This window comes from Rhineura floridana, chromosome 1 (assembly GCF_030035675.1).
Source record: "Rhineura floridana isolate rRhiFlo1 chromosome 1, rRhiFlo1.hap2, whole genome shotgun sequence".
In the NCBI taxonomy this organism is placed as follows: domain Eukaryota; kingdom Metazoa; phylum Chordata; class Lepidosauria; order Squamata; family Rhineuridae; genus Rhineura; species Rhineura floridana.
The window spans coordinates 201,334,169-201,406,257 of record NC_084480.1 but is presented as its reverse complement, the minus strand read 5'-3'; the positions used below and the strand labels follow the sequence as shown (position 1 = coordinate 201,406,257).

General features: G+C 42.7%; 1 protein-coding gene across 1 annotated transcript; it reads right to left on the bottom strand.

Moving 5' to 3' along the window:
* Window positions 1-55,387: 55,387 nt before the first annotated feature.
* Window positions 55,388-64,505, bottom strand: LOC133377174 (uncharacterized). Its single transcript, XM_061610667.1, has 2 exons — window positions 63,927-64,505; window positions 55,388-56,002 (listed from the first exon to the last, which is right to left on the bottom strand). The coding sequence occupies exons 1-2, from the start codon at window positions 64,503-64,505 to the stop codon at window positions 55,388-55,390; spliced, it is 1,194 nt and encodes a 397-aa protein (XP_061466651.1).
* Between the last annotated feature and the right edge of the window lie 7,584 nt (window positions 64,506-72,089).

The following is a 72,089-nucleotide window of genomic DNA, read 5'->3' as shown; positions in this document are numbered from 1 at the left end:
AGCACAAACCAACCGCATATGCCGCGAGGCAAAAAAGGCAAGAGCGGGAAGAAGCAGCAGCCTTTTATATGCTGCTCCAACACCCTTCCTGATTGGGTGAACGATCTCACATGGCTCGAAAATGTTTGTATCGCGAGCATTCACAAGCCTTCCCTTTAATAATGGCGGCGGCAAATCCGTCCCTAAAAGAAACGACATTCTCCCTGGTAAGTGGGGTTAGGATTGCAGCACAGTCTCCAACACTGGGAAAATTAAATATGTTTAGGACAGTAATGAGGACTGACTGGTTTCAATGCTTATGCAGTGGTGGCTGGTACCCAGCAGACTGGATGGTCTGCTAGGAGGCATAGTTACAGGGGCATGACTAATGATTATTTATTATTTACAATATTTAAATTTATTATCTAAAAATTACAATAATTTAAGGCCTCCCATCCAATAAAAACATGAAATAAGTAAAACATTTATTTTACAAACAAGAGACGCACAGTGTGTCCAGTGGAGCGCGCTGATGCAGATAGTGAAAAGAATAAAGAAAGAAAGAAACAGTATGGCTCCTCAGGGAAGCAGGGTGTTGCTACTATGTAGGTGTGGCCTTCAAGGGAACTGCGTTGAGCATGCTTAGAATAGATGTATTGGTTCCTGGATCTAGCATAGCAGCAGACCTACTAATGTTATATACAATGGCTGCATTGCCATCATGGCAACAGGAGGGAGGGGAAACTGCACAACCAGGGCTAAGAGCCAGTAGCTCCATTAAAATACAAATTTACTATTGTATTGATTTTCTGCTTGAATGGGATCTCCTGGCCATAGCAATATTTTTGGATTGAGATTGGCTGAGTGGTGCAAAGAACTGATTGGCCAGAAAATGAGAGATTGACAGAAAAATCTACAGGAGCCTCTCTAAGTTGAAATGAATTATGGAAGGATGTGTGGCATAGGAAAGAGTATGGCTTTGAGATTTTTGGGAAAGCTTTATTTATTTTATTTTATTTATTTATTTTATTTATTTTTATTAAATTTATATACCGCCCGACTAGCGATAGCTCTCTGGGCGGTGAACATAAAATAGTATAAAAATACAATGAATAACAAAATAATATTAAAATACAATCAACAATACAATAAACATTTTTAAAATTAGATCAATGTAACTTAAAATGCTTCAGAGAATAGGAAGGTTTTGACCTGGCGCCGGAAGGAAAGCAGAGTCGGCGCCAGGCGTACTTCCTCAGGGAGACTGTTCCATAGTTCGGGGGCCACCACTGAGAAGGCCCTAGATCTTGTCATCACCCTCCGGGCCTCCCTGTGAGTTGGAACCCGGAGGAGGGCCTTCGTAGCAGAACGTAGTGCACGGGCCGGTTCATATCGGAAGAGGCGTTCCGCAAGGTATCGTGGTCCCGCACCGTATAAGGCTTTATAGGTTAATACCAACACTTTGAATCTAGCCCGGAAACATATTGGCAACCAGTGCAAGCTGGCCAGAACAGGTGTTATATGCTCGGACCGCTTGGTCCTTGTCAGCAATCTGGCCGCCGCATTTTGCACTAGTTGTAGCTTCCGAACTGTCTTCAAAGGTAGCCCTACGTAAAGCGCATTACAGTAATCCAAACGTGAGGTTACCAGAGCATGTACCACTGATGTAAGGTCCTCTTTACTCAAATAGGGACGTAGCTGGGCTACCAACCGAAGTTGGTAAAACGCATTCCTAACCACCGAGGCTACTTGAGCCTCAAGTGAGAGGGAAGAGTCTAAAAAGACTCCCAGACTACGAACCCGGTCCTTTAGGGGGAGTGTAACCCCGTCCAGGACAGGGTATATATCCACCATCCGATCAGAGAACCCGTCCACCAACAGCATCTCAGTCTTGTCTGGATTGAGCTTCAGTTTGTTAACTCTCATCCAGTCCATTGTCAAGGCCAGGCAACGGTTCAGCAAATCGACAGCCTCACCTGAAGAAGATGAAAAGGAGAAGTAGAGCTGCGTGTCATCAGCATACTGATGACAACGCACTCCAAAACTCCTGATGACCTCTCCCAACGGCTTCATGTAGATATTAAAAAGCAGGGGGGACAAAACTGACCCCTGCGGGACCCCATATTGGAGAACCCGCGGTGTCGAGCAATGTTCCCCAAGCACTACCTTCTGGAGACGACCCGCCAAGTAGGAGCGGAACCACTGCCAAGCAGTACCTCCAACTCCCAACTCCGCGAGCCTCTCCAGAAGGATACCATGGTCAATGGTATCAAAAGCCGCTGAGAGATCAAGGAGAATCAACAGAGTTACACTCCCTCTGTCTCTTTCCCGACATAGGTCATCGTACAGGGCGACCAAGGCTGTCTCAGTGCCAAAACCGGGCCTAAAACCCGATTGAAATGGATCTAGATAATCAGTTTCATCCAATAGCGCCTGGAGCTGGCCAGCAACCACCCGTTCCAAGACCTTGCCCAGGAATGGAACATTCGCCACTGGCCTGTAGCTGTTAAAATTGTCTGGGTCCAAGGAAGGCTTTTTCAGGAGTGGTCTCACCACTGCCTCTTTCAGACAGCCCGGGACCACTCCCTCTCGTAAAGAGGCATTTATCACTTCCTTGGCCCAGCTACCTGTTCCATTCCTGCTAGTTTTTATCAGCCAGGAGGGGCAAGGATCCAGTACCGAAGTGGTTGCACGTACCTGTCCAAGCACCTTGTCCACGTCCTCGAGTTGAACCAACTGAAGCTCATCCAACAAAACAGGACAAGACTGTGCTCCGGACACCTCACTAGGATCTACTGCTATAACTTGAGAGTCTAGGTCCCGGCGGATACATGAGATCTTATTCTGGAAGTGATCGGCAAACTGATTACAGCGGGCCTCCGATGATTCCACCGTGTCCGGAGGGTTTGAATGGAGAAGCCCCCGGACAACTCGAAAGAGCTCCGCTGGGCGGCAAAGAGATGATTTAAAAAGATTGGTTGACCTTTCACTTGGGAGGGCTATGCCCTGGTTGTCACAATGTACCAGCCTCCTTAAGATTCATCCTAGCACCGCATACATATATTAATTGTTTTTTTAAATATAATTTTTGGCTTTCCTGCTCTATGCACATCACCTGGCCTCCTCTCTCTCCCCCCCCCTCAGCCTGGGACTTTCTGAATCTGCTCTAATATGAAGCTATGGCTCCTCCCCAGGGGTGTAGTTGTCTGGGGTTTCAGAGGGTCTTACACCCCTTACCTTTTTGGGAGACAGGTTCCAGCAGGGCCCCTATGTCTACAGCAACCTATGAGCCAATCATCATAAGAGCAGAGTGTGTTAGCCACTGAGAAGAGTCTTCTAACTTTCTTCCTTGTCGTTTCCTGTTGATTGGAGCCAAACTGAGTGAAAGGAGATCCTACTAGTTCCTAATTCAAAAAACCAAGTTGTAGGGAGTGAGAATTCTGTAATTGCAGAAGAAACAGCAAATCCTGATGATAGCATCCCAGCTACATCATCAAATAGTTTGGTGGCAGCAGGAGATAAACATGTGGACACTTAATTCAGTAATTCAAGCAATATCTTTGACATTGAGAAAGGACAGTCAAATGCTGACAGTGACAAGAGAAGGAGAAAGATGTATTCAAGCCTATATTCTTAGAAGGCTGTATAATTTTAGAAGGGGGGGCGTCGCTGCGACTATTACGAAGGGACCCTGCACTTCTGAATTTGCCACTACGTTACCCTCCTCCCTTAACTCACTGTACAAAGAAGCATGCTATTGTTCCTAGAATTGCTGCTGTCCATATTGGTGATCAGTTGTTTCACTCATTACATCTGTGAATGTGGGTCTGAGGAAACTTGGAGCTTCTGCTCTGTGCATGAACAGTGTATTGTGTGAGTCAGTTTTTTTTTTTGTGGCATCCGGCACAAATGTCTCTGCCATTCCCCAGCAATGATTATCATAAGCGCATCATGCAGATATCACTCTACATAAGGGGTGGGCAACTTGCAGCTGCTGAGCTGCAGGTTGCCCTTGGCCTAATACCATGTGGATTGAAAGGAGGAGGAGGAAGGGAGTGTCAGAAAGAGTGAAAGAAAAGGGGCAGGCAGAGAGAGGAGAGGAGAAGGGATGCCCCTACCTACTTTGAGCTTTGGCCCGGCCCGCTTTGGCCTCTAGACCCACCTACCACCAAGTGCTTCCTGATAGATTACCCCTGAGGGAATGTGACCGTCGACAGAGGAAAGATGCCCCACCACTGCTCTTTGTCATGAGAATGCTCAATCAGGGATCTGGTTTTAAGTCTGCCATTAAAAAGTGTTCTGATAATCTACTGCCATAGAACATTACAGTAAATTTTCCCTAACTGGAGTGCTCCTGATCAAGGTTCTAGCCAGCCATTCCCTCAAAGCAGGACATCCCTTTCCTCCCTCTCCTCCTCCCATTTTTTCCCATTTTTCCAATCCCCCCCAACATTCTTGCACTACTAGGCATGCTCATTCATGTTTGCACTGTTTTGGAGAAGTTTTTGTCCCCTTAATTTTTTTAAATGATTTTTTGTACATCTGCAAACCTTGGGGTTCCCACAAGCATAATGGCGCTTCTCCCTTGATGATCCCATTTTGGATCCATTTCTGTTGGTACTCACCATTTGAGTTTGCTATTAGAAAGATGGAAATTATCTCTGTGTAATGTGTTGATAGATATTGCACCTATTCGGAAGAATATGTAAAATACTCTGTAAAAGTAAAACAGTTAGCATCAAGTAGAAAGAGAATGCGAGGCACAAACAAGTGCACTGTGGATAAATGTTAGCGAGGCAATTTTCAGCATACAGAGAAATGAGGTGACAGACGACATTGCAAATGTTAATATGCCTTAAAAGAAGCTAGTGAGATTCTGGATGGAGTTGTGAGGTGCAGGGAAGGGGGGGATCTTTTGTATAGATTCAGCAAGAACCCCTATACAATTGGCTATCTTGAATTTGTTCATAGATGATGATTCAGATCTGCAAAATTGGTTACACATTTACTATATGTGGCACATTTTCACACAGGCGCACTTTTGGAAGGACCTCTCTAGAGCTAACATAGAAAATTGGTATAAGCTCGTTAACGCCATATAGTTGCAATGTTTAGCATAGATGTTTGGTTTAAATATTTCCCTTTATGAATGATATTTCTTTAAATAAAATTTCTCTCTGAGGTAAAAGCAGGAACTGGGATTAATAACAGCAGTAGAATGGCTCGTTATATAGTGAGTTTAAGTATAGAACGATAAAAACAAATAAATGATAAAATAATGGAGCGAAGCTCACTACAATACAATCTGAAAAGCGCACAAACTCAGAATGCCAAAAAGCTTCGACCTTGGAAGATAAAAACAGGTGAGTCAACACTTGGGTCGGCTCAACATAAGTCAACATAAGTCAGTGAGCCAAAACTCATTACTTAGTCCAAGATAAATTCAAAATAAGTAGCAGATAAAAAACTAGGTTAGCAAAAGAGCGCTCCAGAAACTCCGGAAAACGCTACGGAGCTTACTTGTCAGGATGCCATGCTGCCATCTTCATCTAGCTTTAGCTAGTCTAGGAATAACCATACTTAGATTTTTTGAAAATAGAGCTGTGGCTGAACCCTTGCTCACTAGACCTGCTCAATCTAGAATTTTATCTGGGCCTCAGGCTAACCCTCTACAATTATACGAACCTCTTATTGACCTCGCTCCTGAATCTCCTGCCCAGGAGCCGAATTCTAAAGTTAATTTGATTCATGAACCAGCTCTGTTGATGCAGGCCGCTAAGAATGCCTTTACCTCTGAAGAGCTACTACTTATTGACACCTTTAGCTCTTTACCTGAGCTGAACTGAAATGAGATACTAGATAGACTGGATCGTCTGAAAGTTCATCTCAGTGCCCTTATGAAACGGTGTTCAGCACAACTATCGGTAGAAAGGGCTAAATCTGTTGCTACTTTAGAGCCAATGATAAAGATCTTAAACACAAGCCAGCTTCCTAAACCTAGTTGATTAGTGGGACTTCAATCCAATCCCGCTACAGGTCCTGTAATTCAAACTATCTCTCACCAGGAGAAAGGCAGGAGGTTTTTGGAGGGAGATTTCTCTTCCCCCTCCCAAGATAGAAATCTTCTGGAAAACTCCCCCTGCTATGAGCTCACTAAACATGCGAAAATTGATCCACCTGGGCTCTGGGATAAAATGCGTTTTCTGGCGGCAGAGGAGAGGGGGACTCCAAAAGATATTTATGAGTCAAGAGTGAATCATTGTTTATTTCTCAAACAGAAAGCTCCTTTGATGCCTACCTCATTAGCAAATTCGGCTGATAAACCTCTACAACCTACATCGGTAACATCAACTTTAAATGGGTGCATTGTTTCTTCATCTTCTCTTAACGAGATTAGCACCATATGACATTTATCTATTTTGTCTTGGAACGTAAACGGATGGGAAAATAAGCGACAAGATGCTGATTTTCTGGACTACTTAAATAACTTTGGGATCATATGCTTACAGGAAACCTGGGCTATCTCCCCAGATAGTCTGACTCTTCCAGGATACCACTCCTTCTCCAGTCCAGCGGTAAAGCATTCTGTGAGGGGACGTCCCAGCGGGGGCCTTGCAATCTTTATTTCGAATACTTGGGCTTTGTCAATTGTCCAGCTCTCCTCATTTCTCTCCAATTTTATTTTGGTACTTAGGATAAAAGGTTTATGGGATGAAGCCTTGATCTGTATTAACGTATATGTTCCTCCTTCCTATGGTACCTCTTTTGGGGCTATCAATATATGGGATAAGTTGGAAGAGGCTCTCTCCCAATATGAGGTGCAATTCCCGAATGACAGAATCCTCCTATGTGGGGATTTTAATGCTAGAATAGGTAACTTCTGGCCTCATAATATCGAATCCTCTAACTGGGATCCCCTATCCCAGAATGTTATTCAGTATATGAGCTTACAGGACCAAAAGACAAATAAACAGGGTCCTTTTTTGGTCAAACTTGCTTTATTACACTCACTTGAAATCCTAAATGGGTCCATAGTGGATGTTTCCAATGGTTCCTATACGTATTGGTCTTCTCATGGTGTTAGCCTAATCAATTACGTGTTAGTGTCCCAATTATTGTTATTGGACACTATTGATTTTAAGGTTGAATACAGGACAGAGAGCGATCATTTCCCACTTTTATTAAAACTTACGCTATCTAAGAGCACATTTTCCCCCACACTCCAACTTGGGCATCCTGGGGCAGAGAGAAGAGTCCACTGGTCAGAGAAGACAAAAGCCTTTTTAGCAACTTTGCTTGGGAGTAACACATTTCAATCAATTCATCAGGGAGTCTTAGATGAGTCCCTGGACCCCTTACAGGCCTTCCAAACTATTCTTACTTTACTTAGACCTTATCTAACACAAAAGAACCACGGCACTTCTAGAAAATATCTCCCATATCCCTGGTTTGACCAAGAATGTAGGGTAGCAAAAAGAAAGCTCAAGGCCCTACTTAGTTTGACACTTAAGACTCCTAGCCGACAGTCTTACACTCTTTTTAAATTAAGGAAGGCCTCTTAGAGAGGCCTTCTAAGACAAAGAAAATCTGATTTTGCAGAATTCCGTTGGCAGCAGCTAACCAAGGCGATTTTTGAAAGATAAGAGCGCCAATTTTGGATCTTAGTAAAGTCTGGGACTGGTTCTATTAATACTCCAAATGCGGAGCGAATTCCGACCTTAGTTTGGTACTCCCATTTTCATGGCCTTTATTCCTCAATTATGGTTCCCCATAATATTTCACCAGTTATTGATATTATGAATACGCCTCTGTGGCCCCCAGTTACAACTGAAGAAATTAAATCTCTTATTGATTCCCTGAAAAATGGTATATCTCCGGGATAAGATTTTCTTCCCCCAGAAATATTCAAGCAATTTTCTGAATGGTGGGCCCCCTTTTTGGCTCATCTATTCTCTAGGATAAATGACTCTGGCATAATGCCAGAAGGGTGGAGGTATAATATTATTGTTCCAATTTATAAAAAAGGCGATCCCTCTGAACCCTCAAATTTCCGACCGATTAGTTTGCTGAATATAGCTTCCAAACTTTACAGCAAATATCTCCTTCAAAAGTTAGAAGATTGGGTGGATATCCATCAGCTTATCCACCCTGAACAAGTCAGTTTTAGAAAAGGTTCATCTTCAATTGACCATTGCCTAACTCTCCATTTCTTGGCAAAACAGAACATCGCTGGCCCCACAAGACATCTGTATGCTGCATTTGTCGACTTGGCCGCAGCTTTCGATTCGGTCGATAGGAACGCCCTCTGGTCTAAATTATATAATCTGAATATTGACCCCCGTTTATTACATCTTATCTGGGCTTTATATACTGACACCAAAGCTCTGGTTAGAGTAAGCCAATCTGGAGTTATGATGAATCCGATAGCAGTAGAGAGAGGCATCAAGCAAGGGTGCCTTTTAGCTCCCTTGCTTTTCAACCTGTTTTTAAATAACATCATTCCTGAGCTATCTGGTTCTCAATATTTTCCGCCTCCATTGGGCAAAGAAAAGTGTCTCTGTTACTTTACGCTGACGACATGGTTCTTCTTTCACTAGTTCCCATCGGTCTAAGAAAGCTGCTGAGAAGTCTACAGGCCTTTTGTATAAAAGAAAGGCTGAAAATAAACCATGAAAAAATGAAAGTTTTGGTTTTTGGAAAGAGATACGCAGGACATCGATGGCTAATGGCAGACCACCAGTTAGCACAATGCCGTGCATATAAATACTTGGGAGTATATTTTTCGGATACTCTCACTTGGAAAAGACACCTGCAATCCATTAAGTTAATAGCGGCAAAAACGGCGGGAGCAATCTTAAAATTTTATCGCTCTGATGGCGGTAATTTGATTCTCCCTGCTTTAAATTTTTTTAAATCTAAAGTGATTCCCCAGCTTTTGTACGGTGTGTCTGTTTGAGGATGGGACAATAATATCATAATGTCCCTTGAGACTATTCAAACCAACTTTCTTAGGCGTTTATTGTCCCTCCCGCCAGGAACTTCTGCAGCTATGTTGCGAGCAGAGACCGGTCTCCCCCCACTGAGTGCGCACATCCATCTTACTCTCATGAAGTTCATGAGATCTCCTAATGCACTTCAGGGTAGGGAAATTCTAAAATCATGTCTTGACCACCCTTTTGCCCGCTATTTATGGGGCTGCAAATTAGATCAACTACTTCATAGATACCATCTATCCCCACAGGAATTTGCTTTAATATCAAATAATAAAAGGCTCCGCGAGGTTGTCTTCCAACATTCTAAGTATCTAGATAGACTTTCCTTAATTAATTCTAAGGTGGCTCCCTGGTATGGGAGGTTTAAACTTGACCATCTATGTTCCACATACCTCTTACAGCCCCTACCTGTCACCCTTAGACAGGCATTTACAGCACTACGTTTTTTTCCCTTGCCTAATGCTGATAGAGAGGGACGGATTTCTGGTATTCCAAAGAATCAAAGGAAATGTATTTGCGGATCCCATACGGAGGAGGATCTCCCACATATTCTGTTTTACAGTCCAATCTATAAGAATCTTAAAATTAAATTCCTTAAGAAATGGTTAGACATTTATACATTGTGCACAGATGATGAAAAAATAATTTTCCTAATGTCTGACTTATACTTGGAGGTGACTCATAAAGTATCTTTGTATGTGTTAGCAGCTCGGAAATTACGAGTCAATTTTGCTACAGAATGTCACACAAAGTAGATGGCTCGTGAATATGTATCAGCTATGGTACTGTTTTAGATTGTGTTGTTTAGAAATTGTTTTAATACTATAGGCAATTTTGTTGTATCTGTTTTATTTTGTGTTGGCCAATGGCCCTGCAAATAAATTTTGATGATGGTATAAGCTGATCTGGAATGAGACATTGTTAGATAAACTAGCACAAAAGCTCAGAGTCTCTAGAGGTCAAAGTAAAAGAGATAATTTTAGGTTGACTTGGTTTCATTTTGTACAATACACGAACCAGGAAGAACATGATCAGGTTCCTTTGCCAGCATATAGATGGATATGGTTTCTTTAAGTGGGTATTTCCCCCTCTCTTTTCTGGTTTATCCCATATCGCCCCCCCCGCCAAAAAGGGGAAAGAGTAAGTATAAGTAAGTTTAGGAGTATACTGAACATTGTAAATGAAAATATCCTGGCTTTAAAAGTTGAATTCCATAAATACATTGTAACACTAAACAATATGAGTTTATTTTAAATTATTTTTGAGTATTTAAGTTTGTTAATGTTGTACGTTGTTTTTATATGATGTTTTGATAATTTTTGTTTATATCTAATAATGGTGTAATATTCATAAAGATTGGTTAGAAAAAGTGGTTCTAGGAGTCTTGGGTTTGTTTATGTGTGTGCACAGAGTGGATCCCTAATATATTGTATTACAGAGGATACTTTTTTTAAAAAATATGTTTTTAACAAAAAGCCTACTAATAAAATGTATGCTTTCCCCCCATTCTGACATAGTGGCTAATGTGGAACTGCAGCCTCTGAGGGCTGAGCGATCATAACCCAACCAGAGCTTGGAAAAGTTACTTTTTTGAACTACAACTCCCATCAGCCCCAGCCAGCACATGCTGGCTGGGGCTGATGGGAGTTGTAGTTCAAAAAAGTAACTTTTCCAAGCTCTGCCCAAAGCTAAAAACCTCTATGAGCACCTGGTTACAAAATCAAAGGATATGTGTGATGACTTTGTAGGAGTCAAAAAGGGCTGCCAGGAAGGAAGGGGGAAAGCAGCCTTTCCTTGCAGCCTTGCTTCATTTTGTTTCACAAAAAGCCCTCTCCTTTCATTCTAAGTAACAGCATTGTTAGCAGCGGCAGTACGAGGAGACGGGAATTGGCGGTAGTAATCCGTCTTCCTGGTAGCACCTCCCTCAGCCTCCTTTGGCATCTGCCATATGTGGTATAGGCAGATGCCTGCCCTCAGCACACCTGAAAGATGCTCTGGTGCTTCAGCAAAGTCCTCCCCTCTGGTTTGGAGCAAGGGGAAGGGGTCAGCTGCAGGGGCAATGGGGAGCAGACAGCATCCAAGGAGTGAAGACTTTTTAAAAATAATAATAAATAATTCATTTCTTTACTGTTCTTGGCCCCTCTGGATTACTTCTCACCCTCCCTGGGGGCCACAGCCTCCAGGTTGGGAACCACTGCTCTAAAGCAACTGTACCCTCCTTGCTACAATGATAATTGGAATAATATTTTATTTATTTATTATTTTATTTATACCCCTTCCTTCCTTCCAGCAGGAGCCCATAAATAATAACAGGAGCATTAAACCTAAACAAAAATTTAATTCTCCTGTTTTTTAGGAACTTTTAAAGCAGGGATGGGGAACCTGTGGCCCTTTATAATTCTTGTTGGTGTTCAACACCTGTCGCCCTCAGCCAGCATGATCAGTGGCCAAGGATCATGGGAGTTTTAGTCCAACAGTATGTGGAGGGCCATGGGTTCCTCACCTCTGGTTTAAAACATTGTTGTTTCCAACCTTGAAATGTCCACCCTGTTAAATATCTACACCAGAAGCCAAATGAAACGAACTTGTTTCCAAAGCAATAAAACAGTATCTGACATTGTGCAGCACACAAATTATCTCTCTCTAATATTAAAGATTAGGCTTTCAGTATTTCAGCATTACATAATTGCTTCATCTAAGCAGTTTTCAGTGAATGAATGCATTTCTCTTAATAAAATTAAACTAGTGACATTTAGGAAAGAAATATTGTCCCAGATGGCATCGTTTCAGACTATGAAGATGGAACAACTACAAAACCTTCATACCTTTTGTAGTTCATTTCCTGGTTGGTAGCCAGCATGTTGCATCAGTTTAAAAATTATACAGCATTCTACCCAAAATGATGTGCAAAAATATTTGTTTAATCAGTTGGGTTGTCCTTAAATAATCCTTCCATTTACTTTAGGATACAATTTGTTTTCACAGTTAAGTATTTAATCAGTGGTAAAGGGAATTGACAGTAAACAACCCCAGCCAGGTGTCTCCAATCTTTTTTAGGCTAGTAGGCACATTTAATTTTGAGAAAGTGCCATGGTACCAGACATAAAATGTCTGCCATGGGGATATGGCATAGCACAAAATGGCTGCTGTGGAGGCATGGCATAACAAAACATAATGTCATGGGATGTGGCATAATGTGAAATGGTTGCCATGAGGACATGGCATAATAGCTGCCACATCAAAAAGAACAGAAAAAGAGACAGGATCACAAAATGGTATGGGCATCAGTTGCTCCATCAATGGGAAAAAAATTACTTGCATCAGCCACCACAGTGCTCATTCACACCTCCCTTTGTTTAGAACAAATGGGAGGGTTGGCATCCAGTTCTGGCATCCAATGAAAGATGGGCATGTTTGTGAGGAGTGTTCATTGAAGGAGAGGCTGAGCCAGTGCAAACAAGAACTGAGGAGGAACAACAAACAGTCCTTCATGCACTGAGGATTTTTGAGGGGATATTTACTGAGACCTTTCACTGGTGTCTCGGGAGGTACTGGGTAGGCACACACTGGTCCCCATGGTCTCCATATTTGCAAGTAATTTCTTGTCATATAATGCATTTTTTCATGTTATTTTCACTCGTATATTCATTTTTATGTATGCTTTCTCCCAAACATATGCATTTTGTAAATATTGTTTCCCAACTGCATTGCAAAATTCAAATAATTTTGATTTTTGCGGGATGGCAGTGTTTTGGTTCTCATATTGTTTTAGAAAGTGCAGATTTGATAGATTCAGCCTGAAATGCAAACTGAACTGAATTTCCTTCCCACCCCTAGTCTACATTCTAAAATTACCTAACTGCACCAAAGGTTGTTCCCCCTGGACAATTCCCCCCTATCTCCCAAGCCTGGCTTTTTTTAGTTGCTGGATTCCAACTGGAGTTAAAAGTGGCCAGGTTAAGGGGTTGTGTGTGTGTAAGCTCCCTTTCATACATAGTTTTTATAAGGCAGGTGTGGGGAACTTATGGCCCTCCAGATGTTGCTGAACTATAGCTCCCATCATCCCTGTCCAATGGCCATGCTTGCTAGGACTGATTGAAGTTGTAGTTCAGCAACATCTGAAGTGGCAAAGGTTCCCTGCTCCAGTTATAAAGGACACTCATGGTTGGCTGAGATTGCTACACTTCCTCTTATCACCATCTCTTCTTAGTCACACAGTGGGGAAAAATGACCTTTCCTATCTGCTCCTACTCCTGTTCATCTTGCCTTCGGTATGAAAGAGAAAGCACTTCACAAAGAAGCTACTCCAGACATTTTGACATTTGGCTGAGTTCATCAAAAGAAGGAGAAAGCCTGGGGTTATTCAAAAATTCTCATCCTGGCCCTCACCCATGCTTCCTCTGAGGAAGTGTTCTTCTTCTGGAGGATTCATAAAATTCTTCCTAATTCTGATGAAATCAGAAACATGTTGTTGCGTGCCACCCCGATCTCCAAGTGTTGCAAGACTTCCAGAGATGCCAGTAATCACCCAGAGTTTGGTTTCCTTGGAAAGAAGGTCAGTGGAGATATGGTCAGTGGAGATATGGCCTCCCCGAAGAAATATGCCTGGCGCCGACGCTTCTATCTTTTCGGCGCCAGGTTAAGACCTGGCTATGCTCCCAGGCATTTTAAAGCATTTAATGTTACAATTTTAAATCTCGTTTCAGTTTATTTATTGTGATATTTTGTATTTCTGTACTTTTAATCTTTTGTACACCGCCCAGAGAGCTATTCGCTATGGGCGGTTTAAAAATGAAATAAAATAAATAAAATAAATAAACCTGAACTTAGGATAGAGGAGTTCTCAGCATTAACAGTCAATCAGATCTTTCTTCCCAAAGCTCATAGCTTTGGGGGTACAGGCACAGAGGATGGGCCTCTTTCTGTGTCTTTCCAGCTTCACCCCAAAGATGAGACTAAAAGACACAAGCCTCTCTCTGGCTCAAGGATGGGCAGGAGAGAGCCTCTCCCCTGAAAAGAATTCCAATAACAACAGAATCTCTCTTGGCCACATCCCTTTTGATATGCAGATTGGCCACTCAAAAATCCCATTATCTCACAGGGTGACTTGGCTAAACTATTAGATTAACAAAGGAAAACCAGACAGACCAACGGAGCAGGTTTCTTCCTTTGCAGATCCCAACTTCCAGATTCAAGATCACAGGCTTGAAGGGTACCCAAAGAAATCATCTATCTTAACCCCCAGTCTCATAACAATATAAATATTTTGAGGGGAGGGGATGTGGAAAGTGATAAAGATATGGATGGTGTTAAGTTTCCATAATAAATCCTCAACACATCTGAGGAATTGATGGGAAAGACAAAGTGGGCTCTGTCAAATCTTCAGTCCAAGTTTTGCCTAAACATTGTAAGTCATCAGAATTAATTTAATTGACAGGAGCAAATCTATATTGTAGCCTATATAGAAATACATTCAGCCTGGGGGACTTCCAGCTACCTCTGTTCTGGTAAGACATGCTTATATGTGTTCTCGGTCTTTTGCTTTTAACGACTTGTAATTAGCCTTCGTTTTTGAAAATGTAACTCCCTTGAGTACTCAACTGCAAGCCGTAAGCCTGTACAGCACTAGAACATTTTATATAGGGGACGCTGCTTATTAAAGACGGCTGCAAACTGAAGGAGTCGAACGCCATTAATCTCCGGCTGTAGACTTAGCCATTAATCACTCCAGTTTATGACTTTAAATGCAAGGCGAAAACGACCCGAGTGCAGAACTTAAATAAATGCACTATATAGTCTGCGTGAAATAAACTTCAAGTGCAAAGCTTCCGAGACACTCCTTGGAATTGAAAACGAAACCTACCTTTTATATTTTTAATTTGTGTATCTAAATGGTTCTAACAAGGAGGCGATATCAGGAGCTGGGAATAGATACTGAGGGTGATTTTTTGACATGTAACCTTCAATCCAAAATCACAAGCTTCTTTCCATACATTCATGACTCATCGCAACCTCCATCACAGCCCCAAAGTGCGCAGGAAGTGAACCCTCTGCCAGAAATGTCACATGAATGGACTTTAGATCAACCCTTCTCAATAAAAGCATATGCTGCTAATACAGCTGCTAAAAGTCTGGCTGAGGAGCTGTTAGATGCTGGCTTCAACTGTACCTTAAATTCAGTGAATGGTGGGCCTCCTTCGGAGGTAATTACTATCGACTCATTATCATGAACCCCAGAGGCAACCAACGTCCCTACCTGAGACGAGACTAGAGGCAAATTACTCAATCTCTCCATCTTCCACCGCTCCTAGCACTCCCGGTCCAGGCTGGCAAGCTCTCTTGTTCGAAGAACTGAGCCTAGTTAAAACGTATATCACAGAAACTAATAACTTACTTACCACGCTGGTGCAGGCACTCGGGCCTCACCTTCTTAAGAGTACTTTTGATCATGGAACCTTGATAACTTCTCCACCTACTTGTGTTCAACAGAAGTTGACCTTAGGAGGAGCTGGCAAGAATAAGAATAAGCCTTCGAAGAAAAACTCCTCAGGCATTGGGAGGCAGAAGTAAACAAAGAAATCAAAGAAATCGAAGAATATTAAGAACTCTAAACCTAGTCCTGATAGGAAAATGAACTTTAAGCCTCTGTTTAAGCTGCTGGATACCCAGACGTCGAGTGACACCCTGAGGGAGCAATGCCCTATAAAACCTAATAACAGTCCCTTACAAAAAAAGGGTATGTCTCTAAATCAAGAGAGCCAAACTTCCAGAAATGACTCTATAAATAGGGCTTTGGAAGAAAGCATTTTATCACTGACGACTCCACCGGATACAAGGCCATCCTTTGCTAAAACTCAATTTCTCCCCTGGAACCCTGTACTACAATCTGAAAAATTGGTAGTTTTATATCATCGGAGGGCCCCTGGACGTCGGCCCTCCTTCCCGAGTATTCCATTTTTGGATAACTGTTTTGGCCAATCTCTCTCTGCACTACATCGCACGAACTATATCAAGTCTACGGCTAACATATCCATCAATCCTGACTACCGGCGTCTGATTGTCACCTTTCACTCTTCATCTATCGCCAGTCAGATCTATCATATAAGGGAGAATCTTAAGAAAAGGGGCTTAGTAATACAGCATTAATACATTAATACTGCCCCTCTTTCACCGTTGGTGTTCTACACTTCACAATCCCCCAGATCGACTACTTCTGAGCTAGGGATGACTCTAACTCATGTCCCCCAACGGAATCCTCTACAGCTCAGTCCTGCAACGTCAACTCGATCCTCTGTTCTCCCTAGTGGGACACAAGCCCTGTCAGCTTTAATGCAGGAATTGGAGCCTGAGGAGCTCCAACTTACGGAACTATATTCCCATTTACCTGATACTGAGCGATCAATGATTATCAATAAGCTATACCAGCTAATACAACGACTAGCTGCTATGAAACCTGATGCGACTCCATCGGAAAAATATTCTTTTACTTCCCCACCTGAATCTGACCTTTCTCCAGTTAAGCCAATACAACCCGTGAATACATATGTAGTTCCCACTAAGATATCTGGTGCAATCTTTGCAGATGTTACAGGCTCCTTAAATCGGATCAGCGAGTTACATTGACATTCTCCTTCTTTAATAAACTCTACACATGGATCTATAACAGCCTCTTCTGCAACATCCTTCTGCATACGTCGGAACGCCTTATTGTCAAAGCCTGCACTACATCTCCTATCGTGGAACATAGCAGGCTGGAATGCCAAGCAAAACAATCTAGAACTGAGCACTTACCTGAATGAACACGATATAATTTTCCTCCAGGAGACCTGGTCTACCCATAACTTATTCCTGGATGGCTTTTCCTCTATTGATTTACCAGCAGTTCCATCTCTGGGTAAATGGAAAGGTAGAGCAAAAGGAGGTATGGCAATACTACTCTCTACTACATTGACTGCTCATTTCAGAAGCCTCCATCCGTGCAATAATGCTGCTATGGCTGTCCTGTTGACATTTCATACATTATCTCTTCTCTTAATTAATGTTTATATGCCTCCATGTTCGTCAAGGGAATACACCGATCAATTATGGGACAATCTAGACAGCTATATAACAGAACTTGAGTCCTGGTTTCCCAAAGCCCTATTAATCATCATGGGAGATTTCAACGCCAGGATTGGACCTAATAATGCTACACTTTTTGCATCGAAACTGTGGGGGGTGAGGATAATGAACACTATATCCCTGCCCATGATAGGGCCTCTAACGACCTTAGGGTTAATTATCCGGGAATCTGTCTAACCCGCCTAGCTGGAAGCTGTAATCTTATTATCCTTAATGGCCTTAATCCACTGGATACCTGCGCCGAATACACTTACATCTCCAGTACAGGAAGTAGTGTAATCGATTATGTGCTAATTTCCCATCAGCTATTAAATTCAACAATTAATTTCCTTGTGGGCAAGAGACAAGATAGTGATCATCTCCCTCTAACCCTTTCAATTCAATTAAAAGAGAAGAGCTGCCTAGATATGGAGTACAATCCGGCAGCCAATTCAGCGTATTTCATATATAAGAGATCCATTTGGTCTCCACGTGTAGCTTCTATGGTTGCAGCCTTTATCTCCTCCCCTTCTGCTTTGGCCATTCAAGAACAATTAGTGAAGGCTTCCAACCTCCAAACGGCCCTAAATGTCTACGATACCCTGACTGTGACTCTAAATTCCTTCTTAGTCCCCAACTCCTCCTCTTCTAGAACAAACTTAAGATTAGGTCCTCCTAGATGGTTTGATAAAGACTGTCTAGCTGTTAAGAGACAATTAAGACAGACCTATCTACAATATCGCCAACAAAATGCTAGTACCCTTCCTTCCGAGTACTTTACCATTAAAAGAAAATATAAGGCATTAATAGCCATTAAAAAGAGGCAAGCAGTACACGATGGCTGGAAGGCCTTAATTTATGCATCCAGGACCAAAAATTCAAAAACATTCTGGTCTCTTGTTTCTGGAACCTTGAGGTCCACTAATCCCGCTCCATGCAATATTCCCTCCCACATATGGGAACAATACTTCACAGATATGTATGAGGATACCTGATATACTCCCTCAAAGCATCCCTTTTCTTTTGATTTTGAAAATCTCCCTGTTTGGCCATCTGTTTCCCAGAGTGAAATAATTGATTTGATTGGTGGCTTAAAATCTGCTAAGGCCCTGGGTTGTGACAATATACCCTCGGAGCTCTTGAAATGTCACCAAGACTGGTGGGCTCCCATACTAGCTAACCTATTCACTCTGATAAATAATACCGGCCATTTCCCTGAGGCGTGGCTCGAAGCCATAGTTATTCCTATATATAAAAAAGGTCCAAGAGATGATCCCACAAATTACAGGCCAATCAGCCTTCTCTTGGTAGTAGGAAAACTTTATGCTAGCTACCTGAAGGGGAAATTGTCCACTTGGTTAGAGGAGGATAACATTCTGGGTTGGGAACAGGCAGGATTTAGGAGGGGTAGATCTGTGCTGGATCATTGTGTACTTTTAAACCATCTGGCAGAAAAATATAGGAACCGAATGGGAAATGGCCTATACATCGCCTTTATTGACTTAAAATCTGCTTTCGATTCTATCCCAAGGGGCAAATTATGGGCTAAGCTTGCAAAAACAGCAATTGATAAAAGGCTTCTTTTCCTAATTTTTAGCCTGCATCTGCATACTTCTCTCCGTGTTCGTTGTGGGCGTGATGGTGCCCTAACAAATTCGATCTCCACAACAAAAGGGGTTAGGCAGGGTTGTATCCTGGCTCCCCTTTTATTTAACCTTTTCCTGAATGATTTGGAAATAAGGTGTCATTCCCCAGACTTCCATCCCCCCAAACTTAGTGAACACAGATGTCCCATTCTGCTATATGCAGATGACGGTGCCCTCCTATCAATCTCCAAAGTTGGCCTTAAACGCCTACTTCGAGTTTTTATGTCCTACTGCTCTGATAATCAGTTAACTATAAATTTTTCTAAAACCAAAATTCTAGTTTTCTCAAAGCGCACCTCTGTTTCTGAGTGGACAATTAATGCCCAACAAATTGCCCAGGTTACGCATTAAAAATACCTTGGCATTACGTTTCATTCTTCTCTCTTCTGGGCTCCCCATATTCGTGCGGCTGTCTTGACTGCCCGGAACACAGCAAAGGGTATTCTTCGATATTTTTACACCAAAGGGGGCAGTATATTCCCGCTGCTATCCAGGTTTTTAGAACCAAGATTATTCCCCAACTTTTATACGGTGCCCCACTGTTGATCCCTGCTTATAACTCCTCTGTAGAATCAGTACTCTCTAATTTTTTATGACAAATTTTTTGTGTCCCAAGGTGCGTCCCAAACGCAGCTCTCAGGTTAGAATCCGGCCTAGCCTCGATTGAATGTCAAGCATGGTCTCTTGCGTTCAATTACTGGATCAAATTATCCTATGAATGCCCTCCTGGCTATCTAGCATCTCTTTGGAAAGATCCTTATCTTTCCACGTGGATGAAAACATTTCATGCTAAACTTCCCAGTTTAGGCTTTTCCATAGAATACTTATAATCCCAAGCTCTAGCAATGGTTAAATCTACCATTCGAGCCCGACTTAGGGATATAGATCTCCAAAGTTCAACTGCTGCAGCATCCAAAGTATGCTCTCCCATTCACTTCAACCTGAGTTTTGACCCTCTGAATTGTGCCTCATACTTGGATTTTCTTATTGTTCCCAAATATCGACTTGCATTCACCAAGGCCAGATTTAATTGCTTAACCTCAGCATTATTGGAAGGGAGATACCAGGGTATAGCTTATGACCAACACCTCTGCCCCTGTAAGGAGGGTGGTACCGAAACGCTCTTACATGTTTTTTTGTCTGCCCATTATATTCCTCTGAACGTTTTAAATATTTATCTCCTATCATAAAAAAGCTTCCTAATGAGTCTTCTGATCGTTTGTTACTCTATCTTTTGACAGGCTCAAACAGGACTTTTACTATGTCTGTTGCTAAATTTGTTCATGCTGCCCAACTTAAACGGTCAAAATCTTTGTCCTGAATGACCTACTACATGACTTTAGCACGTTGATCCTATCTAGATACACAGTATTTGTATTTTATTGTATCCTATTTTATGCTACCCTTGAGACAAATAGTGGTAACGAGAGAGGAAGTTCTAAGCTTAATGGACAATATAAAAACTGACAAATCACCGGGCCCGGATGGCATCCACCCGAGAGTTCTCAAAGAACTCAAAGGTGAAATTGCTGATCTGCTAACTAAAATATGTAACTTGTCCCTTGGGTCCTCCTCCGTGCCTGAGGACTGGAAAGTGGCAAATGTAACGCCAATCTTCAAAAAGGGATCCAGAGGGGATCCCGGAAATTACAGGCCAGTTAGCTTAACTTCTGTCCCTGGAAAACTGGTAGAAAGTATTATTAAAGCTAGATTAACTAAGCACATAGAAGAACAAGCCTTGCTGAAGCAGAGCCAGCATGGCTTCTGCAGTGGAAAGTCCTGTCTCAGTAACCTATTAGAATTCTTTGAGAGTGTCAACAAGCATATAGATAGAGGTGATCCAGTGGACATAGTGTACTTAGACTTTCAAAAAGCGTTTGACAAGGTACCTCACCAAAGGCTTCTGAGGAAGCTTAGCAGTCATGGAATAAGAGGAGAGGTCCTCTTGTGGATAAGGAATTGGTTAAGAAGCAGAAAGCAGAGAGTAGGAATAAATGGACACTTCTCCCAATGGAGGGCTGTAGAAAGTGGAGTCCCTCAAGGATCGGTATTGGGACCTGTACTTTTCAACTTGTTCATTAATGACCTAGAATTAGGAGTGAGCAGTGAAGTGGCCAAGTTTGCTGACGACACTAAATTGTTCAGGGTTGTTAAAACAAAAAGGGATTGCAAAGAGCTCCAAAAAGACCTCTCCAAACTGAGTGAATGGGCGGAAAAATGGCAAATGCAATTCAATATAAACAAGTGTAAAATTATGCATATTGGAGCAAAAAATCTTAATTTCACATATACGCTCATGGGGTCTGAACTGGCGGTGACCGACCAGGAGAGAGACCTCGGGGTTGTAGTGTACAGCACGATGGAAATGTCGACCCAGTGTGTGGCAGCTGTGAAAAAGGCAAATTCCATGCTACCAATAATTAGGAAAGGTATTGAAAATAAAACAGTCAATATCATAATTCCGTTGTATAAATCTATGGTGCGGCCGCATTTGGAATACTGTGTACAGTTCTGGTCGCCTCATCTCAAAAAGGATATTATAGAGTTGGAAAAGGTTCAGAAGAGGGCAACCAGAATGATCAAGGGGATGGAGCGACTCCCTTACGAGGAAAGGTTGCAGCATTTGGGGCTTTTTAGTTTAGAGAAAAGGCAGGTCAGAGGAGACATGATAGAAGTGTATAAAATTATGCATGGCATTGAGAAAGTGGATAGAGAAAAGTTCTTCTCCCTCTCTCATAATACTAGAACTCGTGGACATTCAAAGAAGCTGAATGTTGGAAGATTCAGGACAGACAAAAGGAAGTACTTCTTTACTCAGTGCATAGTTAAACTATGGCATTTGCTCCCACAAGATGCAGTAATGGCCACCAGCTTGGATGGCTTTAAAAGAAGATTAGACAAATTAATGGAGGACAGGGCTATCAATGGCTGCTAGCCGTGATGGCTGTGCTCTGCCACCCTAGTCAGAGGCAGCATGCTTCTGAAAACCAGTTGCTGGAAGCCTCAGGAGGGGAGAGTGTTCTTGCACTCGGGTCCTGCTTGCGGGCTTCCCCCAGGCACCTGGTTGGCCACTGTGAGAAGAGGATGCTGGACTAGATGGGCCACTGGCCTGATCCAGCAGGCTCTTCTTATGTTCTTATGTTCTTATTTTGTATTTTATTCCTTTGTGTGATGGGTCTTTGATCGCAATAAACAAACAAACAAACAAACAAATACATTCAGCCAGAAAATGGCCCTTCTTCCCCAGACTACAATTTTTAATCAACAATGAATCACATATTCCTTTGCTCCTAGGCCCTCTTCACCCTCAACACTTAGATCCGTGCTCCTACTATTGACCTAAAAGTTCTTGACCACAACCCATCCTCTCTCACTGACCAATGCAGACACTAAAGCTGATAAGGGCAACTATTTGCCCCCTTGAAAGCAGAGGTTATAGAGCAGTTCATGTGAGAGAAAATCAGATCAATAATATTTATGTATTTATTTCATTTATGAACCAGTTCCTATGATATATCTCAAAGCGATTTCACAGTACAATAAATACATGTATATAAACCATTCTCTCTCTCTCTCTCTCTCTCTCTCTCTCTCAAGTTAAAACAATTTCATATACAGTATAAAAACAATTAAAAACAGTTACATATATAAAAACAATTTCAAATCCAGTACCAAATGGGATATAAACCTCCATATAGAAGGCTTGTTTAAAAAAGGGGGGAATCTTCAACAAGTACCTAAGACAATAGAGATGGTGCTTGTCTAGCATGTAATGGGAAGGAGTTCCAAAGAGTAAGTGCTGCTGTACAATTCCAACATTATGTGGAACAGACCTCCTTATAAGATGGTATCTACAGGATACCTTCTCGTGCAGACCACAATGATTAGTTGGGTATATAATATTTGTTTTGATTCTGATCATATTTGCAAATGAAAACAAATATCTGCTTGCCAAAATCAGATAAGTGTAAAGTTTTGGGTTTTTTTGGCTCTTTCAGCATTCTGATCTTGAATTAATGTTGAGTCTTACAAAGTTTATCTTAACTTCTGAAGAAAATATTGCAAGAATCTGTCTACTGAGCCACAAATTCAGCTGTAGTAAAATGCCTCTTGCTTGCCAAAGAACGGTTTAAGATGTCTGAAAAATACTAATGACAATCTGGGTCCAGTCTAACATTGAAAGTGTGGAGGTCACTGTTCAAACACAGCACTTCCCCAAAGCAACTGGTGTAAAGTAAGCCAAAACCCCCCAAAATCTGGCCCAGTTCATACAACATGATAGCAGTATACAGTAGGGCCCCGCTTATACGGTGGGTTAGGGACAGGCCCCCACTGTAAAGCGGAAATCGCCGTAAAGTGGAACCCATTGAGAATAATGGGTGCGTCGCGTGAAAATGCCGCGAAAATGCCGCAAAAGTGCAAAAGCGGCTTTAAAAAGGGGAATTTCCCACCGCCGCATTAGCGGAACGCCGGAATGCGAAGTGCCGGTAAGTGGGGCCCTATTGTAATTATAATTTGAAAAAGGCACCATTCTATTTGGGAATCTATTTGCATGAAGTAATTTCTCACATAGTTGCAATTGGGGCCCCATCTGCACTATACATTGAAAGAACTATTATACCACTTTAAACAGCCATGGCTTCCCCTGAAGAATCCTGGAAATAGAAGTTTGTAAAGGGTGCTGAGAGTTGTTAGCTGACCCTTATTCCCCTCACAGAACTACAATTCCCCGAGTGGTTTAAGAATCAATCCCTCTTCCCAGAGAACTCTGAGAATTGTAGATCTATGATAGGAATATGGGTTTCCTAACAAGTCTCAGTACCCTTAACAAACCCCAGAATTCTTTGGGGGAAGCCATTACTGTTTAAGGTGGTATAATATTGTTTCAAAATGTGTAGGACAGATGGGGCCTTTTTCAAGCATATCAATGCAACTTCTCTTGAGAGGGAGGGAGACTGCTGTGATTGACATTGTGGTTAAGCATATAAGACACTGGTTCACATATATAGCTCCCATGCAGAGTCATATATCCATTCAGTTCCCCTTTTGACCTGCTATTACAGGGATGGCCAATGTGGTGCTCTCAGGATGTTGCGCACTACAACTCCCATCTCCCTCAGCCAACATGACCAATTGTCAGGGATTATGAGAATTGTAGTTCACAACATCTGGAGGGCACCATATTGGCTACCCATATGCTATTATAACATATGTATTGAGCCTCATACCACAGAGCAGGGGAGAGAACAGGTCTTTAATTATTCAAAATAGCACAAAAATGGCAGGTAAGCAACAACTGGGGGAGGGAGAGCAGGGGGGATAGCCATGAGAAGCTTCTACGAGGGCTGTTCCTGTCTCTAGGGTGTTATTCTGTGTCTTCTCATGGCAATGGATAAGCTGGGAAGTCATGAACAGTTCCCTTCTAAAATAACAACCTGGTGATTCTAGAATAAACTTGTTTTGCAGAAGCATTACACAGCTTAGATCAGCTTAACCTGACCTAAGTTTCTCAAGACAACATCAGAAAATGTGCTTAGTGTTGCCTTGTTTGTTTTTTTAAAAAACTAAGGATGATAACAGATCACATTTTTACCAGTTGTGTGTGTGAGTGCACATGCGTGCAAGTGTTGAACTTGGACTCCCAGTAGCCAGGCTGTGGTTCCTTACCTCCTGCACTACTGATGCTCTGTTTCCTTTGGAACCCCAGCAGACGAAGATCTAGTCACCAAAAGCACCATCTAAGCTTCAGTACCAACCTGCCTTGAACGTTCCAAGAGCTGAACCTAAGGGTCAGTCCTCACCCTCCCAGACCTATACAACTCTGCCTTTGTTCCTTAGCCTGACCAACTTGTCTCTACTGAAAGGACACAGCCTTAATTCCAGTTTTCTGATAGCTGGATCTTGGCCCCAACTGGTTTTGATAATGCATCTATCAAGGGTTTGGTGGCCACTTACACATCACCCTCCAAGAGGAAATGCATCACGCCCACCCAGAAAAGGACAAAAGACGACACATATTTGCATATGCTAATTGATATGTATAGATGCAAAATTAGACTCATTACTAGAATACAATGCATCTCACCACCATAGTGGGGGTTAAGGCAGTGACCTGTGTGCCTGTTTGCTCAGACCACTGTCCACATACTAACCTTGATTGGCAGTTCCAAGATCCCTTCTTAGAGTTCTTTATCTTTAAATTGGACTTGGACCAGACATCCCTTCAAACAGAGGACCCCTTCAAATAGAGGACGTGTTGGGAGTACAGCACCAACACATTTCCTCTTTAAAAGACTTGTTTTTTTATGCAGGCTTTGCTCCTCCCCTTCCTTCCATCTAGTCAGTCAGAGATAGTGTGTCTGAATGCAGGCCTCAGAGCTCCACAATGGCTGCAACAGCATGTATAATTGTATTTCTTTGTAGTAAAAAACCTCATGTTTCTTTACTCTTTCAACTACCAGTCTTAACAAACTAGTTATTTCTGTAGTACAGTACAGTATGGACTGCCTTCAAGTCGATCCCAACTTATGATGACCCTATGAATAGGGTTTTCATGGTAAGTGGTATTAAGAAGGAGGCTGAGGGGCAGTGACTGGCCCAAGGTCACCCACTGAGCTTCATGGCTGTGTGGGGATTCGAACCCTGGTCTCCCAGATCATAGTCCAGCACCTTAACCACTGCACCACACTGGCTCTTTAGTTATTTCTGTACTCCACTGGAAAATATATATCCAGCAGGATGGTCCTCTGCAAAATAAGACACATGGCACCTACTGTCTGACTCTTCTGCCTCTGTCTTGTGTGGATGCACAGTTAGCCCCCTCCACAGGTCCCAGCCTTCAAGACCTTGGAGCTTGACCCTGCTGAGGCCTGACAATTAATAATTTGCCATTATGGATCTCTCAATTAATTTTTATTCACTAATAGGCAAAACAACAACAACCTTGTGTTTAAGAATGTACCTATAGCCAACAGATATTTCTGTCAAGCTTTAAAAAGCAGGGAAATTGGGCAGCTATAGTGAATGCACCAGGGGAGCAGGAGACCTGACCTCCTATCTGAAATTTTGTACTGCCCTACAAATTTGTAAAAATGCAAGCACAATTTGGGTTGATCTTTCACACTTCAATCGACTTCTTGTGTAGCTTGGAAGAATTTGGTAATATGTGCCTCTGAGCATTTTAACCATATTGCATGCTTATTGAGTTCAATGGGATTTACTCCCATGCAATCATGCTTAGGATAGGTGAATCTGACCACAGAGGAGGAGGAAAAGGAGAGGGGAGAGAGAGCTGCAGAGGGGAGAGGTGGAAAAGGAGGGGAGAGTAGAGGGGGAAGAGGAAATGAGATGAGGTGGGGGAAGAGAGGGGAAGGGGAGAGGTATAGGAGAGGCAAAGGAGGGGAGAGGGGGAGGGAGGGAGGGGGAAAGAGGGAGAGAAGGAGGATTAAGAGTGCAGGTTTGATAGTTTGCATGCTTATTGAGTTCAGTGGAATTTAATCCTGTGCAATCATGCTTAGGATAGGTGAAACTGACCTGGGAGTAAGGCACGGAGGGGGGAGGAGGGGGGAAGGGGAAGGAGGGAAGGTGGAGGGGAGAGGGAGGAGGGGGAGGGAAGGGAGGAGATTGGGTAGGCAGGCATTGGTAGATGGAAAAGCTCTTCTCCTTTCCAAAAGGAAAACATTGTTAACAGTGTCATTAGTTTTGGGGTTTCTCCCCACCTTTTTATTCTACAGCAGACACATGTAGTATCCCATCCAAATTTAAACCAAAGCTGTCCCTGGCCACATCCACAGCAGACTTTTATTCCATTTTAAATAGTCATGGCTTTCCCCAAAGAATCCTGGGAAGTGTAGTTTGTGAAGGGTGCTGAAAGTGGTTAGGAGACACCCTATTCCCCTCACAGACCTACAATCCCTAGAATTCTCTGGGAAGAGGGGCTGACTGTTAAACCACTCTGGCCACTAGAGCTCCGTCAGGGGAATAGGAGACTTCTAACAACTCTCAGCATTGAGAAAAAATGTAGAAAAAAGGTCTGGCATGGATGTGGCCCTCTGATTAGCGATGTCAAACAGCTGTTAGTCTGGCTTTTACAGAGTTCTTGCTGAGTAAGTTGGTTCTTACTGAGCATGTCTGTGCTATCATAGACACCAATATCATTTTTCTTAATTAAAAATCAGCCATGCATTTTTAAACTTTTAAACTGCAGAAGATGAAGGTCAGAGCATGGGGCAAGGTCAGTAATAACATCACACGTACTCTGTGAACATGGCAGAGTTTTAATTAATTCCAACAAATTATGAGACCACTGACAGAAAAAAGACTGACAGGGCTCTGGATTTTTTTACTCATGTTTCAGACTTTAAAGTCTGGATTCTCTCTGAGTGTTGAAAACTTGAAATCACCATGAACACTTAGAGGGTTGTTAAGCAAGCGTTTCTGAGTTCACAACCATATGTTTTGTAAGATTTTGTTTTAAAATGAGTTTATGGGAAGCAGCAGAATGGCATGGGGTGTATTTTCAATTTAACATGGCAGAATGTGAAAAACCCATGCTGACTATAGTATATAGCCACCAAACATGCTAAGCATTGTGTAGTGCTGAAAGAAGTGTTACTTTTTATTCATACTTTGGAAAACAAACCTGTCACTCATTTATAAAGCTATCTTCAATATTTTATTCCCTTTACCATAATACTTCAAACCAAAATAATCTTTAACAAAACTTTAGTGGGCAATTAAATCTCAGTCCCACCAATTTATACTGCCTCTTACTGATTAAAATTGGCCCTGATCAAGTAATCAACTCATGCTTTTGTTGATTAATCTACCAATTGCCATAATCAAAAGCTTGCTTGTAGCCTGAAATGTTTGCCATTCTTCTCATGCCATTCTCTCTTCATGGAGCAGATGAGTGAAGGCCATCTCTTAATGCAGACTTTATAAATGTGGCAATTTATAATAATCTGGGAGATATTGTGTGGGAGAAATGACTCCGTTTAATGAAAACAAACAGGAAACATTACCCCAATTCTAACAGGCAAAATGAGAATCTAATTAAGTTGCAGAAATAACTGGCTCAAGTGTCGCAGTGTTGTGTCTCAGTGGCATTTCCTTGCCGCAGCAATCCTTGCCAAGAACAATGAAGTAATGGTGGCATTTTGCAGGCCTGATGGTTCCCCCACCTCCACTGAACATGGAATAACTTTTATATTACTAAAGAAATGTTTCCTGCTGGCAAATGGGATAAATATACAAAACAAAATCAAGGCAACATTTTTCTCCCCTCCTCTGCTTCTGTCAAACTGTAATATAATTTGGTTATGTCTGATGTCTGTTCATATTATCATGCAGAGATGGTGTTGTCTGAAATGCATAGTCTTTATGTCTGCCTGGCACAAACCACCGAGATAAACCACAAAGGTGCTGTTTAGTGTACGGCAAATGGTTCTGTTGAGAAGCGAATGCAGGCAGGGGAAGAGCTCCATACCAAGAGCGCTGTTGTGTTCTACCTTTGAATAAAAACAACCACTGGAAGCCATGGAAAATGTGTGGCAAGACGATTTTGAATGAGCAAATCCCATCTTTGGAGAGTTCCACCAAAATATTCCTTGCATACGTTAATTCCAGCTAAGTCCAATCTTGAATACTGAAGCAAATCTTCAGGGAAACAGGACCTTGTGAATGCTGTTTAACAGAGGAGGAGAATGCCTTACTTTCCATATTGAAATTCAATATGAGGAAAAAAAAGTTGCATCAGTACTGAAGAGTCTGATCCCATGAGCTGCTGTGCAGAATAGGGATGGCTAACCTGTGACCCTCTGAATTTTGTCAGACTCCAGATCCCATCAGCCTTAGCCAAGATGGTCAATGATCAGGAATGAAGGGAGTTGTCCACCAACACCTGCAAAACCAAAAGGTAGCCACTCTTGGTGTAGAGGTAGCAGCAAAATAGGAGTGCATCTGCAGGTACAACTGGCAACCCTTACCAAAGAAATGGGACTTGTTTACAAATGTGGCACAGCAAGTGCCACTGATAAAAAAAATACAACACTGCACTTATTTTATAGTTATTCCATCTCCTGTATGAGACCCTGGAAATTGTTGTGAGTGGGCCAACATCCCACTCCAAATTGCAATTCCCAGGAGAAAACCATGACCATTTAACCAGTCTAAAAATGGTAACTCTGTAGTGTAGATGTTCCCATTTTTCTCAGCAGTGAAGCAGCAATATTTAGAAGGTGGATGAGGCTATTCTTCCAACTAGTATTCCCATTATGAGTGCTGGGTCGAATACACTTAATAGTCAGAAGCTGTGTGTAGTAACTAGGGATGTGCTAGAATTCTACCCAATTTAGATTTGGTACCAAATTTTCCATTAATTAACTTATTCTCTATTGCTGTGGATCAAATTTTTTAAGTAGCAATTTCCAGAAGCTATTTTTTAAAAAATCTGCTTCTAAAATATCAGTATTAAGAATGATACTTTTATCAGTATTTAATTTCATTATCGATATTTCCTTTCAAAATATAGATATTAATATCAATATTTTTTTGCAAGGGAAAAAATAGATCGGTAAAAGCAGCAGCTAATGGACAAAGAACTCAAATCAATACCAGCCTGTTAGGTCGACTGAGTGCTTTCAAACCAGCACCAGTCAATGGATCCCATCCTCAAGGTAAGCATAGGAAAAAAATGCAGGGGGTGGATAGGATTGCTCCCAATATGGCCCTTTCTTAGCACCGCAAGGTGCTTGGACAGGTTTGTGCAACCACCTCCATGCTGGATCCTTGCCCTTCTTGGCTAATAAAAGCTAGCAGGGATGGAACAGCCGGCTGGGCCAGGGAAGTGATTAATGCCTCTCTGCGAGAGGGGGTGGTCCCTGGCTGCCAGAAAGAGATGGTAGTGAGACTACTCCTGAAGAGACCCTCCTTGGACCCAGAAAATCTTAATAACTATAGGCCGGTAGTAAATGTTCCATTCCTGGGCAAGGTCCTTGAACGAGTGGTGGCAGGCCAGCTCCAGACAGTCTTGGATGAGACCGATTATCTGGATCCATTTCAGTCGGGTTTCAGGCCTGGTTTTGGCACAGAAATAGCCTTGGTTGCCCTGTATGATGACATTTGTTGGGAGAAAAACAGTGGGAGTGTGACTCTGTTGATTCTCCTTGAACTCTCAGTGCCTTTCGATACCATCAACCACGGCATCCCTCTGGGATGACTGGCTGAGTTGGGAGTGGGAGGTACCTCTTGGCAGTGGTTCTGCTCCTACTTGGCAGGTCCACTCCAGAAGGTGGTGCTTGGGGAACACTGTTCAGTTCCATAGATTCTCCAGTATGGGGTTCCACAGGGGTCAGTTCTGTTCCCCATGCAGTTCAACATCTACATGAAACCATTGGGTGTGGTCATCTGGAGTTTTGGAGTGTGTTGCCATCAGTATGCTTCTCCTTTTCATCTTCTTCAGGTGAGGCTATCAATGTGCTGAACCAGTGCCTGGCTGCAACAATGGACTGGATGAGGGCTAATAAACTGAGGCTCAATCCAGACAAGACTGAGATGCTGTTAGTGGGTGGTTCTCCTGACCGGATGGTGGTTGTTCAACCTGTTGTGGATGGGGTTGCACTCCCCCTGATGGGGCAGGTTTGTAGTTTGAGGGTTCTCCCAGAACCATTTCTGTCACTTGAGGCTCAGGTAGCCTTGGTGGCACTGAGTGCCTTCTATCAACTCCGGTTGGTGGCCCAGCTACGTCCCTAACTGGACAGGGATAACCTGGCTTCAGTTGTCCATGCTCTGGTAACCTCCAAATTAGATTACTGCAATGCGCTCTATGTGGGGCTGCCTTGGAAGACGGTTCAGAAACTGCAGCTTGTGCAAAATGCAGTGGCCAGATTGGTAAAAGGACCAGACAGTTTGAACATATAAAACTGATTCTGGCCCGCTTGCATTGGCTGCCTATATGTTTCTGAGCCCAATTCACGGTGCTGGTTTTAACCTATAAAGCCTTACACAGCTTGGGACCACAATATCTGACGAAACGCCTCTCTTGACACAAACCCACCTGTATACCACTCTCAACATCCAAGGCCCTCCTCCAGGTGCCTACTCCGCGGGAAGCTGGGAGTCTGACAACAACGGAGAGGGCCTTCTCAGTGGTGGCCCCCAAATTATGGAATGATCTTCCCGATGAAGTTCACCTGGTGCCAACATTGTTATCTTTTCGGTGCCAGATCAAGACTTTCCTTTTCTCCCAGGCATTCTAATAGGATGTGTTGAACTCTGACCCCAGGTCTTTTTTAACTTGTTTATTCATGCTTCATGGTTTTAAACTTTGTATGGTTTTTAAAATTGTATATTTGTTTTAATGTTCAATGTTTTAATTTTTGTAAACCACCCAGAGAGCTTTGGCTATGGGGCAGTATGTAAATAAATAAATAGATAAATAGATAAATAAATAAATAAGAACTAGAAACTTGATTTTTTGAAAGAAAGAAAGAAAGCTGACATCCTGAAAGTGCTGTTTTGTTCAAGTGCCCTGCAGAACAGCAGAGTACATGGAGCTTGTATCATCAACACGAAGTCAATGTGAGATGTGAGTGTTTTTAAATTAGAGGATCCTAGCAGTGGGACCTGGAAATCTTAAAACAGTTCTAACACCAGATAACATTAAGAGCTCTGTGTTTCTTTGGCAATTACCTGGGGGGACTCCTCCATACATGTTAAGCATGGTAAGAGGCACTCTTTCTGTTGCTGAGAGGTCATGGTGGGTGAATGAAGACAGGAAGAGAGTCAAAGTAAAAGGGAAGAGAACAGTCAGTTATATGTGAAAGACAAGTTAAGCATGATCTGAGCTATATATACACTGCAAGAACCATTGCAGTGAATGTAAAGAAAACAGGTGGGAGGGGAAAATTGCCTTCTTCTTCATGTCACTGTTGAATAATACTTTAGTGTACCTGTGATGTACTGTGCCACTGGGAGCTTGCCTGCTCCTGTTAGGTGTGAACTGCTGGCTTGGAAAGAGGTGCTTCCAGCATAGAGATTATGTGGGCATTGCCTTAATGGCAGCGACAGTAGTCCACACCTCCAATTCCTGGAAGGCTAAGAAGGGACTTATCTGGCTGGTAGTGGCTGTGTCGGTAAAGAACTCCCAGACAGAAGAAATACAATTTTTTTCTCGGAAAGACTCTTGCCTTTGTCCTCCACATGGGACAAAATGATAATTGGCTTTTCCCTCTGGCTTAGTGGGCCTCACTCTCCTAGCTGGCAGGAGATAACTCCACTTCATAAGGTTTCATAGTGGGTGTTCTCAGGTGAGATAGGATGTACAAGCAGGTTATTTTCAGTTTCTCATTTTCCCAGCCTTAAGTTCAGTTCTCCCCATTTATGCTTCAGTTTGTGTGTGTGTTTTAAAGGTCATCTCAACATTTTGTCAGCATGTTAGTGTGCATTTCTACTAATATGCACATTTTTGTATGCAGTTTTGCTTTGGTCCCCTGTACTGTTTCGGGGATTAGGTAGGTTTGCATTAAAATGTGAACCAAACTGAATTTCTCCCCCTGCCTCAGGGTGAAACAATGTATATATTGAAAATTCAACAACAGAAAGACAGTGGTACCTCAACTGCTTCCTCATCTAGCTCCTGGTCATGGAGCAGAAAGCCCAGAATGACCTCTCGATCCTGACTTGGGCTGCTTTCACACACGGGGCTGGTTGCGTTTGTTTAACAGATTAAAAAGGTAGCACTTCTGTCCTGATTTCTAAAATCCCTTTCACACTGCAGTACCTTTTGCGTTAAGGAACAGCAGTTTTTTTCAGCAGATATACCGGCATTTCACTCAAAGATCTTTCACAGGGCTGCAGTGAATGTCTTGTTTTCATCCCTCACCCATTATACACACATGCACACTGTTCCTCACTGTGTAGGAGGTCTAAGATCTCGTCCAGGCACCATGCAAGCCCTCTCCCTTTAGGATCCAACTTTTTAAATTCTTTTAGTTGGGTGTGGGAAATGCTGTTACCATCTGTGCCGATGCCGGAATACTGGTACAACATTCATCAGGCACCCCCCCCTGCGCGCGCAACTAAAGGACAAGAACACTGCACATGCTGGGATGCCTGTCATGTGAACGGGTGCAGCTAGTGAAAAACTCCTGCAATCTTCCAGGTTCCCAGCCTTGCTAACAGATTATTTCTGGTATCATTTATCACAGAAATTTGTGCTAAACTTCCACTACATTCCATTAGAATTCCGGAGCTAGCTTGTGTGTTGTGTGAAAGATCAAACATAATGCGCAAATTACCAGGTAAGAAATTGTCAGAATAATGGAATAAAGTGCAGTGTGAAAGCACCCTTGGATGGACTGGGAGGGCCTTTCCTTCCAGCACTTATAATCTTCAGGATATTGGTGGGCCTGCCACTCCCAGAAATGCAGCCTTGCAGAACAGGCTTCGACCTCCTCTTTCTGATACCAGCCCTAGAACTCCCTGGCTCTTCTTTTCCATCACCCCCTGTCCAGCCAGTCTCCTCCTCCTCCTTGGCGGAAACACTGGGCTTTATTCCTGTGGCTTGACTGCTCCACCCTGTCCATCTGCTGGGTTAACACCTGAGCTCCTGCTTTCCCCTTGTCTTAGCTGTCCTTTCACTTTTGTCTTCTCTTCCTGCTGAGTCATCTACCCTCCAGGCTTATTCTGGCCTCTGCCGAGTCACACTCAGCCACAGCTGACACCAAAAGAAGCTTCCCATGTTCCTTCTATTGACCAGGAGTGGGGACATTTTTTCAGCCCAAGGGCCACACTCCTTTCTGAGCAATATTTTGAGGCCGCATGCTGGTGGTGGCGAGGGCCAGGGGAAAAAAAAGGTGGGGCAATGAATGCAAATTTTACCTTTGTACAGTAAGCTATTTGCTACGCACACTCACCCACCCCTCTCTGTTCTCCACCCAGACAAGCAAGAGGCATAGTCAGAGTTCAAACATACATTCCAGCCATGGAAAACACATGGAGTGTGAAGCAGGAGCATTGAGGGTTGTGGCCTGTGAATTGTTCTGAGGGCCGGCTAGAGAGGCCTGGAGGGACACATTTGGCCCCTGGGCCTGAGATTTCTCACCCCTCAGTGGTGGCCGGTGGCTCCATGTTAGTGGGGCAGTGGAATCTGCTCAGGGTTTTAATCTGAGCATTCAAGGGGCTGTCCAAGGGGCTTCAACCACTGCCACCCCTGCTATAGACTTTTATGCCATTGATGAGGGACCAGTGAGTGGCTAACTGGTAAGGACTGGCTTCTAAGAATTCTTGAGCCAGACCAGAATCATATCCTGTGAGTCACTGACCTTTGCAGTGCTAAGATTTCATGGCAATATCCCCATGGCAAACATGGATTTCAGCAAGAGGAAAAAAAATGAGACTACTTGTCCTCTAGAGGAAGGTGCTGAATATACAACACTGCTGAAGATATTTATGCTACTTGGGGTTGGGATGGGGGGAGGTGAGGAACAGGGAAGAAATTAATTATGAGTAAGATCAAAGGGATTTTGAAAAGTGATCTATAAAAGCTTTCTCTTTTTTCCACATGTGCTTTTCCATCTCCGTTAATGATGTTTGGAGATCTGAGGACCTGGTTGCAAGCATTCATAATAACTAGTGAAATTATTCAGTGACATTCGAGAGGATATTTCAGGCTCCAAAAATGAAACAAACAATACCAAAAAAGGAAGAGTGAAACGAAGGTTTGGAGTGGTATATAATAATGGGCCATGTGGCTGGCTGTAGCTGTATAAGTATGAATGTGTATTCATTTGAATTCAAATAATTGTTGCTGATATCAGTGTCCATATTGGTATGACTGGTTTAATGCAAGCACTTCAGACATGGCGAGTACAACTTGTCCAATTGGGCAGTCACAGCAGTCACTTGTGCGTGGGTCCCCATGACATGCATCTACAGAGGTATGGGAACTGTTTACAGTGCAATCTTTGGTGGCTGCATGCGAGTGATGCCAGCACATAGGCTGGACCATTCATGTAGGTCTTTTCTACCTTGGATACCACTGAAGATGCTCATTGGGTGAGAAATTGGTGCTGGGCATGTGGTATGAAGGCTGTGGCTATGCAGCTTGCACCAGAGCTTGGAAAAGTTACTTTTTTCAACTACAACTCCCATCAGCCCCAGCCAGCATGCCCACTGGATTGGGCTGATGGGAGTTGTAGTTCAAAAAAGTAACTTTTCCAAGCTCTGGCTTGCACTATGGGAAAGAACCACTCACTCCAATACAGCAATGTATAAAGCTGTGTACTCAAATATTACATTTCTTCCTACAATGTGCTGAGATATTTTCATCTTGCTTACAAGACATGTTCCTCCATGAACATTTGGTATAATCCTGTGAGAGAACTGGACCTTGTGCATAGCTGCCCATTAAAATCAAGTCTTGCACATATTCAGACCAAGCAGAACTTCTGACACCTCTCCCTCTAATAGCAAATTCAGCTGGTGAGTGCTGACAGGAGCAAAGCCAAAACAGGGCCACTGAGAAACAAGAGGAGGTGTCAGAATGCTCCAAGGAACCCCAAGGTTTGTAAAAGAACAACTTATCTTTAGAATAAAAAAAAAAAACTAAGGTGGCAACCCCCTCCCCAAGTACAGTGAAGACTGAACATGTTCAGTGGCCACAGAATGCTGAGTATCTGCTAGGGGAGGGGAAAGGAAAACAGCAGAAGGGGGAAGGGGATAGAGAATCCTGGAAGAAGGCATGGCTGACTGGCTGTAACCCTGAACAGAAGTACTCCATACCACAACATTTTGTTGCAGGCTGCACCTTTCGCATAAATCACAGAATGCATATTGTGGGTTAAGTTGCCAGACCCAAGGTTTTAACCCTCAGGTTTGGGTTCCATTCTCAGAACCTCAGTGCAGCAGTTTAAATTTCAGGGCCATTGGCAAGTCTTGAATTATTGTCTTTGGATCATGGGTCCAGGAGTGTTGAAGCACTGAACTTGGCTATACCAATATTTGTTATTTGAAAACATTACGCTGTACAACCCTACCCCTTATTCTGAAATAGAAAATATTGCATAAAAATCTTCCCACCAAAATGAAATCCCCCCCTCAGATCCCTAGCTCTCCCCTTTACATTTTTATTTATATGCATTTATCATTGGGCTTTGTCCCTGTCTTATTGGGCCACATCCTGTCCAGTTACCAAATGTTTGTCTTTCAGCAGATGAAAACCCCCAGGACATGATGAGACCCCTTCCCCCCAAGACATCATACCACCATGCCCCATGGGTCTCAGGCTTGGAAATGACCATGGACATGGACATTTTCTGATGTCCAGCTTTAAAGTGTTTTTTCCTTCTTTGGGACTAGTAATGAGACTGTAAAATGGATGGCATCTGGTTTTTAGTCTGTAAATAAACCAGCAAGGGAGAATTTGCAGTATAATAATTTTAATTTACTTATAATACAAATGTGTTCCTTTAGCAAGCACTAGTGCTAGGATCCATGCATTAGGTTAGTCCTTCAGTAGCAGACGCCTTTTCCCCTTAAAGGTGCTTTCAACAACTAGGGATACTAATGAAGACTGCAACTCGTGATTTATCCCTCTGAAGGTAACCCGGCAATGATGTGTGATTGCCCACTAGGATTTGACAACCATCTTGTTGTTTTTAATCCTAGATAGGTAGAAAAACTGAAGGCTTATGAAGCCCCCGGTGGGTCACCATCCATGGCTCATGGTAGGAACATTGTTAGGTAGTTAATGAACTTGTGTCATGGATCCATGGAATACATGGGGTGTAGTGGTTAGAATGTTGAACTGGGATCTGGGAGATCAGGGTTCAAATCTCTGCTTAGCCATGAAGCTCATGGGATAAACTTGGGCCAGTCACTGTCTTTTTTTGTTGTGAGGATAAAATCAGGAGGGGGAGAAGCATGTTTGCATGCCACCTTGAGCTCCTTGGAGGAAAGGTGGGATATAAATGCAATATTAAAATAAATAAAAATTAATTTGCCTAAATTTGCATATACTAATTAAAGGAGCGATCCTAAGTGCCCCCAGTCAGCAGGCCTTTGTGGAATGGTGGGGCTACTGCCACATCTGCAGATCTGTTGTGTACAGTGACCAGGATAATGGTGGAAGGGAAGGAAGGTGGGGGGAGAAAGACTCTGTGTTTGCCCTCAGGGGATGGCTCTTTCCACCTGCCTGGCCCCACCCTCCAGCCCTAGGAGTCTTCATAAGGGAGCTGCTTCCAAAAGTCTTTCTTGCCTTTTGGGTTCAGGCAGAAGGCTCGAGGGGATAGAAGAGATTGTTATATCAGCTTTGGGGGTTCCTTTTGGATATTTTAGCTTGAGTTTTATTGTTCAGCTTTATGATTGTTTACATTTTGATGTATACTATATGATTTTTTTTAGTGTTGTGGTGATTGTTCTTTTTATTATGTATTATTATGCTGCAGTATTTGGGCAGTTTGTTTATGTAACCTGCTTTGACCACAATTTGTGGAAAATGTGGTGTATAAATAAATAGACTATTGACTAAGGTGGAGCTGGTGCAGCTATTGGGACTGGATTGGACCTGATGCTGTCATGGAATGACAGTGAGGCTGGTTCTGGATCCAATCTATCCTGGGACAGCTTGGCCCCATCCCCTTTCTGCTGGCTCTTTCCAGCAGCAATTCCACCATTGGCATAGTTGGTGGGCAGAAGAGGGATTTCCGTGCCAGTGGAGTGACACTGGTATCATTCCATAGGTGGAAAGCAGCGGGAGACTGGTGGAAGTGATCAGGGTAGGGGGGAAGGACACATCCACCTAATCCACCCCCAGCCCAGTGCAAAGGGGATTTGGATTGCTAAGCCACCATGCGTTTTGGATATTATCTCCCTGACGAGGTGAGCCTGGTGCCAACACTGTTATCTTTTCGGTGCCAGGTCAAGACTCTCCTCTTCTCCCATGCATTTTAGCATGTGTTTTATACTGTTTAAATTTTTAAATTGTGTTTTAAATTGTTTTTATAAGATCTGTTTAAATTGTATTTGTTTTAATGTTTTTAGTTACTGTAAACCGCCCAGAGAGCTTTGGCTATGGGGCGGTATACAAGTATAATAAAATAAATAAATTAAGATTGTGGGTGGCAATGGACCCAGCTGCTCTGTAAGCATGGGTGGACAAACGGTTCCATTCAGTTTGCATTCCAAGCTGAATCTATCAAATTTGCACTTTCCAAAACAATATGAGAACCAAAATACAGCCATTCTTTGGACTTTGGACTTATTCAAATTTTGCAGTACAGTTCGCCAACCAAACATTTACAAAAATGCATATGTTAGAGGAAAATGTGCATGAAAATGAATATATGAATGAAAATAACATACAGATGCATTATATCACAAGAAATTGCTTGCAAAAATGGGTACATTAGTTAAAACTGCCTACAAAAATGTGTTTATTTGGAGAAATTCACACTAAAATGATGGAGAATTTTCATGAGGATTTTTTAAAAACAAAATTGCAGATTGCTGCAGAAACGTGGAAACCTGAATTTAAGATTGGAAAAATGAAAAACTGAGAGAACTGAAACTGATAGATCTTTCCATCCCTACCTATAAACAAAATTTTTGAAGTTTTTTTTTCAATTTAAGATAAAGGAGGGAAAGGGTAGGACATTTGTGGCCTATCAGAAAAACCCCAGGGCTTGTGCACTCTGCCCCCCCCAACCCTGGCTAATGGGCTATGTATAGATTGGTAGGCTCCAAGGTGTGCCAGCAGAGCTGGTTTAGATAAATAGATTCTAGTTTCTGTGTATGAAGTTAAGACTCAAGAAGTAAAAGAGGCATTCATTCCGAGCAATATTAGACAGCACTGATGTTGGAAATCAAATACCTGTCAAAATCTAGTTTTACATTTTTAAGGAAGAAAGCTGCAGCAAAGAGATTGAGGTATTCAACATAATTATCTTTGTAATTCTAACTGATTATCCTTTCAACAAAAGGAAAATGCAGGTTTGTTTGATGAAAATCATGTTGAATGGCATCTAATTATATTTCTAGATCTTAAGATGTCACTGATTGATTATGGTATTAGGGTTCTCCCCTTTTACTAATGTCAGGTTAATCAGCCAATAATTATGTTGTCTCCAACTTTCTGAACTAAAAGATTCATTTTATCCAAGCCTCATCTGCTATTTTCTCCATTATTTTAAAATGTGTTTTTTTAAGAGTGAAAATAAAGTCAAGTTGATTTCCATCAGATCATCAGGAACAGCTGGGGAGCAGCAGCAGTGGAAAGTGGAGGCTTCCTGGAACATCTATGGAACATCACATGCAGATCATCCTATCAAACCAGCATTTGTGTGACTCAATGGCTGTTGCTGGTGCCCATTGGGACAGGTGGGGTGGAAAACAGGGAGGCCAACTATTGGTGGAGCCAGAGCCAAAGACTGGCAGAGTCAGCTAATTTTAGTTTTGTTTCTATCCTCCTCCCTGCAAAGGCAACACTGGGACTAAGAGAAGTGTCACCCTCCGGACAGGATGCAAGTAAGAAGGCAGGGAGGTGGGGGCTGGCTGAGGGCAGACTGAGGTTGGTTGGGCTGCCCCATTTGCCCTCATGGACCAGCCTCCACTGCTCAATGGTCTGACAAGATCTGCTGTGCACTTCATACCACACGTTGCTATGGGGGCTAGCATTATAATGGGACTGTAGGGATTAGCATCATAACGGGCTCGTCTACACAGTGGGTTAGTGTGTGTTTGGTGCTACTCACATCTCTTTTTAATTCACATGGTTCACATGACACTACAGGCAAACAGAAGCTAACACAGTTTCCCCCCTGTAAATCTGTACTAACCCAATCCACTGATAATTAGAACAATACAGCTCCACCCCACCCCACACGTCTTTGCAGATGGTTTGCTTCTATGGTTTTTAATGGGCAGGTGAATTGTCACTTTCAGCTACTCTCCTTTCTCTGCCCACTAACTCTCCCATGAGGTCCATTTTGTGTCCGGTGGTTTATCCAGCAACTTCCAACTGCTCTGTCCTCCCCCCTTCACAGTTTGATGCAGCCCTCCCTTCTTTCCTCCCTTTCTCCCCGAGTAAACTTCCTTCACTCCTTGTAACTAGCGATGGGAATTGCCATTGGATTTTATTATTCTGTCCTTATTCTCTGTCTTTGTGAAGGGAATTTTGTAGTAACATCTCTCCATGCCTGATTTTTTCCCTAAAAAATCTAAAGTGGATTTTTTTTTAAAAAAAAGTTGCCTCAAAAATATTAATATTAATATTGATATTTTGAAAATATCAATATTGATATTTTAAATAAAATATATTGATTTGTTTTTAACTCAGAAAAAACAAGGGACAGCAGAGAAAGGGGGGGCAAATGACCCCATTTCTTTTCAACAGCCAAACTTCAGGAAGCGGTGGGGGCAGGAGGGAGTGGAAATACTGGGCAGGTCAAAATATTTGCGTATGTCCAGTAACTGAGTAACTGGAAGGAGTAAAAATGTAAAATTAGATGGCAAGGCCACAAGGAAACAGCAACATTAATCCTTCCCAGAGGAACACTTACTTGTGTGAATGGAAAACAATAGATTTGAAGCTACCATTGAGTGTAAAGTGTGGACCTTGCAAATCTATTACGATGGTAAGAGCTGTATATTTGCTATGGAGAAATGTTCCCATGTTCCAGTGTTCACACATGATGCTGATGATGCTGATGATGCTGATGATGCTGATGATGCCAGGGTGGCTTCTAGGTGACTTACAACTAGAAAACCAATTACAAAAAAAAATACACACACATAATTAACATACACAATAAAACAATTCTGTCAAAACATTAAAATAATAATCGACAATTAAAATGTGCAATTAAACAAGCCCATTAAAATAGTAGTTAAAACAATTAAAATGAGAGGTTCAGGTCAGGAGATTAGGGGAACACTTGTCTAAGCAGGTGTGTCTTCAAGAGCAATCTCATAGGCAATCTTCTGGGGGCCACTTGCTGGTGGTAGTTGGGGCCAGGGGCAAAAGTGGGCAGCACAATTGATTTGACTCTTATAGTTGCATGGTAGGATACATTCCAGCCTCAAAAAATGCCAGAGGTTTCTCTGTACCCACATGCACCTCTCCATCCAGGCAATCAAGAGGCATTAACACAATTCAAGGACACATTCCATCCAGGCAAAAGCACTTGAGGAGACTGCAGAGCTGAGTGGTGAAGAATGTCACCAGGGCAGGAGCCACTTGAAACAAATTTGTTTCCAAAGCACTATACAAGGACACAGGTCAGCCAGGAGGCAGTGGAGCAAGACTGGTGAGGGGCGTGGCCTAGAGAGAATCCCCATGGCCAGATAGAGAGTTCTAGAAGGCTTCATCCAGGTCCTTGACCTGAGGTTACACATTCTGGCAATAAATGATCAGAAACAGAATTAGGCAGTTCAGGAATGAAAAATATCACCTTTCTGGGTGGTATACATGTACATTAAAAAAAGTACTTTATCATGGAAAAGCACAATATACACTACCTGAGGATGTGTATGTTTGTTGCTGGTGCTTTCACAGTGCTAATCACCAGCTGGAGGACTGGGCCCACTGAACTGACAGGGCCTCTAAAGCTATCGGAAGTGCCCTAACCTTAGTGATGGAGCATATTCTTTGCATGCATAAGGTCTCATGCTGCCAGCTGTAGTAATGAAACTGAGTCAGAATTTCATGAGTTTTGTTTGTTAAAAAAAAGGGTTGAAATGTCTGGATTTACTGAGGGAGACCTTTTCAGAAACAAGTAGCCAAATACAAGAAAATCAGAACAGTTTATCTGCTTTTTGTTCAAACACTAGTTGTAGGCTCAGATGTGTAGAAGACCCCAAAGGCTGTTTTTAATGTTTCAGGGAACTGTGCAGGAAATGGCTACATAATGTCTAGATCATATATCGCCTCTAGAATCAGAGGCACTATGTCTCTGGATACTAGTTACTGGGGAACATGAGCAGAGAGAGTGTTGTGCTCATATCCTACTTGTGGGCCTCTGCTTGACCACTGTGGGAAAAGAATGCTAGATCAGATGGGCCTTTGACCCAGTGACAGCTGTTGGCTCCATGTCAGTGGGGCAATGGAATCCACTCCAGGTTTTAGTATGAACTTTCAAGGAGCTCCTTGAAAGTTTGGACTAAACCCTGGAGCAGATTCCACTGACATGGCGCCACCTGCCGCCACTGCTTTGATCTGATCCAGTGGGGTTCTTCCAATAGTCTTATGACTGAGCTGCAACTCAGGCACAGTCCGTTTTATATTCTCTAAAGGTAATGTTTTGGCTCACCTTGAGTGCTGGGCTAGATGAAACAATGGACATATGGTATAAGGCAGCTTCATATGTAATCCAGACATTCCCTTCTCCCAATACATAACCAAAACATTATCTGTTCATAGGGAGAGATCTTCTTGCCCACTTTTAGATTGAGGAATTTCTGGTCTATGGGTTCTCCCATCATTCATGCAATTTATTCTCGCGCTGACCCAAATCACCCCCTCTTTTGCCACTTCATTGAGCACTTCAGCGATTTTCAGGAAAGTTGTAAAATGAGACAAAAGGGATGAAAATATTGGTGATATGGCAGTGTGCTTCTGGATAATGGGCATCTGCTTTCTTTACTTGCTACAGCTCCCCTGAGAAAGAGGGTGCAATCCAGATGTCCTTTGTGCAGGGCTGGGAAGGGTTGTGGGGAGATCTCTGCCCAACCATGCCAGCATCCGCTGGTTTCTGCTTGTATCACTCCACCCATGTGGAGCTTCGTGTTTCATCCCCCAAACACATTGAGTGGAAGTGCCACTGCTGGTGGCAGTCAATACAGGGTGAAGAGGGGATGCACTGACCTGGGATCTATTGCATGCGGCAGCAGCACCACTGCCATTATGTGATGGCATCATGCCCAATTTACACATTATTTACACAGGAAATGGACTGGATTGTGAAAGACCAACCCAAATTGTGTTTGCATTTTGAGCAGGTCAGGTCTCCTGCTCCCCTGGTGCATTCACTATAGCTGCCCAACTTCCCTGCTTTTTAAAGTTTGATAGAAATATCTGTTGGCTATAGGTATGTTCTTAAACCATACTTTTTTTTTGTTATTAGTGAATTTCTCTGCTTTTTAATCCGAGAGGTAAGAAATGGGATTCTGAGCAAGTTTGCTGAGAATGGATTGATCATTGCCATTCTTATTGAGTTCAGGGGGATACTTAGGATAGGTGACCACAGGGGATAGGGAGGGGAGGGGGAGGAGGGAGGGGAGGGAGAGGGCATATTTGATCATTTGCATGTTTATTAAGTTCAGTGGGATTTACTCCTGTTCAATCAAGCTTAGGATAGGTAAAACTGGCCATGGAAAGGGAGGGAGGGAGGGCTGGTGTGGGCAGGGGAGGAGGAAGAAGGAAGAGGAGAGGGGAGGAAGAAGGGAGGAGGAAGCAGGGCCGGATTAAGCTGAGGAGGGCCCCTAGGCTTATTGGTGTTTGGAGGCCCCTATCCCCACGCTTCACCTACCTTTCTGTTGTTTTTTGCGGTCCGCGCAGGTTTGCCATCAATCAAGATGGCGGCCGAGGTTTCCCTAAGGAGCTGAATCCTCTGCTGCCATCTTTGTTGATGGCAGCAATACGCGTATGTAGCATGCATGCATGCCATCAGCCAAGATGGTGTCAGAGGCTTCAGCCCCTTAAGGAAACCTCGGCCACCATCTTGATTGATGGCAAATCTGTGCACTACAAAAAACAACGGAAAGGTAGGTAAAGCCAGAGGGATGGCAGTCTGCGGATGCTTCCACGGATCGTGGAAGGAGAGCGGAGGGCCCCCTGTAGCTCCAGGGGCCCTTGGGCCAGTGCCCCATGACCCCCAAGAGCTCCGGGCCCCTAGGCTTCAGCCTACTAAGCCCAATGGATAATCTGGCCCTGGGAGGAAGGGAGAGGAGAAGGGAAGGAGGAGAAAGGCAGGTCTTATCATTTGCATGCTTATTGAGTTCAGTGGGATTTACTGCTATGCAATCATTTTATTTATTTATTTATTTATTTATTTATTTATTTATTTATACCCCGCCGTTTCTCCTAGCAGGAGCCCAGGGCGGCATCATGGTTAGAATAGGTAAAACTGACCATGGGGGAGGAGGGGGAAGGGAGAGAGGAGAGGGTAAGAGGAAGGGAGGGGAGAGGGGCGTGGAAGGAGGGGATTGGAAGGGGGTGGGAAGGGGCAAAAGGGAAGGGATGGGAGGCAGGAGGAGGAGAGGGCAGGTTTGATCATTTGCATGTTTACTGAGTTCAATGGGATTTACTCATGTGCAGTCATGCTTAGGATAGGTGAAACTGACCTAGGAGAGGGGCAGAGAGGGGAGGAGGAGGGCAGGGAGGGGAAGAGGAGGGCAGGGAGTGGAGGAGAAGGGCAGGGAGTGGAGGAGGAGGGCAGGGAGTGGAGGAGGAGGGCAGGAGGGCGAGGGAGGAAGGAGAAGGGGAACAGATTGGGTGGGTGGGCACTGGGCAGTGGGGAAGGCCTTTTCCTTTCCAAAAGGAAAACATTGTGAACAGTATCATTTTTCAGCATTTCCCCCACCTTTATATTCTACAGCCTGCAAGTGTAGTCTCCCACCTAAATTTAAACCAAAGCTGTCACTGGCCACATCCACACCAGACCTTTATTTCATTTTAGACAGTCATGACTTCTTCCAAAGGATTCTGGGAAGTGTAATTAGTGAAGGGTGCTAAGAGTTGCTAGGAGATACCCTGTTCCCCTCACAGAGCTTCAATCAGAGCAGCTTACTATTAAACCATTCTGGCCAATGGAGCTCTGTCAGGGGAATAGGAGTCTTCTTTCAGCATCCTTCACAAGCTACACTTCCCAGGATTCTTTGGGGGAAGCCATGACTGTCTCAAGTGAAATAAAGGTCTGATGTGGGTGTGGCCCCCTGATTAGGCAAGCCAAGCAGATGTGAGTCTGGGTTTTAGAACACTGACAGTTGGTTCCTACTGAGCATGCCCCAGCTTATAATTGACTTCAATGCTAATTTTCTAAAATTAATTAAAAATCATCCAGGCATTTTTTTAACTATTAAACTGCAGAAGATGAAGGTCAGAGTATGGGGCAAGGTCAGTAATAGGATTACAGGTGCTCTGTGAACATGGCTGATTTTTAATTAATTTCAATAAATTACGAGAACTCTTGACAGAAAAAAGTCCAAAAGAGGTCTGTTTTTTTCCTCTCTCTCTTTTTACACTTTGCACTCTTGATTCTTTTTGACTGCTTGTGTATCGCCATGAAAACTTAGAAGGTTGTTAAGCAAGAATTTCTGAGTTCAGGACTATAAGTTCCGTAAGGTTTTGTTTTGAAATGAGCTTATGGGAAGCACCAGAATGGCATGGGGGTATTTTCAATGCAAAAAATCCATGCTGGCTATAGTATACAGCCACTTTTGTAGCTTTATAATAAATAGGAAATGTGAGAGGGAGAATCCAGGATGCTAGAAAAACATGTTTTATTCGTAATCCAAACCCGACACGTTTCAGCCTTGTATATTTAGGCTTTCATCAGGGGAGTAAAGCCTAAATATGCAAGGCTGAAACGCGTCGGGTTTGGATTACAAATAAAACATATTTTTCTAGCATCCTGGTTTCTCCCTGTCACATTTCCAGTTTTAGATGCTAGCCACTTTCCTTTGTTGTATAATAAATAGGCAAGGAGACACCTGCTATTTCAATCCCAGCACATTTCTCTGTTTTATATACTGTATTTGCTCTTTTCATTTTCCCTTGAGAAAAAAATACCTTGAGAAAAATGCCTGTGCTCTGTTACAGTTTTGAACCTGAGGCTTTTGAACAAGTGTTTAAAAGCACTTTAAGCCTCTGTTTGTAGTTGCGATGCTCTGAAAGTTTAGCAAACTTGTTCTGACTTTATGTGGTTTCAGGAGAGTCGGTTAATTGATGAGTCCCCATTATTATGTAATGAGTGAAATAACTTCTCTTAAATGGTTCTTTCTTGCCCTTTTGATACTGCTTTTTGTCCTCGCCACTTGGTGGGGCAGCACAGGTAGGATGGCGGTGTTCACTTACCTTCCCAGTGCCAAGCATCAGGGCCAGTTCCTGAGAGGGAGAGTGGGAGGAGTATGAGTGGGGAGCTCAGTTCGGTGCAGGAGTGGTAGCAGAACCAATCTAATGGTCCTGCTTCTCCATCTATAATGCACTGAGCTCCCTGTGCTTTGCCCCCTCTCTCTCAGGAACCGGCAGCAGTGCTTGCTGTTGGGAAGGCAAGTGAGCAACAGCTGAACCCTTACTGCAAAGGGGTCTTATTGTGGGATCAGTATTCCTCATGCATGCAGGTTTTTTGCAACATCCACATGACATTGTCATCAAAATGCCAGTCTGTACTCTCCGCACCCTCCTTCAATCTATCTTTACCCTTTCTGGTGGAAATCTGTTATATCAGATAGGTGCCCTCTCTACTGTCTTTTCGGCGCCTATTGAAGACCCTTCCTTTTTCAACAAGCATTTTAAGTAGAGATTTTGATCCCAGTCTGTATTTTTATTGGATTTGAACTTGTTTTTATAAATGAAACACTTTTCATTATTTTTATATATTGAAATTATTTTAATCATTATACATGAAACTGCTTTATATATGTTTTATTGTTGATTTTTTATTGTTAAGTTGCTTTGAGAAATTTCATGGAAGTCATTCAATATGGAAATAAATAAATATGTAAATAACTGTTTTCAATAGATCAGCACCTCATTTATAGGATTAAGCTTCCATCTGAAAGCACCCCAGGTAAGTTTTGATTGAGATAAGATGTGGGAAACAAACATTTATTCATGAATTAAAGGAATCATACATCAGGAAAGGGCCATAAAGCATCTGCCTTGCATGCAGAAGATCCCAGGTTCAGTCTCCGGCATCACCAAGAAGGACTAGAAGAGAACCTTGCCTGAAATTCTGGAGTGCCACTGCTGGTCAGTGTAGACAATACTGAGCTGGATGGACAAATGGTCTGATTTAGTATAAGGCAGCTTTCTGGGTTCCTATATCTATTTACACACCCCCAGGGACTCTCAAACACACACACACACAGACTCCCAAACAGGACACTCCCCCCCAATGGATCGCCAAGCTTCCTCTTTTCCTCCTCCCCAAAATGGGTCACTAAAGTTCCTTCTCTCCTGCCCTTTAGACCTTCTTCTGCAAGGAACAGGGAGGCGGTCAGCCAAGCCAAACAACAGAGGAACAATGGGGAGTGGCTGGGGCAGCACTTCAAGCCACTGTGTTGCTCTCCTGCCCCTTCCCTCCTCTTTGCCTTCTGCCCTCTTTGCCTTCTGAGGCTGTTGGTGAGGTAGAGGGGGCAGCAACAGCAGAGCAGGATGGTTGATGAGGAGATACCCTGGGCTGTCCCGACTGTTTCTACATGGCTCGCCTGCCCCCCAGTCTCCCACCTTGCTTACTCACTTGCCTCACGCCAGCCGCACTCACCTACCACTTGCTGTCTTTGCTTGCCTCATGCTTTCGCTACACTTGCCTCATGCCTGCTGTGCCTCTCCGCACCCCCATGGAACGCTGCCGTCATACTGCATGACGGCAAGATGGCTTATAAAAATGTGTGTGTGTGTGTGTACAGAGAGAGAGTGTCATGGATGGTTCATACACAATGTTAGCATGCCAAAAATTATGGATGAGGAAGAAAATTATTTGATTCGCATTTTAATGCAAACGTCTTAATTTGTACCTTCTGAACCAAAAAGCAAACTGAAAAGCAGTGATCCTTCAAAATTTGCATCTCTCTGAATTTTGTGTTACAAAACTACATTTGTATGGAAAATTGCAGACAAATTTGCATGTAATGGGAGAAATGTATATGTTTTTCCTGCAGACATTTTTAATAGAAAAAAAAAACAAATCAATGCAAAAATTGGGCAAACTGGAAAAATGGGAAATAGCGAGGACTAGAAATTGACAAATTTGTCCATGCCTACAGTGGAAAGCTGTGCTAAGTTGCAGTGCATGCATAGGAACCAGTGCATAGATTAGAATGGTTTTATAGAGATGCTGGGCTGATTGGGTCCTAAAGGGAACATGATTTGGCCACACCCAATATCTCATATAAATTGGCTCTTGGGCTGATTCTATCTATTGGACATCATGTGGTTGAATTATAGGTTGTACAACTTTGAGTTCCCTCTTTGCTAGGTTTTTGAATGTTCCTCTGCGTTAAAAGTGATGTTAAGCCATTCTCTTTGATGTGCTAGTTTTCTACTTATAGGGATTTTGTTTGTGAGACGATTTAAAAACTCTTTTCCCCCAGTTATGGAACTCCTTTTCCTTAGGAGCATGGATAGCTTTAACACTGTTTCACCCTAAGGTGAAAGGTGTTTTTCTTTTCCCAAGCTTTTAGAAACTAGATTTTGGGTACTTCAGTTCTGGTTGGTATTGCTTTGTTGATTCAGATTGTTTTACTGCTCTGCTTTTAAATTGTATATTTAGGTTTTGCGTTGATATATATATGTCTCCCATGCAGCCCACTGTGCACCCTCAAAATCTTCTGCAGAGGATTGGGGGGAAATCTGGAGCAGATTTTGGAGGCTGTGCGAAGAGAGGAAAGGAGGGGAAAGGCCTGCTGTGTAAGTGGAATACCACTTCTGCAGTGTTTGAAACCACCCATTGCCTTTTCGCACTGACTCTGTCCCATGTGAGGCAAGGTACCAGATTATTCATGCTCTTCTCCCTTCAGCTGCTCACTTCTCTGTGTAAGCCAAATAAAGATCCATGCAACTGGAAACAAGCAGCTTGTGAGAACAGTCTTTATTGACGGGGAGGAGGTTTGTCTCCCAGACTTAATCCTTCCCAGTAAGTGTGTATAGGATTGCAGCTTTACTCATTTCAATTAGCAGATTAATCAACTACAGCTTTGGCTGATTAATGTGGAGGAATTTAAATTGGTGGCTCCATGAGTGAAAAGCATACTTTACTTTGTAAGGCTATTTTGGTTCTGCTGTGGTATAGGGAATGAAACAAAAATTAAAGTGAGGCCTTTTCCCCTTCTAACAATAACTGGTAGCTTTTCGTTATTATATTGTAAACCAAAACACACTTCCTTCAACTCCTATAAACAAGGGTGGGGAACTTGTGGCTCTCCAGATGTTATTGGGCTCTAGTTCTCATCAGTCCTGACTATCGGCCATGCTGTCTGGGGGGGTGGTGGAGTCCAACATCTGCATAGCCACAGTTTCCCCAACCCTGTTCTATAGGTTTTGATAATATACACATGTATTTAAATTTGCTCATTTAATTAACAAATGCATCATTCAAAAGGCAGGTGAATAGTCAGCTGTAATCTTTTGGCAATCCTGGTATAAATTTAATTCTGCCCATTGCTTGAGTTCAGCAGTCTCAGTAGCTAGCCAGGGCTATACTAGGCAAGGTTTGATTTCTTTTTGAAGTCTTCAGAATCTCAAAAGCATGCGCCAGTTCTTCTGAAGTGTGGTATCTCTGGTTAATTTTTCCATACCCCCATCACTGTAAACTGTGAGCTTCTTTTGCTCTTATCTTTCCCCTTTTGCTTTTATGTTTTTAATCACATTTCCCAACTTGCATCGCTCCAGGCAAAATGAGTCATGTTTCGTCAGTGAGGGTTTTTTAAAACAACAACAACAAAATATTTCTTTGCTTCTTGTTATGCACAGCCCTGGTATCATTCTGCTGCATCTCCTCTCAATTTCCCCCCCAAGACATTTGAGGATTAATTGTAAGGATGAGCTAACATTTGCTTTCTTTCCCTATAGAGACAATCAATAAATGTACCAATGCAAAGTTCTTAAGCATGCAGCACTTGACAAATATATGTGCTGACACTTTTAAAATACACATGCCATAAATACCACCTCTTCATTAGCCAAGTGTGGTAGATAATTATCACCTGTGTGGAATAGTAATTTCTTTGCCTGCCAGGAATTTGCACTTGGGGGGTGGCTTTTTTCCCATTGGCCCAGTTGTGCCCATTGTAAAAGGAACGCAGCTACAGTGTACATGTCTCTACACCTTAGAGTGGATGGGGGGGACCTTTTTCAACCGGAGGGCTACATCCTGTTCTGAGCAACCTTCTGGGGGCTACATGGCAGTGGGGGAGTGTGGTCAGAGGCAAAAAATAGGCAGTGCAATGGCTATGAATTTTAATTTTGTACAGTAGGCTAATTTCTACACATACACACAGAGATCTATTCAAGGAAACAAGAGGCATTACCAGAGGTCAAGGTCACATTTCAACCAGGCAAAAACACTTGAGAGGGTGTGAAGCAGGGACAGTAGGGGTGTGTGGCTGGGGAGGGGATGTGGCCTGAAGAGAGTCCAAAAGGCCAGATGGAGAGGTTTGTGTGGCCACTCTCTGCCCTTAGGCCTGAAGTACATGAAAGGTTGTCACACAGAGGAAGGCCAGGATCTCTTCTCAATCATCCCAGAGTGCAGGACAAGGAATAATGTGCTCAAGTTGCAGAAAGCCAGATTTCAACTGGACATCAGGAAAAACTTCCTAACTGTTAGAGCCGTACGACAATGGAACTAATTACCTAGAGAGGTAGTGGGCTCTCTGACACTAGAGGCATTCAAGAGGCAGCTGGACAGCCATCTGTCGGGAATGCTTTGATTTGGATTCCTGCATTGAACAGGGGGTTGGACTTGATGGCCTTATAGGCCCCTTCCAACTCTACGATTCTATGATTCTATAAGTTACTTATCCCTGACTTCAAGTGAATTCACACATACATTGTAGTTACACAGTAGGTGGGTTTAGGGATCCACCTGAACATGTCAACATTCAAAGTGTGGGTGGTTGCAGGGATGCTTATGCAAGACCAACCCTGAATGTCGTCCTGTATGTCACACACCCCTCAGTCATAGGGTTGCCAGGTCTCTGGTTTGTACCCGGAGACTCTGGAATTTTGGGTCCTTTCTGGGTCTCCGGTTGAGTTGCCTCAACCTCTGGTCTCTCAGCTTTCATTTAAAAAAATTAAGTTTCTAGGTGGTCTGGTTCAAGAAATAAACACCAAAACGTCAGCCACTGCCCCTCCAACTTCTGTTAAATGAGCTTGTAGGTGGCTGCTGTAACCCCACCCTTTCAGGTTTGTAGCATAAGTGAAGTCAGGATTGTGATTGACAAGGGATTTGTTGACCTCCAGGCAATAGCTAGAAGCCATTGCAAGTACAGAAAACTGTTGTTTTTTCCTGCTTGTCTGAAAATCTCATAAATGGAGTAAGTTTACAGCTTTTAGCAGTAGGAAAAGTCTCTTTCTCTGTGTGTGCAGGAGCTCTAAATACCATCACAATGTGTCATTCTTTGCAAATTATGAGGAGTCAAACAAGTTTAAATTTTCCTGGGCTGTTGAAGAGGGCAGTGTTTTGAAAACCTTCCCAATATGAAGATTTAATCCTTTACTCGCTTTTCTGGGAGTAAAGCTGCAATGCTAATCCCACAAACAGGGAGTAAGCTCCAATAGGACTTACTTTTGAGTAGACATGGTTAAGATTGTGGTGTAAATTAATGGAAATTTTGAGTGAACATAGCAAAGGATTGTGTTTGTGCTGTAAATCTTTCTTTCCCTCTCCAATGCTATTTTTAAAGTAATTAGGCAGGACTTACTTAGGTGTCACTGCTTTTATTTTGTAGGAAACTAATACTGATTTTATTTAAAAAAATGTTCTGCAATGACCAACTGGTTTTGACAATAAACTATTATATGGGGTGTATGTATTTTACATCTCCAGTGTGTGTATATATAGAGTCTTTCCAACAACCCTGTGAGGTAGGGTTACCAATTGGAAACCAAGGCAGCTCACAAGAAGAAATAAATCACTTTAAAATCCAATAACCATACAAACAACTACAAAACTGTTGCAAACCAGCTTAAAGTGGCATGATTCTGAATTTTGATTTGTGTGAGTGAAGTTCCTTATCACTTGAGGATGCAGTTCCTTGTAGGGTTGCCAGGTTCAGGGCCTGAGACTGATCCTGTAACAATTTGTTACAAGAGCAGAACAAGTACTATGTGGCACCCAGAACAGGGAAAGCACACCTTGAACTTGGCCTGGTTGCATATCAGCAACCAGTGTGGATTTCAGAGCAAATGTATTATGTGCTGATAAGGTCTCATTCATGTTAGCAATCATGCCACAGTATTCTGCACTAACTGCAGCCCCTGAGTCAGGTTGTGCTGCATGGGGATTTCTGTGACCTTGACTAACTGGCTGCCAGGATTTTTTTAGTTTTGGTTTTTGGTTAGAAATTCTGATTGGTTGTGGATTGCTGAGTTTTCTCCCTTACTCATAGGAATCTTGTTGTGTAGATATGGCATTGCATTTAGAAAATCATTGCTATCTTTTCTTTTTCTATTTGCATTTCATTTACTTTTAACCTCACTCCCTTATATCCATAGAAGCAACAACAGTGATTTCATGCACTCAGTTCAACCTCCTTAAACCCACTGATGATGCACCTTGTCATTTGCATGATGGTTTGTTTTTTGCCCAGTAGTGGTAAAAGAGAATTCACAAATTGGGAAGTGTGGCTGCAATTGTTGTTATTCCCAATCTATTGCCTGTGAACATAAACCAAACCATGTGTGTTTTCTCTCTGTCAATTATTACTCACTGGAATTGGGTTGGCTGTCAAAGTGAGTCTATAACAGCCTACATGACAGGCAGAAAAGGGTAGAGAATCTTCTTAACTCTTACTCATTTCTCAAACCTTTTTCTGAAGTGAAGGGTCAAGTCTGTAAAGCGGGTTGGAGCAGCCATGTTAAAAGATAGGGGCAGGGCATTCCAGGCAAGGGGTTGCCAACCTTGCTTGGATATGGATATCTTTGCAGAGGATCCCTAGTCAATCTTTACCAGCAGCACAACCCTAACCATATCAACTCAGAAGTAAGTCTTAGCATGTGTTTAGAATTGCAGGCTTCAGGGGTATACATCTGTACTCCTGAGTGCTCCCATCTAGCATCTCCATAATTCTAGGCTCCTTTCTTTCTACAGTGGCCTTCTGGTGACTGGCCTGGCCTGAGGGCACTTAAACCCTTCTTGCCAGAAGCATGTAGGCTAGATTAAATGTTCCCTACCTAGGAAGATCGGCAAAGAGCTTCTACTTGCATCCACTTGAACATGAGTAGAACTTTGTGTGTATTCAAGGCCTATTTAATTAACTAATGAATCATTCAAAAGGCAGGGGATTAAATCAGCTATATTCGATTTGCAATCATACTGTAGATTCAGCTCAACCCATTGCAAATATCTATTGGTGTTCTAGTAGAAATTCCTGGCAGACCTTCCCTTTGCTATACAAGAAAAGAGGGGGAGTGAGAGGCATGTGTGATGCGCATGAAGATGCTGGTGATGGGATTACATGTGTGGCCCTGCCCCATCCACACTTGGGGCCTTTCTGCACTATATATTTATAGCAGTATTACACCACTTTAAAGAGTTGTGGCTTCCTTCAAAGAATCCTGGGTGGTGAACTGTATTAAGGGGCCTCAAAGTTGTTAGGAAACCCCTCTTCCTCTCGCAGAACTACAATTCTCAGAGTGGTTTAACAGACAATCCCTCTTCCCAGCAAACTAGTGCAGATGGGGCCTTGCAGCATTGAGCATGACGACAAATGCCTGAAAGCACCAACTGATTGCCTTGCATCTGTGAGACAGCCATGACAGACCAAACATAGAACCCCTTCACTCAGGACCCTTTTGGCCCATTAGTCCACTGCATGGGGTCATTTGCCCTCCAGCAGCAGTTTTCCTGGGTGCAACCAGTTTTTCAAAGTCTGTATTTAAACCAATGGACACAGTATTTGAGATATGGATTTGAAAGGCTACATCTGGGCTCCCTGGGCTCCTACTGGGAGGAAGAATGGGATATAAGTCAAATAAATAAATAAAATAATATCTAGAGTGGAGGGCAATTGCCCACAACTCACTCTCAGAAGAGGAGCTTCTGCTGGGATTGGCTTTTGCCCATAGCCTGCAAAAACTAAAGCATTTGCAGGCTGCAAGGGATCCAGGAAGCTTGCAGAGCTTCATGATCCCTGGTTGCTTTTAACAACTTCACATGAGCGGTAGAAGTTCCAGTGAAGATCTGCCTGACCACACAAAGTTGTTATTTGCAACTGAGTATTATGGAGCTTTGAAGGTCTGACAAGCAAATGCTTCCCGTAGCCAGGAGAGGCCATGCTAGGACTTCTTCTGTCTGCACAAAGTTGTCATTTGGGGCTTTGGGGCTTGTGGTCAGGGTTAAAACAAGAATCCTTCTCCAACTCAGATTTTCATTCAAGCCAGAGAAGAATTTAGGGGCTTCATGATGCTCATTTTTTCTCTGTGGTAAGCATTATGAGCCAACAAAGCTTGTATCCATCCCAATGAACTTCCCCAGCATCTTCAGTAATAAGATGATTAGTTGTGTGTGTGGATTAGCTCTCCATTGACAGGCACAACCCTACCCAGAGATCTTGGTAGACTGAGATTCTCTATGTGGTATCAGAAGAGTTAGACCTGAAGCTACTAGAAAACTTTATGAATGTTTCTATAAATATGTGTCCAGTCAAGCCAAATACAGTCCAATAATCATGTACTGTGGCTTGACAATCCACTTGGCGCTTCATTTGCAAAAGGCGGGAAGCAAAAACACTCCTTTAAGGCTGCCACACTTGACTAGGTTTGGCTTTCTGGGTGACAGGTGGCTTTCAAGTGGAGATCCAATGTGGTGTAGTGGTTAGACTGTCAGACTAAGTTTGTGGAGACTTGGGTTGAAATATCCACTCAGTGATATGGAGAAAGAGATCTGCCAGTTTCAGTTCTCTCAGTTTCTCATGTTTCCAATCTTAAATTTAGTTCTCTACATTTCTGCAGCCATTTGCATTTTTTTTCAAAAAAAAAATCCTCCTGAAAATTCTCCACCATTTTAGTGTGACTTTCTCCTAGTAAACACTTTTTTTGTAGGCAATTTTGACTAATGTACACCTTTTTGTAAGCCATTTCTCATCATTTCGTGCATGTTTGCATATTATTTTCACTCATATTTATTTTCGTGCACTCTTTCTGCTAATATATGCATTTTTGTAAACACTGTTGGGTTGGCAACTGCATTGCAAAATTGGAATGAGTGCACATTTCGAAGGATAGCTGTGTTTTGGTTCTCATTGATTAAGAAAGTGGAATTTGGTAGAGTTGGCTTGATATGTGAGCTGAATCACATTTCTTGTGATGAAGTTAACTGGGATGAATTTTGAGGCAGACTTTACCACTCAGCCTAACTTAGCTCACAGGGTTGTTGTGAGGACAAAATGGGGAGAGGTCAGAACCCGATATGCTGCCTTGAGTTCCTTTGAGGGGATATAAATTGAACAATTTTAAAAAGTGCCATAGTGGTTCTTGAGTTAAATCAAGGATAGTCAACCAGGTAGGGATGTTTGAGGAATTTTATCTTAAGAACACAGGAAGTTTCTGTATACCAAATTTATTTATTTATTTTATTTTATTTTATTAGATTTTTAAACCGCCGTATAGCTTTCTAGCTCTCAGGGCGGTGTACAAAAAGGTAAAAACAGATTAAAATACAATAAACATGATAACAATACACTGTAAAATGTAGAAACAAAATCAAGACAAAGACAAATTAAAATAAAATTAAATTAAAATGCCTGGGCAAAGAGGTAGGTCTTTACCTGGCGCCGAAAAGATAATAAAGAAGGCGCCAGGCGTATCTCATCAGGGAGGGCGTTCCATAACTCGGGGGCCACCACTGAGAAGGCCCTAGCTCTGGTTATTACTCTCCGGGCCTCCATATGCATTGGAACCTGGAGAAGGGCCTTCGATGTCAAACGTAGTGAACGGGCAGGTATATAGCGGGAGAGGCGTTCCACCAGGTATTGCGGTCCAATGCCGTTAAGGGCTTTATAGGTAAGAACCAACACTTTGAATCTGGCCCGGAAACATATTGGTAGCCAGTGCAGCTGGGCCAGGACAGGGGTTATATGATCATATTTTTTAATCCCAGTAAGAACTCTGGCCGCAGCATTCTGCACCAGCTGAAGTTTCCGAACCGTCTTCAGAGGTAACCCTACGTAGAGTGCATTACAGTAGTCCAATCTAGAGGTTACCAGAGCATGGATAACTGTGGCAAGGTTCTCCCTGTCCAGATAGGGTCGTAGTTGGGCTACCAGCCGAAGCTGGTAGAACGCATTCCGTGCCACCGAGGCTACCTGAGCCTCCAGAGACAGGAGCGGATCTAATAAGACCCCCAAACTACGGACCTGCTCCTTTAGGGGGAGTGTAACCCCATCTAGGGCAGGTCGGACATCAGCCATCTGGGCAGAGAGCTCCCTCACCAACAGCATCTCAGTCTTGTCAGGATTGAGTCTCAGTTTATTAGCTCTCATCCAGTCCATTATCGTGGCCAGGCAGTGATTTAGTACATCAACAGCCTCACCTGGAGATGGCAGGGATTGGACCTGGGAATGTTTGCATCAGCTGCAGCCCCTCCTCATTTAAATTTCCATGTGAAATGACCTTATCTGCACCTCTCAGACTAATGTATGGATTGCAGCTTAGCTATTTCCTGAATTTTGCACTGAATGTTGCAACACAGTTCTCAACAGTTTAAATGTATCAAAATACACTTTTAATTAGTATTCTGAGAGAAAACATATTTAAATATGGTATTCAAATATGTAGTTTGAGTATTTTTTAAAAATAATTAATCATGCAGTTTAATGTGGAAAAAGCACATGCAAAAGTGATACGGACCAGAAATATTTATTCCAATCATTTGTATCCTACTCCTCAGCCACAAAGGCTCTCAAACCAGTTAGCGCTCAAGGTAAAACAAGTCAGCCTCTGCCTTCAGGCTTACAATCTAAAAGACATGGCAGAAAAGGAAAAAAAGGGGGAGAAGGGAGGTAAAAAAAGCAAACTCAGGTTCTTAACATTCTTGACATGTCAGTTCTTAAAGTTACAGTTCATATAAAGGGATGGGTGGAAAGCACCCATTTGCATGATTTACACTCACAGCATGATTTACATTAATGCCAATATTAATAATGAGTCCTTTGGGTTACTTCATAGACAGAACACACACATGCGCACACACACACATATTGCCATGAGTTGGATAGATGACCACCACTGACTTGCACCCTTTGGTTCCCCAGGCCTGCATTCCATCTTGTGCTCATCTGGCCATTAGTGAGAGACATGTTACACCCATATTGTGAAAGGTCCTTTGAAAAATAACAACAGTGTTGGCAGTGCCCAGTGGGAAATTATGTAACCCTCTCACATATTGTAAGTCCCGCTTGTGTGACAGGCAGAAGCTCAGACCGCTAACACCTGACAGCTGATGCCTCTGCCACACTCCTCATTTTGAGCTGTTACTGCCGCCTGTCAATGAGGTCCCCAAGGCAATTCATCAGAAAGCAACAGCTAGCCTCAGGGGACACCTGCAAACTAGCCTGGGTCCCATTCTGGATCTCACCAAGTGTCACATAACCGAGGTTTGAGTGCCTATATATAGAGAGAAAAAATATTGTTAAGACCTACATGTCACTGCTTTTTATTTTGTTGTTGTTTCTATTGAGGATATGCGAAGCTAGTGAGACATCTGCAAATGAACCCAGGGATCCGAGACAAAGGCGGTGCTATCGCTTTGCACTGTGGTGCCATAAAGTGGCACTTGGAATGCAAACAGGTGAGGAGGGACTCGAGTTTTTCCATATAGGTATTATACACATGGAGAAAAGGCTTGGTTACAATGACACAAAGCTGAGGGAGTGTGCCTTAGGAGAAGAGACTGAATAACTCACTTTTAGGGCTTTTTTTTAAAAAAAATATTTTGCTACTGGAACATCTAAATGCCTGAGAACACAGATTTTTTTTAACCCTTAGGAAGAAGCTTGTTAAGACTGAAAAATCAAATTACAAAATGACAGAATTACATTTGCCAGTGCAGTGCTCCATTCCTCCCAGCCAGTCACTCAAAATAAAAGCAGAATATATTTTAAATTTCCACCACGTCTTCTCCCAGGGGACTCTGGGGAGGAGGAAGAGATAGAGGAGATGACAGCTGTATTTGCCTTTTGCTCTTATATTATTTTTTTATGGGGGGGAAGGTTGATGTGAGAAAGGTCACCTTGGTGCCAAGTGGACATCTTCTCTTTGAAGGTGTGTGTGTAGAAGCAATTCCTTTGCTTGGTGAAATTTCTTGTCTAACGGAAAATGACAAATAATGTTTGTTGTGCCTTCCTATTGTGGGTATTTTCGGTTGGCAGTTTTCCTATAACCTTCCAAGAGGAAATGCAGGAAAAAAAGATCTTAGATCCAAGCTTTGCCAACCTGGCACTCTCTGAGTGTTGTTGGACCCCCCACTCCCACTAGCACTTGCCAATAATCAGGGATAAGGGGAGGTGGAGTCAACAACATCTGAAGGGCACCAGGTTGGCCAAGCCTGCTCTAGCCTATGAGGAAAGCCCATGGCACTGGGCACAGTTGGAGTTGCTATATGTATGGATCTCCTGTAGTTATTTTAACTGGTGTGCCATAGAAATAGAAACCAAGCCTGTACCCACAAATGAAGTCTCGTGCTATTTCCCTGCATTATTTGCTTTCTGGTTTTGCATCACTCCAGTCTCTGTAGCAGATAGCTCATTCTGCAGCATTTCTATATTGGGTCAGATTAGAACTTTTAATCACGGTACACAGATGCAATAAAAAACACCCACCTTCTGGAGAGACTGCTCATTGATCTCTGTATGAGTCACTGTTTTGGTACCGCCTTCTTCCAGTGAAGAGGGGAAGAGGCATTGCTCAGTAGCAGAGTGTAAACTTTGCATGCAAAGGTTCCCAGTCTCCAGGACCTACCCTATCCAAGTAGGGCTGGGGAAAAATCCTGGGTGAAACGTTGAAGAACCACTGCGAGTCATTGTAGACAATGCTGAGGTAGATGGATGAATGGTCTAAGATGGTATAAGGAGACTTTGTATGTTCCTAGGGATGCCCAGCTCAGGTGTCTCTGTGTGCACGCGCGCACGTGCTTTAAAGAGAAACACAGGGAAGTGTACTCCTCTGCAGGTAGGTATATTTTTATTCTTACAAATTCTAAAACCTCTTTCAGGTTTAAGAGTAAATCATGCCTTCAATTTCAGGAAATAAATGAAACTTAGGTATTAAAAAAGTAGGAAGCACTGAGTTATGTTATTGCCATCATTTTTAATTACATAAACTACTTCTCCTCCCCCACCTGAATACACCCACCCCAAGAATCTACTTAATAAAATATAGAGAATGAAAGCATTTCTTTTTTTAGTAGTTGGCTTTCCCGCTCGTAATTCTCAGATCCTTTTGGCTTCATTCAGAGATCATGCCAAAACCACAATTTGTAAAGCCAGATAGTAGTTTTTTAAATATCTGAACCTATGCTATGGTTTGTGAGAGGCTTTGAAACCAGGATATCAAGTCATGGTCTGAAGATGGTTTGCAAACCATGGTTTGCACTAACTGTGGTTTGCAGTTACATCTGAATTCATAAACCATTGGGTTGGATCCAGATGTAGAGTAGACTCATTGAAATCAATAGGACTTAAGTTAGTCATGATGACTAATATGTCCCAATGACTTCAAGTATGACTAAGTACTACTCTAAATATGACAAAATTTGGTCCAACTTACTAACAAACCATAGTGAATGGTGGTTGCTCCATCTCAAGCGATTGCAGCATTATGGAGATGGGAGTAAACCTATGTAGCGAAATGTTAAGCAAGTGGAAAATGAAGACATAAAAGCATCTCCAAGCCATGGTTGCCTCATATGTTTAGAAGCTCAACAATAGTGTGGATTCTTAACTATGATTAGCACAAATCAGTTTGGCATGACTTCTGAACTGAACAATGGTTTTGTGTTCCCTAAGCAATAAGATGTTCTTAAGTAGCCTTTACATGGCCAATTTCCATACAGTTCCAAAGGTGGCATAAGGGAGTTGTAGTCCAAAACATTCAGCAAGCACAGATTGGTTGTGTTTTACACTATAGGGCAATCCAGTTTAGCCCAATTGTAGCTAGACTTAAAAGTATGATATAGCTGTATATGGTTTGTTTAAAACATTGAATTATCTGCTCATGTTTAAGCTCTTCTTTAAAATAAAGTAGTTGGGTGGATTTTTTGGGTTTGTACACCTTTAACTTTGTGTTAGGACTCTTATGCAAATAATTTTATTTGATACTCATGTCTGCTTGGTTTGGAACTACAAAGTTGACTGGTTTAGAGATGGCTGGGAAGTCTGAGGTAGGAAAGGAATAGCGTAGACAGATCTCTTAATTCTGAAATGGGGAACCTGTGGCCTTCCAGATGTTGTTGGATTCCATAAGCCTCCCTCTGCATGGCCAATAATCAGGGATGATGGGAGTGGTAGTCCAGCACCATCTGGTGGGTGACAGGTTCCCCATTCCTAATTTAATCTACTCTGTGCTTTGGCAGAAGAAACTCCACTTTTAAGCACACTGTTTTAGCTCCTTAATCTCAACCAATTAAACCTATCTAAAGAGATTATTTTGGAGCATTTAAAACCAGCTTTTCCTCCCCATCCTTGTGACCCACTTAGTCTCTATCTCAGAAGACAATGAAAGTAAGGCATCAGGAGGAGGCTGAAGGACCACCTATAATGGGATTTTCTAGATGAAAAGCTGTGCTCATTCCCCATTATTCAGTAAACACATTTCCTGCTCTTGAAAGTGTAATGCTAAGAGCAATTAAAAGTGACTGTGTTTGTAACTTCACCTCTACCCTGTTGTAGCCTTTCTCTGCAGATAAACAGATGCCAGTGTCTTCAGCAGTTGGCAATGATGATGAACTGCTAACACAGTGCTGTTAAAAACAACAACAGCTTACCAGACCTTTCAGAAGTGTAACTGAAAAACTCCATACATCACAGCAATGAACATTGTTGCACATATATTTTTTTTAAAAAAATATTTGAACATTTCAGTTTTCCTTCTTCTGCCCCTCTTGTTTTGCCAATTAAATTATCTCCAAAATTAATTCACTGAATTCTTACACTGCCTTGCAGAGAGACACTAGCAATGACATAGGACTCAATTACTCCCTGCACTCGGCAGGTGCATTCTCTATACTGTTTTCGGAGCCTCCTAAAAACATTTTTGTTTAGGCAAGCCTACCCATATATGTAAAGTTTGACATTTATTTATTTATTTATTTATTTATTTATTTATATATATATCCTGCCCTTCCTCCCAGTAGGAGCCCAGGACTCTTACTTTATAAAAAAATATTTTATAATGTATATGTTTATACATAATGTATACGCTGATTTTATTTACATTTTGATTTTTTTAGGCCATCTTGTTTAAACTTCTGACTTTTACTGATAAGTTTAATGTCTTCCTAACTATATAATATTTTTGTAAGCCATCATATTGTTACGCATGGGGGTGGGGGTGGCAACAGGATGGCAGGCAAGTGACACAAGGGAAGGAAGCAAGGATGGTGGGCAATCGGGTGAGCGAGTGAGCATGGGGGTGAGTGGGGTGGGCAGACAAGTGCAGGGGTGGGTGAGCAGGGGGTCAGGGGCAGACAGGTGGCAGTGACAACATGGGAGGCTGGTAAGCAGTTGAGGTGGGATGGCGGCAGCAGCTTGAGCAGGCAGTAGGCCAGTAAGCTGGCTAAATTAAATGGCAGAGAGTGTCTGGGGAGCATTTGGGGAGTTGCTTGAGAGTGGGAGGCACTTTTGGTTCTTGCGTGGGGCCGTAGGTATGTGTTTGGGAGTCCCTATGTATGTTTTTGGGATCTCTCTCTCTCTCTCTCTCTCTTTGTGTGTGTGTGTGTGTGTGTGTGTATGCAGGTGCCTGGGCATCTGTGGGTATGTGTTGGTGTGGGTATATTTGGGAATCCCAGTGGGTTGGAAGTCCCTGTGTGTGTGTGTTTGGAAGTCCCTCTGTCGGGGGGGGGATTGGCGCACAAAGCCCCCCTGCGCTCATGCTGGGAGGAAGGGTAGGATATAAATCAAATAATGAATGAATAAATAAATAAATAAAATGCAGGAGCAAAATACCTAGTATAATTTATATTTTATGAAGTGTTTTGAAGGTCTTTTTGGAGTTTTTTTATATTAAACAGCATACAAATTCTGGCAAATAAAATCAATCAAAATTGCTGCTATGAACCGCCAACAATGCAGTTTTCTAGTAATCCATTATCCCTATTTTGTCTGCCAAAAATGTTAGCTAAACAGCCCTGGGTGAGAGCCAAGGTGGGTGCGTGAAGTCTTCGGTGAGAGCCTGGAGGCTAAGGAGGGGCGGTGTCAGAAGGAGAAGGAACTGATATCTGTTTATATTTATTAGTAATTTTTATTCATGTAGCATTTGTATAAGTAAAACTGTGCATTTTTGTAACATTTGTTGTTTAAGTTGCTTGTTGTTGATGTAGTTTCCTGTGTATAACTTAGAGATATGTTTACATATTAAGCGGCATACAAGTGGTCTTAATAAATGAATCAACAAATAAACATAGGAAATCCACAATTAGAAGGTGAATGCAAGAACACTCTCCTGCTCATGTAACCCAGCAACTGGTGGCATACTGCCTCTCATACAGGAGGCCCGTTACTAGTAGCCATTGACAGGCTGATTCTCCAATTAGGGATGGGGGGGGAGAAATTCAATTCAGTTTGCATTTAAAGGTGAACCTACTTAACTCACACTTTCTGAAACAATATGTGAACCAAAATGCAGCCATCCTTCAAAAACTGCACCGTTCCACACTTTGCAATGCAGTTTTCCAGCTCAGTAATCTGAACAAAAATGTGTATTTATTTGTTTATTAAATGTATATCCAGTCCTTCCTCTCAAAGGAGCTAGGATGGCAAACAACAAGTGATAAAATAATAAAAACATCTGAAAAATAATTCCAGTACAGATGCAGACTATGCATAGACTAGGGTAAATCGTGCATACAAAATGCATTATACTAGGGGAAAATTGCTTTGGAAAAACAGTGCACATTAGGCAACATTGAATGCAAAAAAATGTGCATCTTAGGAGAAGTTTGCACTAAAATGCTGATGCATTTCATGAGCTTTCAACAGTTAGCATCAGAAAAGTCTTGAAAATAACGCACATATTTATTTATTTATTTATTTATTAAATTTCTATACCGCCCCATAGCCGAAGCTCTCTGGGCAGTTCACAACAAGCAAGTCAGCAAAATACAATTAAAACCACTTAGAGAACAGTTTAAACATACTAAAATACAAATATACTAGCATACTAAGATGGTAAAATAAGTTGAGATGTTAAAATGTTAAAATATTAAAATTAAGATTATTAAATTTATTAAATTTATTAAAATGCCTGGGAGAAAAGGAATGTTTTAACCTGGCGTCGAAAAGATAATAATGTTGGCTCCAGGCGTACCTCCACAGGGAGATCGTTCCATAATTCGGGGGCCACCACCGAGAAAGCCCTTTTTCTGGTTACCATCCTCCAGGCTTCCCTCTGAGTAGGCACCCGGAGGAGGGCCTTTGATGTTGAATGAAGTGTACGGGTAGGTTCATATCGGGAGAGATGTTCCATCAGGTATTGTGGTCCCAGGCCGTGTAAGGCTTTATAGGTTAAAACCAGCACCTTGAATCGGGCCCGGAAACATATAGGCAGCCAGTGCAAGCAGGCCAGAATCGGTGTTATATGTTCGGACTGCCTGGCCCCTGTTAACAATCTGGCCACTGCATTTTGCACGAGCTGCAGTTTCCGAACCATCTTCAAAGGCAGTCCCACGTAGAGCGCATTACAGTAATCTAATTTAGAGGTTACCAGAGCATGAACAACTGAAGCGAGATTGTCTCTATCCAGATAGGGACGTAGCTGGGCCACCAACCGAAGTTGGTAGAAAGCGTTCCGTGCCACCGAGGCTACCTGAGCCTCAAGTGACAAGGACGGTTCTGAAAGAACGCCCAAACTACGAACCTGCTCCTTCAGGGGGAGTGCAACCCCATCGAGGACAGGATGAACATCCACCATCTGGTCAGAAGAACTACCCACTAGCAGCATTTCAGTCTTGTCTGGATTAAGCCTCAGTTTGTTAGCTCTCATCCAGTCCATTGTCGCGATCAGGCACCGGTTCAGCACATTGACAGCCTCACCTGAAAAGAACGAAAAGGAGAAGTAGAGCTGCGTGTCATCAGCATACTGATGACAATGCACTCCAAAACTCCTGATGACCGCACCTAGTGGATTCATGTAGATGTTAAAAAGCATGGGGGATAGAACTGACCCCTGCGGAACTCCATACTGGAGAGCCCAGGGTGCCGAGCAATATTCCCCATGCACTACCCTCTGGAGCCGACCCGCCAAGTAGGAGCAGAACCACTGCCAAGCAGTACCTCCAACTCCCAGATCACCGAGTCTCCCCAGAAGGATACCATGGTCGATGGTATTAAAGGCCGCAGATAAATCAAGGAGAATCAACAGAGTTACACTCCCCCTGTCTTTCTCCCAACAAAGGTCATCGTACAGGGCGACCAAGGCTGTCTCTGTGCCGAACCCAGGCCTGAAACCCGATTGAAATGGATCCAGATAATCGGTCTCATCCAAAAGTGTCTGGAGCTGGTCCGCAACCACTCGTTCGAGGACCTTGCCCAAGAATGGAACATTTGCTACCGGCCTATAATTGTTAAAGTTTTCTGGGTCCAGGGAAGATTTCTTCAGAAGCGGTCTTACTACCGCCTCCTTTAGGCAGTCAGGAACCATTCCCTCTCGCAATGAGGCATTAATCACTTCCCTGGCCCAGCCGGCTGTTCCATCCCTGCTAGCTTTTATTAGCCAAGAGGATCCAATACAGAAGTGGTTGGACGCACCTGTCCAAGCACCTTGTCAACGTCCTCAAGCTGCACCAACTGAAATTCATCCAATAAATCAGGACAAGGCTGTGTTCCAGTTACCTCCTTTGATTCAACTGTTATAACATTGGAGTCCGAGTCCCGGCGGATGCAAAAGATTTTTTCCTGGAAGTGCCTAGCAAATGCATTACAGCGGGCTTCAGATGGTTCTACCATGACCCTAGGGCCAGAATGTAATAGTCCTCGGACATAGGCTCAACTATGACCTAGTGGATTGAATGTGAGTGGAAACAGACTTTCCTCCAAATCCAGGCCTATCACTAAATCCCTTTAGTTGCTGGATAATACATCTTCCGGGGGACTCTGCTACATGATCAACTTTCAAGACCTCCCCTCACCCAGTCACATCACACAAATGTCCCCCCAATTCTGGCAACCCGTGCAGGTCCTCTCCACCAAACAATGGTTGCTGCAGCAGCATCAGGAAATGGGATGAGCCAAATCTGGTAATTCCCCAATGGGCTTGACTGCCTGTTGCATCCCAATAGCTGCAGTTTATCCCATTGTTTGTATTTGGAAGGTCATACCTTTAGTTCAAGGATGTGGAACCTGTGGCTCTCTAGACATTGCTGGACTCCAGCTCCCATCAGCTCTAGCCAGCATGGCCAATAGTCATGGATGATGGAATATAGAACTCAAGAACATCTGGAGACCAACAGGTCCCTCCCCCCAATGCTTTATTAGAGTTTCTGTAGCCTGCTCTTGACAGAATGTTCAGGAGTAAAAAGGAAAAACAAGGGACTATAATGCCCATGGAGGCAACCTATGTGCATTGTGTGTCCAGTTGAGTAAAAACACTGTTGACATCTTGAGGAGGGGAGAGCTAGCAGTCAATATCCAAACTGTAAACATTATCTTTAAATGGGAGGGCAACTTCATCTAGAATAAGTGAACCGATCACCAACTGTCCCAACATCTTGTCTGGACTGAGTTGTTGCATCTTCCATTCCATTGCTGAGTCTAGCCACCAGCTGAGGATCAGGACACCAACCACTATTTCTGGAGAGGAGAAACAGAACTGCATGTGTCATCTTCATACTGGTGGCACTTACCTTCAAATCCCCAAACAACCTTTGAGAGTGCTGTGTGTATTTTTAAATGAATCATATAGCAGGAGAGTTGAAAGGGGCCTATAGGGTCATCGAGTCCAACCCCCTGCGCAGTGCAGGAATCCAACTTAAAGCATGATCAGCAGGTGGCTATCCAACTGCCTCTTGAATGCCTCCAGTGTTGGAGAGCCCACCACCTCCCTAGGTAATTGGTTCCATTGTCATACTGCTCTAACAGTTAGGAAGTTCTTGATGTTCAGTTGAAATCTGGCTTCCTGTAACTTGAGCCCATTATTCAGTGTCCCACACTCAGGGATGATTGAGAAGAGATCCTGGCTCTCCTCTGTGAGACAGCCTTTCAAGTACTTGAAGAGTGCTATCATATCTCCCTTCAGTCTCCTGCTGGCTTAGTGTGCATTTAAGTTCTAAAATGTGTGGCAACACTAGTAGACTAGGTGCTGCTTCGTAATTGGTGAGGGGGTGTAGTTAACATTCTGATTGTCGCAGCGCCCTCCTCTCATTATTACTTTACTCAGAGTCCGAATGCCCGAAGATAGTTTTATATATTTTATATGTTGCTCTTGGATTGGGGGACTCAATACAATAGGTGGATCTGTTGCACTGCACATCCTTTTATTATCTCCAAGGAAATCGCACCTTGCTTTTAGATGTGAATAATGACCTCCTCTATGCTTTGCTTTTGCTTTATTTTGTTTGGTTTGACTTTTTCCTTTTCTTTTCCTGTGACAGGTACCACTTTAACAATATATATATATAGTTTCCATTTTGGTCATGTACTTACTCTAAGACACTTTCCTCACCTTGACTATCTAATTACGATCTAATTATTACATCTGGGTAAGATTACACTGCACTCAGACTCAATAGAGGGAGGCAATTTTCATTACAGAGTTCGTTAACAGTACGTTACATTATCTCATTCTGCGCTTTTGTTTTAGATGCAAGACTGGGTATTGCTCTAATAAATTATTCTGCAGCATTTGCAGTCTTGAGATTCACAGTCTGAGTACTGAGAGGGGAAAAATTGCAATCTGGGTGAGGCAGGGTCCAATATATCACAATTGTTCTCCTCATTATCAGAAGATGATAAAGGGAAAGGAGAGCTTCACCCTGGAGAAATCACTTTGACCTATATCTTTACATGGAAGTAAGCAAAAAAGAATGTATATAGTATTTAATTTCCAGATAGACGGCCAAGGATTTCTTGTTTCTCTCTTCTATCTGTAAATGAAATGCTGCACAAAATCAAAACAAAATACCCTGTTAATCTCTTGCAATTTTTTCCAAGACAGTTTTTGGCACAATCTCTTAATAATGCAAGATTAAAATTTGTGTGGGTTATTGTTGCTTAAAAAGTTTCCCAAAATGTTAACAAGAGAAGAATCCTCCCCTTCCCAGTTATTTGTGGAATTTGCAGATTTCTGAGCAGGACCAGCATTGTACTTTTTCTTTTCCTACCAAGGGAGTTGCTTTCTTTCTGGAGGACTATTCACATTAGTCTCCGCATATACTAGTCACTGAGCTGTGGGGTATCCTGGATTCCAGCTATGCCAGGGGCATGTTAGATGTCAGCTGTGGGGGATGATGGTGGACAATTTACACTGATGCTCTACAAGCCTAGCATATGTCAGATCTCTGGTGTCTCCAAGATTCTTTCAGTTTTGGGCATATCCAAAAGCCAGTTCACATGACTTTTCTTTTTTTGTTGTTGTTGTATACATCTATGAATTTTAAAGTCTATGCCTAAAAAACTAATCTACATGGATATGAAAACTTGGGAGTATGTTGACATCACGTTATATGACTTATTTTACTAGATATTCTAGAAAAGAGAGGAGGAGGAGACTGTTTTTTGAAGACCACAACCATGAAATAAGAGACGTCACACATGTGAAATTGGGTGAAAACTTGGGCCACGTTTATTAAAGTTAATAAACACAGATAAACACAGATAAACTTTATTCAAATAAACCAACTATTTTGTGGGAGCCTACGTATTAATCCCTTGGGCAAGACCCACCCTGCTGTAAAAGGAGGTGGCTTTAACTCCACCCCCTTCCATCAGCCCCATCCCTAAGGGTGGGTAGGGAGGCCTTCCTGACTCTCTCCCAGTGCCCCACAACTCTGCACAGGTTAACCCCAAAGGTGATCCCTACCTGGTTAACAGGCCCCCACCACCCTGGAAGTTGGGTGTCACCTTTTACCTTGAAGGTGCCTAAGGGTGCTCAACAATAACCTAACCTATGAAACCTCCCACACATACCCACCTAACATGACCATATTAACCTATTTACAAATGATAAACATGCCAGATCCAAATCACAGTGCCAAATTAAACCAAATCAGAATGAAGGGTCAAATCGGACCAAATTAGAGAGACAGTGCAGAGTAGGTGAAAAAAAAAGTCACCAGAAAAATGGCTGACCAGCAAAAAAACTTCTACTTGATCACCTAAAGGTCAGGCACCACAAAGGCTGAAAAGGCCAGAAGAGAGAGAGAGGAGCAGGCTGAAAAGGCCCTTGACACTACCCTACTCTCCAGGCGACGTAGTGTGCATGTTAAGCGTGGCTGAAGTCATGCCAGACTTTGTTCGTGGCACAGCCGCAAAGCCCGTTGCCTCAGAGGTCATTGAGCCCAAGGGCTGAACAGGAAGTGTCTAGATCTGCCTGAGACAAATCCAGGTTTTGAAACATACTAGCATACTGATCAGAGAAGTAGGATGAACCACAGCTCCCTATCAAGTGTTAAGTCAGAGGCAAACCTAAGCTTATTGTCACATGATGTATGGAATGGCCCTAAGAGTAATCCACAGGAATGGCTTTCAGAATGTAGCTATTTAAATTTAATTATTCCATTTCTCTCATGTTCAGATTGGAGCTATTCAACTGGCCCTCCAGATGTTCTTGGATTCAGCCTCAGCCAGGATGGCCAATGGTCAGGGGTGATGTGAATTGTAGTCCAACAATGTTGACTACCCTTGTTTTAGATAGTCCCAGCATTCTCAGGAAACAGATAGAGAAATGCCTTTCCCAAAACACACACTTTGAATCAAACATGTGTTTTCTGTGAGACTGGCCACATTCAATATGTGTGGGTGCATTCAACTACTAATGAAAGTTCCCTTGTTATCTGCTTTTTGGGAATGTGTCTGGTTCTTTAAATGGCACTCTAAAAAGTCTGCCTTGACTGAAAGCCTTTCCCCAAGGACTGATTATTTTTGACCAAAGGAAAATGACTCACATTGTATGTTAACCTTAGTCTTTCATTACTGAAAATTACTTTCCCTTGTGTGACCATTCCAAGCTGACAGAACCTTCCCATTCAGCTTGAACTTGATTTCCAATGCATCTGATATCTTCATTTTTTAAAAAAGATCTGAGTCTTCTCTTGTTAATCTTTGTTTTGGGGAAAATAGATTAAATGCATTTAACTGTCCACTTCATTAACTTCTTGGCGTAATTTATTAGACCAAGAAAATCATGCCAGTAGGAAATGTAATTGCTGAAATGGGCAGAACCTGTTGTCATCAACAGATTCTCTTATGGAAGCAAGTTACAGTTGCAGAAGATAATTGTTGTGTTTTAATTAGAGTTTCATTAGAAGTGCTTTTCACTTCAGAAACAATTATCAAATGAGAGCTTACTTTTTTACTGATGATTTTTTTTTTATCTCAAGCGTACGAGATGTTTTCTTTAGCATGAAGCCGAATGTTACCTTGCTGAAATGGCATGGAAGCTATTTCCACACGACTGGATTCCACACTTCTCTGGTAATGTCATTAAAGAGACTGCATGTGGGGAGCTCTGCTGGATGATGTGGTTCTTTTCCATGCCACCATTGCCTCTTCCAGTGAAGCTGATGCAGGAAATAAATTTGTTTATCTGAACCAAGTTGATCTTCTGTATCCAGTGTAGGGAGCCTTTTTCAGCCCAAGGGCCACCTTCCCTCATGCTCAACCTTCCGGGCACCACATGTCAGTGGCAGACAGAGCCAAAGGCAAAGATGGGCAGAAGAACAGATGTGACTCCTGCCTTTGTAAAGTAGGCTACATTCAAGCCATGCAAAAGTCAAGAGGTTTCTACACAAACAACAACCCCTGTCCCTCATTTCACCATCCCCTATCCTGGCTAGCAAAAGGGTGTCTCACAGTACAAGGGCACATTCCAGCCAGGCAAAGGTTTTACTTTTTTAAAAAAATCAATATTAACATTTTAAAAAGAAATATTGCATTGGTTTTGATTTTATTGTGTATGTGTGTTTTGGCACTCCACTTGGGGCAACCTTTTTTTGTATGTCAAAACTTCCTTCAGAATGGTCCATAGATCTGCAGACTAAAACACAAATCTACATCTCATCCTGAGGACAAGTTCAACAGGATGAATGTATAGGGTTTGCTATAAATTCTGGCCTGGATCAAAATTCTCAGCTATCCCAAGTTCCATATCATACCTTCCAATTCTTCTCCTGGTAAACCATGGGTCTACAAGGCAGGGCATGTGTTTGCATAAATCTTAAGATCCAGCCTCAACTCAAGGTCAGGTAGCTTGTCTTACAGTTGGGATACTTTGATGTGATTTACTAATGCATCTTCTGTTTCCTGTTGATCAGCCCTATGGTGTATCATATGGTGTATGGTGGTAGGGTGTGATTGTGGCTTTGCCTGTATCATGGAAATATATGGGTTGTTATAATAGCCATCAGGAGATAATCCCTTTCAACTTGGGCTTGTAAGACAATCAACAATCAGATCTGCCAGGAAGAGCAGAGTTTGGAGTAGAAGGAATTGGATTGTCCTAGCTGAGTCAGGGCTACATCAGCGTAAATCCCTCAACCAGGCTCAGCTGGGGCAATGCTGGTTCAGCTGGGGCTCAGCCAGAAGAACTTAAGCTGGCAGAATTTACACCGGAGTAAGTCCCCAAAAAGGAGCATTCTGGGAGCATGGAAGGAGCAAACAAGGCAAGGTAAGACTTACCCCTATTCCAAACCCTGTTCAGGAGCCTCTGGGAGGGTCTACTGTCAGCTGAGCTGGCAAGTGAGTATGGGCCCAAATTCTGAGGATTGGGCCCTAGGCAGGGCCGGTTCTAAAGGGCAGCCAGGTTGGGCACTGGCCCAACGGCCCCTGGAGCTACAGGGCCCCCCTCAGCTGCCCCTCTGCTCCCCTTCCACGATCCATGGGGCCCCCACACCCCACCTACCTTTCTGCTGTCTTTTACCATTGCCCATGGCAGAGATGCGTGCACGTAGCACACACGCGTGCCATCAACAAAGATGGTGGCAGAGGCATCATCCCGTTAGGGAAACCGCGGGCGCCATCTTCATTAAGGGCAATGGTAAAAGACAGCAGAAAGGTAGGTGGGGGCATGGGGAGCGCGTGCATGTGTGTGCAATGCGCGCACACATGCCAGGGGCCAGGGCAAGGATTGGAAGTAAGTGGGAAGTGGTGCTGATGGTGGGGTTGTTCCTTTTTGTTAGCAGAACTGGAACAACCTACATTTGGCCATAGTACCTTCAACTCATTTGAAAAGATGAGGCATTTGAGAAATATGAGCAGGCAGGCTTTGCATAGCCAGCAGCAAAAACCCGGGTAGCTTTAAAAAATGAAAATAAAAATAAATGTGGGACGTCTGTCACAATGAGGAACACTTGATAAGTATGCTTATCAGCACTCTGTAGATAGCTGCCTGGAACAGATATAATCAATAAAACTAATAGCAGTGTGTCTTGATAGTGAATTGTGGTGCTAGGATTCAAGGAGATTCCAGTAATCTGAGATGCAACATTTATCTATGCACTGACCTTTCTGCCTCTGTATCTACGCAGCCTTGCAGGTCCCATCATCTCCAGCGATGTCATCATGATAGTTTTTGACAGAGTTGTTGTCAAAGACAATGAGACACTTGACAGATTTTCTTGTGGATGGCATATTATATCTTGTGAGGCTCTGGTGAAGGCCGCACTTCCTGTGCCTCACTCTTATAACATGTCAGCTCTTAAAACAAGCACACACAAAACTGCTGTGTCATTTTTTTTTAAAAAAGTTGAAAGTCATATAAAATGAATGTTGTGAATACATTTTTAGAAAACGTTCGCAGGTAGGGATTTTTAAAATACAGATGATGTAAGAGGGAAATGTTTCAGCTTTATAAGCAGGTAAAACTGATGAGCAAAACATGTAGCAAAGACTGGCTGTACTGAACAACATGACCACAAAATATACAAGTGTTATATACTGCACAAAAGTATGTCAAAGACATACCAGTTGCCAGAATGGTAAATGTTTTGTTGTGATCGCTGCATTTATGTAAATTGTGATTGTGTAGACTTTAGGATTAAAGAACAACTGGGGGCTGTTACACTCTGGCCCC

Coding starts and splice junctions, on each gene's coding strand:
- LOC133377174 (XM_061610667.1), bottom strand. CDS start 64,505: ATGGTTCCTGACTGCCTAAAGGAGGCGGTAGTAAGACCGCTTCTGAAG. Junction 56,003..63,926: donor AGTATGCTGATGACACGCAG/CTCTACTTCTCC, acceptor GAGCAGGTCCGT/AGTTTGGGGGTCTTATTAGA.